Raw genomic sequence first — 72,089 nt, 5'->3', positions numbered from 1 at the left:
CCATAAATTAATTTTGCCTGCTTTAGGACTTTATATTATTGGAATTATATGGTATGCACTCATTTCTTTATTGTGTCTTTTGCTTAAATAATGTTTGTGAAATTCATCCACATTTTTGCAGGTAATTGTAGAGTTCATTGTCTTTGCTGTATAATACTTCTTTGGATGAATATACCAAAATTATTTATCAATTCCACTGTGGATCCATATCCTATATTTATCATTGTATTGGTTATTTATGGTTTTCAACTTAGGGCTTTTACAGTTGTTTTTATAGACACTTTTGTCCACATATTTTGGTAAAAATATGTATACAAATCTGTTACCTTAGGCATTAGATTGTTGGGTCTCACTCTGTGTATAACTGACCTTATTAGATATTGTCAGAAAGTTTTTTGAAGTGGTTGCACCAGTTTTTGAAAGTTTCAGTTGCTGTATATCTTCACTGATTTTTTTTTTTTTGCTCTTTTAATTTTCACCATTCCATTGTTTGTACAACAGAATTGAACTATAGTTTTTTGTTGTTGTTTTTTTAAAGAGTTTGTTTATTTGTTTGACAGACAGAGATCACAAGTAGGCAGAGAGTCAGGCAGAGATAGAAGGGGAAGCAGGCTCCCTGCTGAGCAGAGAGCCCTATGTGGGCCTTGATCCCAGGACCCTGAGATCATGACCTGAGTGGAAGGCAGAGGCTTTAACCCACCCAGGTGCCCCTGAACTGTAGTTTTAATTAACATCTTCCTAAGAGCCAATTAAGTTGGGAAACTTTCATGTTTATTGGTTAAGTACATATTTTCTTTGGTGAAGTGTCTCAATATGTCCTTTGCCCATCTTTGTGTTAGATTTTCTACCTTTTTCTTACTGATTTTATAACTCCTTGTGTGTACTCCAAGTACAAGTTCTTTATCATAGACATGAATTTTAAATATTTTCTCACATTCTGTGGCTTGTATTTTTATTCTTTCAAATGTCCCTGGATGGAGAGGTTTTCTTTAACTTAATTCAATATATCATTTTTTTCCTTCTCATGTCATTTTTAAAATCTTGTTAGACAATTCTTTATTATGGTGGGAAGTAATAGTCTTTACAGTTCATTTCTTTGTCCATGTTGATTGATCCACCACCACTTAATGAAATACCATCATTTATTCCATTTACTATAGAGCCTTCTTTGTCATAAATTAGGTGACCATACATGTGATAGTCGCCTCCTAGACTGTCCACAATTACCTTTATATATCTAGTTGCTATGCAGCAAGTTTACACAATTCTGATCATTTGATAATAAGTTATTTTTAAATTTTTTATGTATAAAATTTTGCCATCTATGTACATAAACACTTTTGTCCAATTTTTATTTTTCTGGACTTGAAATTTTCCTTTTGGAAACACATAACTTTAGGTTCATTTTTAGTGACATAGGATTATTGCAATTTTTTATTTCATCTTGTTTCAGTTTTGCAAATTATTATTTGCCTAGAAATGAGTCTTTTTGTTTAAATTTTCTCATAAACCTCTCTATTTTAATGTCTGTAATATCTGTAGTGATGTTTCCTACATTTGTGCTTAATGTAGTTATTAAAACTTTGGGAATATATTACATATTTCTTACTTTCTTTTTCCTTCTTGCCTCCTTTTGATTAATTATTGTTTATTATTCTGTATTCACTCTATTGAATTAGAAATTATATCATTTTTCTTTTGTTTGATACCCCAGAGTTTGGGAATTTTTAAAAATTGATTTTTACTTAATTTTATTGTGATCTGAGAACGTACTTTTTATAACAAATCCTTTTCAATTTATTAAGACTTATTTCATAGCCCAGAATATGGTCTAGCTTGGTAAATGTGTATTCTGTTGTTGTTGGGTAGAATAGTTTATAAATGTCAGTTAGGGGACGCCTGGGTGGCTCAGTGGGTTAGGCCTCTGCCTTTGGTTCAGGTCATGGTCTCGGGGTCCTGAGATTGAGCCCTGCATCGGGCTCCTTGCTCAGTAGGTAGCCTGCTTCCCCCCTCCCTCTGCCTACCTCTCTGCCTACTTGTAACTCTATCTCTCTATGAAACAAATAAAATCTTAAAAAAAAAAAATGTCAGTTAGGACAAGTTGGCTGATAGTGTTGTTAATGTCTTTTATGTCCATACTGTTTTCCTGTCTACTTGTTCTAACAGTTATTGAGAGATGAGTATGTACATCTCCAACATGTTTATTTGACAATTTCCTCTTTGCAGTTATATGTTCTTGCTTCATATATTTTCAAGTTCTGTTTGTAGGTGCATAAATATTTCAGTGTTTGCTTATGTCTTCTTGCTGAATTTACCTCTTTATGATTATGAAATGAACATTTACTACTGGCAATGTTCTTAGCTCTGAAATATACTTTGACTGATACCAGTTTAGCCATTCAAGGCTTCTTTTCATTAGTGTTAGCATAGTATATTGTTTTTTATCCTGTTACTACTAATCTATTTTTATCTTTAGATTTGCAGTAGATTTCTTTCTTTCTTTCTTTTTTTCTTTTTTTAAGATTTTATTTATTTATCTGAGAGAGAGAGCAAGAGGAGCCAGGACCCTGGGATCATGATCTGAGCTGAAGGCCAATGCTTAACTGACTGAGCCACCCAGGAGCCCCTACAATGGATTTCTTATAGGCAGCATGCATTTGGGCCATGGTCTTTTGTCCTGTCTAACAATCATTACATTTTAATTGGATGGTTATATTACTTATATTTAATGTGATTATTTATTTTATTAGTTTTGATCTACCATATTTCAGGTTTTTTTCTGTTTATTTTAGCTGTTCTTTGATTCATTTTCCCTTCTTTTCTGCCTTCTTTTAGAATAATCATGCAATTTTTATGACTCCCATTTGGCTTCTTGTCAGTTTATGAGCCATAACTCTTCATTTTGTTATTTCAGTGGATGTTTTGGGGTTATAGTATATATCTTTAACTTTCCACAATCTACCTTCAAATGCTATTTTTTCATTTTCCCTATAATGAAAACAACTTGCAATGATATATCAATTCCAGTTTCCTACTCCCAGCCTTTGTGCTATTCCTGTCATTTTAATCTTTTACATGTAAGTCCTACAATCCACTGTTGTTATTCTTTAAACATTCAATTATCTTTTAAATAAATTTAAATAAAATTTTAAAGTTTTATATATTTATCTATACAGTTACTATTTCTGGTGCTCATCCTTCCTTTGTGTATATTCAAATTCATATATTGTATTATTTTCCTTCTGCCTGAAGGACTTGTGACAATATATTTTGTAGTGTGGGTCCACTGGTGATTATTTCTTTCAACTTTGGTATTTCTGAACTGTTTTTATTATACTGTCACTTCTTAGTCTGTTCAGGCTGCTATCACAGAAAAAAAAATAAATAGGGTGGCTTATAAACAACAGAGATTTATGTCTCTCGTTCTGGAGGCTGGGAAATCCAAGATCAAGTTGATGGTAGATTTGATGTCTGGTGACAGTCTACCTCCTTGGTTCATAGAGGAATGTCATCTCATTGTGTGCTTACATGGAGGAAGGGGCAAGGGAGCTCTCTGTAGTCTTTTTCAGAAGAGCACTAAGTGCATTTATGAGGGTTTTACCATTATATTCTAATTACCTGTCAAAGGCCTCACCTCAGTTTGGGGATTATGCTTCAGTATATAAAAATTTTTATTGCATTTTTAAAAAATTTTTTATTTATTTCTTATTTTTTTATAAGCATATAATGTATTTTTATCCCCAGGAGTACACACAGCTTCAGTGTATAAATTTTAAAGGAACACATATTCATTCTATGGCATCCCACCCTGGAACCCCCCAAATTCATGTTTTTCTCAAATGCAAAATACATTCCATCCCAGCAGCCCCCAAAGTTTAACTTGTTCCAGAGTCAATTCTAAAGACTGAAATCCAGTTTTACCTAAAAATCTTCTAGATCAGATATGGGTGAAACTCAAGGTATAGTTCATTCTGAGTGAGGGAAATGTTTTTCAGGCTATGAACCTATGGAATCAAATACATTATGTGCTTCCAGAATACAATGGTGGTATAGGCTTAGGAAAGACATTTTCCTTCCAAAAGGGAGTAATATAAAAAAGAGAATGGAAGATAGGAGAAATGGGTTCCCAGTAAGTCCAAACTATAAGGCAAACTGTATGAGATACCAAGTTCAGGAATAGTCCTCTTTGGCTCAATGTTCTGCCCTCCAGGCACACTGGGGTTGCAGCCCCACCTTCCACTGCTGGGATAGTTATCTTGCCCACAGCTTTTACTAGGCAGGGTTTGGCTCCCATAGTTGGGAGGAGGCCAGTTATCCTCACTTTGTTGAAAGTGAGGCCATGGTTCCTTCTTTAGAAATAAAAGAGGCAGCCCTGATGAACTGTGAATCATCTTTCCATCTGGAAGAATAGCACATCTTTGTTTAGATGCTGATTAGGGCCATGATTCACACTCATACTAATCTCCTAATCAAATAATTGCTTGATGGCAATACCCTGTTTTCTTCTGAACAAGTTTTCTTATTTTTTGCAATATAGGTAAACAGAATTTTCCAAGTGTTTAGTTCTATTTCCTTTTTTTGCTTAACAACTCTGTGTTTAAGCCATTTCTTTTCTTTTACATTTTACTGTAAGAAGTCAGGAAGAGCAAAGCCACACCTTCATCACCTGACTTAGAAGTGACTTCCTATAAATATCCAGATTCATCACTCACAAGTTCTGTCTTCCACAAAGCACTAGGACATGAACACAGTTCAGCCAGGTTCTTCATTTTATTATATTAAGAATTGCCTTTCCTCCAGTTTCCAATAACATGTTCTTTGTTCCTATCTCAAACTTCATCATAATGGCCTGTATTATCAATATTTTTACCAACATTCTGTTCATGATTATTTAGATAATTCTCTGAGAAGAGGGACAATTAAGGGCAGCATAGACTTTTTCTAGTGTGTATCTCAGAACTCTTCCAGCGTCTACCTATTGCCCAGCTCTAAAACCACTTCCACATTTCTAGTTATTCATTATAGTAGCACCGCGCCCCCCCATCTTAGACCATTCAGGCTACTGTAGCAGAGTATCATAGACTGAGTGATTTATAAAAAACAGAAACTTATGTTTAACAGTTGTGGAAGCCAGGAAGTTCAAGATCAAGTCTCCAAGACATTCAGTGTCTGGCAGGAGTCCAAATGTCTAGTTACAGCCATCTTTTTGTTGTGTCCTCATGTGATAGAAAAAGTGACAGATGTCTTGGGGTCTCTTTTATAAGGATATGAGTCCTATTCGTGAGGGTTCTACTCTCACCACCTAATCACCTCTCAAAGGCTCCTTCTAATTCCATCACATCGAAGGATTAGGGTTTCAAACTGTGAATTTGAGGAGAAGAAAAACATTTAGTCTATGGCATTATTTATGAATACTTTTGCTGGATATAGAATTTAGGTTAATAACTTGGTTTTTTTGTTTTTTGGGTTTTTTTTCTTTCAATACTTCATTGTCATTTTCTTTGCATTGTTTTCCACGGCAAAGCTGCTATAATCTTTGTTTTGCTGTGTACATTTTTTTCTTATGCTGAATCTAAGCTCTTCACTTTGTCACTAATTTTGAGCAATTTTATTACAGTGTGACTTGGTGTAGTCTTCTTTTGTTTGGGATTCATTGAGTTTTCTGGATCTGTGGATTTAAAATTTTTATCAGAATTTCATCAAAATTTTCATCAAAAAAAATTTGAAAATTTTTTGGCCATGATTTTTTCAAATATTTTTCTTTCCTCTTTTTATATTAAAGTGCTTAGAGTTTCCCCCAAACTCACTGATGTTCTGCTCATTTCTTTTATGCGTGTGTGTGACTTTTTTCCTTTCTATGTCTTATCTTGAATATTTCTTTTGCTATGCCAATTTGAAAAATGTCTCAGGAAGAAAAAAGCCAGTATGGTTGTGTAATTCATCTATGTGCTTTCCTTTTCTCAAGAATCCTAACACTTTGACTCCTATTGTCTAATACCTGAAGAAAAAAAATTGCTTCATATATTTGTTTTGCCTGGTTTGTCTGTGTGTGTGTGGGGGGGGCATCAGGTAAGTTCAATACCTAAAACTCCATTATGGCCAGACCTGAAAGTATTCCTGACAGATTTTTGAATAAAAAACATGAGCTCCCTTAATAGATTAAAATTTTTTCTAAAATCTAGGGCCATGTATTAAATTGTTAAATATAATATTTTAAATATATTAAATATAATTATATAATATTTATTATTATATATAATTAAATATAATATATATAAATATATTTGTGTTTATAATAAATTATTATATAATTTATTATATATTATATATAATATATAATATCATATATTATATATAATTATATATAAGTTATATATATTTATATATAATATATTATATATATAATATATATAATATATATTATATATATAATATATTATATATATAATATATATAATTATAATTATAATTATATATATATATAATTATAATTAAATTATATATATAATTATATTATATATATAATATAATTATAATTATATAATATAATTATATATAATATAATTATATAAATTATATAAATTTATATATAAAATTTATATATAAATTTATATATAAATTTATATATAAAATTATATATAAATTTATATATAAAATTTATATATAAAATTATATAATTTATATATATAATTATATAATTTATATATAAAATTTATATATAAATTATATATAATTATATAAATTATATAATATAATTATATAAAATTATATATATAATTATATATAAAAATATAATTATATATATAATATATATAATATATTATATATAATATAATTATATATAATAATAAAATATTGTATATAATTAAATGTAATATTTAAATTTAAATTAAAAAGTTAAATATAATATTTCAGTAGAACAATGTTAAGCAGATAGCTCTTAATAGTAGGATGTTTTAAATTCTTTATATAAATATCAATAAACGACCAGGGATGGAATGTGGCTTGCAAGATTGTTCAAACCGTACACCTTATCAGCAAAAATGCTTCTGAGACTTTACTGTCTTATTTTTAATTTCAGAGACAGTGAGAAAAGTATACAAACAAACACGGACTCCAGTTTCAAGCCATTAACAAAAAAAGTCATTGGCATCCTATAACATTTTTAAATTTTAGAATGTTTAAAGATATTAAGAGAGACTGTGCTTGCCTAGATAAAAGTTGTCTATAGTTGAGTGTGTGTCTATTGGTAGAAAACTAAACTAATTGACATAAAAGGTCTGTCAGAGAAATGAGATTAACAAGAGGAACACTATTGGACTTCATTAGGGTTGTTCGTTTGCTTGTTTAAGTGGGCTCCAAGACCAGCATGGAGCCAAATCAGCTTGAAGAGGGACAGTATTTGAAAGGGTGGATATACATTTGCATGTAAGTGTAGTGTAAGGTGCATCCTGGTTTCACCAAATCCAGAGAATTTTTCACTAACTTTATTTTATCAAAGAAATGTTCTAAAAATATATGATAATCTATAACATTAATTTTTATAGTAAGTATTTGGAAATGACATATTCTCTCTTCATCTTAGAATGATGACGAGGTTTTTGTAAGGGTGAATGCAGCTCAGTAAAAATTCAATTGTAATATCCTAGGAGAGGAGTTCCATTTTCTGGTAGCATTGCTGTACATTTTACCCTAGATGGCGATCTGTGCCTACTTGATGTCTTTAAATACAAAGCATTTCCAACTTGAAGCTATACAAAATGCTGGACTCCAGTGACTAGAAGGGTCTCTGCCTTTATGCATTTACTCATTCAGGACTTCCAAGCAATACTATGTGTGGCTTGAATATTAGGGATACAAAGATTAACAAGAACAGTTATCTTGAAGGTTCTGATAACCTCTTGGGGGATGGGGTGGGGGTTGTAATCTAATTAATCTAATTAAACTTTAAAATGAAAAATACTGTGATGAAAAGGAGCTCTGAGAGTTCCTGACTTGAGGAGTTCCTGAAGTACCTATTAAGTGCTTCTGCCTCTCCCTAGTACTACATTTTTTTTTTAAACCGGAGGCAGTTTTATAATAGGAAGGTTGATGCAGCAAGGAATCTGAAGAAAAATGTTTTTTGACTTATTTATTTATTTTTAAAGATTTTATTTATTTATTTGAAAGCGATCACAAGTGGGCAGAGAGGCAGGCAGAGGGGGAAGCCTGCTCCCTGCTGAGCAGAGAACCCAATGCCAGGCTCCATTCCAAGCCTGAAATCATGACCTGAGCCAAAGGCAGAGGCTTAACCCATGAGCCACCCAGGTGCCCCTGAAGAAAAAATGCTTATGGAACATCTTGTATGTATAATTGTAAAGATATTAAGTGCTGCCATGGGAAGCAAATGACTCATTTTTTCATTCATTCACAACTTTAAAAACTTAAAATATCAGATAGGGGATTGAAACAAATACATAGCTAACTATAACATGGGAAACACTATATGGCAAAGACTTAAATGTTCTGAAGAGAGAAGGTTAATTTCTAGCTCGAAGAATCAAGAAGGTCTTCATCTGAAAGATACCACATACAGAATCTTTTTAGTACAGATGTGTTTCCAATTGGTAAAAATGACTGGGAGCTTCATTTCAGCTGGAAGGAATAAGATGAGGGGAAATATTACCACTGGTACAAAAGCCCCTGCACTGTTTGCAAGGCATTATCTAATTCTAACAGTGCCACTGATTGACCATCTCTGCGTCCCTGGGTAAGTCAGTCAATTTTTCTTTTCAGAAAGCCATGGGTTTCTTCTCTATTAATGAGTTGACTGGACCTATGTAATCCGTATATTTCATCTCAAAGATACTCAGTTCAGGGGCTCCTGGGTGGCTCAGTGGGTTAAAGCCTTTGCCTTCGGCTCAGGTCATGATCCCAGGGTCTTGGGATCAAACCCCGCATGGGGCTCTCTGCTCCGCAGGGAGCTTGCTTCCTCCTCTCTCTCTGCCTGCCTCTCTGCTTAGTTGTGATTTCTCTCTGCCAAATAAATAAAATATTTTTTAAAAAATAAAAAATAATTAAAAAAAGATACTCAGTTCAGAAATGAGGTGGTGAGAAGATACAGGTTTTATTTAGGGAATAGGAATTCTGCATTTCTGGCTAAAGTGTAGCTTATGGTTAGGGGACAGCTGTAGGCTGAATCATGTGTCCCCTAAAATTCAGATGTTGAAGCCTAATCCCCAGTACCTCTGAATGTAACTATATTTGGAAAACTGGTCTTTAAAGGGGTGATTAAGCTAAAAGAAGCCATTGGGTGGGCTCCCATTCAATCTGACTGGTGTTCTTGAAGAAAGAAAGAATTACATACACAGAGGAAAGACCATGTGAGGACAAAATGAGAAGATAGCCATCTGCAAGTCAAACCTGCCAACACCTTGATTTGGACTTCCAGTTCCTAAGGGGCACCTGGCTGCCTCAGTTGGTAGAGCATTGGACTCTTATCTCAGGGTCATGAGTTCAAGCCCCATGTTGGGTGTGGAGCCTGTTTTTAAAAAGTAAATCATTTTAATTTTTCACATGGAGTAGGCAAACATTTCAGGCACCCATTTTTTGTTGTTGGTCCCTGTTGTGTTTTGCATTGAACACAACTCTAAAGTCAAAAATATTCACCAAAATAGAATGGGAATTATGCCACAGACAAGGAAAATAGAAAGCATTGGGTTTTATCAGTTTCCTTTGCCAGTTAATAAGCCTCTTTAGTACACATGCCCAAAATTTCAATAATAACTTAAGAATATGATTGTGTTTCATATCATCTGGAGAGATGCAAACATTTTCATGTGGCACAACACAAAACAGTGTTGATTTGAACCGCAGCTGTGATAAATCAAATTCTGTATTCTTTACATTTGTGTATTCATTCTCTTTTAACAATGATGATGAAATGTTCACAGAAAAAAAATGGTGGGGAAGAACCTAAGGCCCAAAGGACATAACTCTCCCACATCCTTTCCTCAGCTTCTCAGAGATATCCTGGCTTCACTTCTTTGTACATGAAGCTGTCAATCAAACTAGGTATTCTTGGTGTGGAAATGTCACTCAAAATGGACATGGTGCTAGTGAAACTGCCACTCATGGTGGCTGCCTGGCAAATGGAGCTGTCAGTCATTCTGAATGGTTCAGTCTGCTGCATTGTCAATAAGACGGGCTGGTGTGTACTGAAGGCAGCCTCATCAGACTCAATAGAACTTAAAGTCTTGATTAACTCTGTAGTCTGCAGTTCACTGACCATTTCTCTTATCAAAGAAAAAATACTTTTGGGGCGCCTGGGTGGCTCAGTGGTTTAGGCCACTGCCTTCGGCTCAGGTCATGATCTCAGGGTCCTGGGATCGAGTCCCGCATCGGGCTCTCTGCTCGGCAGGGAGCCTGCTTCCCTCTCACTCTCTCTGCTTGCCTCTCTGCCTACTTGTGATCTCTCTCTGTCAAATAAATAAATAAAATCTTTAAAAAAAAATACTTTTTATTTTCCAAAGCTTTTAATGACCAAGTAAAACAGAAGGATGGTGAAAAGGATATACTTGGGATACAAATTGCAAATGAAGTGGGTAAAGCATTAGGTTGGTTGTGTACTCAACTTGTCACCACAGGCCAAGGAGAATGAAGTATAGGTCATGATAAGTACCATGGACATTCATTCATTTATTCCATTAATCTTTATGATATGTGGACTGGGAACCAGTCAGTATGCTTTGAATAAGGCATTAATGTCTTCAGAGAAAAGTAGGACTTCAGGAGCATCCATCTCCACAGGCTCTGAGGAAATGAATTATTATCCTGTGGTGCTCTAAGTTTACCTGAGCCTCTGCCTTTCTTGGCATAGTTTCACTTGTTCAGTGAAATCTCTCTCTCTCTCTCTTTTTAAGATTTTATTTATTTATTTGACAAAGATCACAAGTAGGCAGAGAGACAGGCAGAGAGAGAGAGGGGGAAACAGGCTCCCCGCTGAGCAGACAGCCCAATGCGGGGCTCCATCCCAGGACCCTGAGATCATGACCTGAGCCGAAAGCAGAGGCTTTAACCCACTGAGCCACCCAGGCGCCCCTCAGTGAAATCTCTTTGCTCTTTACCTGCTATGTTTCTAAAAGTAATGTTTTTCTCTTACTCATTAACTTAGCATGTACAATGCTAAGGTAATATTGAAAGTAGCATTAAAGTAGCCAGAGCGACTTTAGTTTAAATTATTAGAGTGAAAGTATTGGATTTGGGGAAATTATTTGAATCCGCTTCCACAGATGTCAATTATAAAAATAATTTGAGCTGGGGCGCCTGGGTGGCTCAGTGGGTTAAAGCCTCTGCCTTCAGCTCAGGTCATGATCCCAGGGTCCTGGGATCGAGCCCCACATCGGGCGCTCTGCTCGGCAGGGAGCCTGCTTCTTCCTCTCTCTCTGCCTGCCTCTCTGCCTACTTGTGATCTCTGTCTGTCAAATAAATAAATAAAATCTTTAAAAAAATAATAATAATTTGAGCTGACACAGTTACCATACAACTTTCCAGCCGCACCTCGTAGCAGAAAAATACAATATTAACCTGTAGTTTCCGCTGCATGTAGTTTCCACAAAAATTCTACGTCCATGTTGGCAGAAAATGCATTTTGTTTTTAACTACTGTGTTAGAAACCACCATTATATTCAGCACAGGGTAAGCCTTCAGTAAATAGTGTTAAATGAAGAAATCTTAGAGTGTGAAATAGAAAGCTTCTCTCTAATAGAAGACAGCTAGAGACAATCTCGTCAGCACAAACAGGCTCAGCATTTGGAATGATAGAGCAAATTCCCTGACTTCCTGTGTGCTCAGAATGACTCAGCCTGCTTCTGTCATTGCTTTGTTGTCTTACCCTGAATATTGAACCACTGCTTTCATATTTTTGTCTATAGCACAATTAATATCTTGGGCTTAAGTCTTCTTTCACAGCAACAAAATTCCGAGCCTAGCATAAGGCTGCCCTTATTCTTCCCAGTGCTCCCTCCCCCAGAATTAGAGGTAACTCCGCCATTCAAGCCCCCTAAAGAATCATGATGTAGGTGCCTCACTATAAGCATTATTCCTCATCTCTCCTTCAGATGCACTACTCTTTCCGGAAAACACAAACTCTTCGGATATTCAGTAGGATACTAATTCATGACGTCTCTGAACCCTGACTAGTGGACCCCTGTCACTTTCTGCAATCCCGTGTATTTCTTCAGCCCCAGTTCCTCCTCTGCTCAGTTCTGTCCCAACTGATGCCAGCGCTCTTAGATTCCATTTTATATGCCAAACAATCTCTGCCCTCTTTCTGTTTTTATCAGCTAAGTAAATAAACATGTAATTATACTAACAATTTTCATTTTAAATGATAGAAATAACCCCAGACAGGGATTTGTTGCTCCTCATTCATACTCCCTAATTCTCTTATTTCCTATGGGGGGGGGGTCCCTCATTTCCTCATTTCTCTGTTCTTTGATATAAGATCAGATATTCTAGAGTTTGAAGTGACCTCAGTGGTGAGGTTCAAATGAGGGACAACATGTCATCATGAGGAGATGTGTCATATGAATAGAATAAATCATACATAACCTCAGTAGAGTGGAATATGCCTCTCTGGTATGGCTGAAAATTGCACTTTAATATTTTTTATTGTGTTTTCCTTGATAGACACCAGGTGGCACAAGGATTTGATTTCTTACAATACAGACAAGCCCACACCTTGGCAAAAGCTTGCTGTAGTACACCTCTTTAGACTTAAGGAACAAGGGTTTGTTTAAAGAATTATTTAGCCAATTTTCAGTTTAATTAGCAGTGAGAATGAGCTACTCTATGTTATATACAGAATATTTATGATGGAAAAACTTGCTAAATGTGGGTCATTAATATACAGAAATAGAAAAAGCATTAGATTGGAGGACAGAGAAGAAAGGGAAGATTGGAAATATATGTATATTAATGGAAAAGAAGCAGAAGGAAGAGAGACAAACAGACACATACAGCAAACAGAAGTCTTACCAGAGAAGAAATGGTACAAGTTTATTTGTGTAAAGGAATCACAGGTCTCAGAATTGGAAAAAGTTTTAGAGGTGAATTCTTCTAACTCTATCCAGGCAGGGAAAGGAAAGCCCAAATGTAATATAAAGAGCTTGAGCATGTATGACAGAGTAAGAATAGAGGTCTGTCTACATCCATGCACAGATACTCAACAAGTTTCATCACTGCAAAGGTCAATTTGTTTTTATTGACGCTTTGAGTGATCAATTAGAGGAAAATAAATTACTTCTAAGCAGTCAGTCCTATCCATTTTTAAGTCAGTAAGTTAATGAAGTTGATTTGGTATAACAGCTAGCCATTCAACCATGAAAATAATCTTAGACATTCTTCTATGATTTTCTAATAAAGGTGAATTTACTTGTTAAGGTAAGCATAGTTTCAACTTAATAGCTTAAATGTCTCTATTTCTTTTTTTTAAATATTTTATTTATTTATTTGACAGAGAGAGAGGTCACAAGTAGGCAGAGAGGCAGGCAGAGAGAGAGGGAGAAACAGGCTCCCCACTGAGCAGGGAGCCCAATACGGGGCTCGATCCCAGGACCCTGAGATCATGACCTGAGCTGAAGGCAGAGGCCTAAACCACTGAGCCACCCAGGCGCCCCTAAATGTCTCTATTTCAAAGATTTTAGTTTTTCTGAATTCTCATCCCACTCTCCCATACCCTCCACACCCCCACAACCCATCTAATCTTATGCTTTTGTTTTTAGTGCAATTGAAAAAGAAACAGCATTTCATTTCAACAAAAATTTATTTGGCATATGCTGAGGATACACTAATATATATATACACATATATGTATATATACATATATGTATATATATATGGCATGATAGGACTAGATAGAGCTCATGATTCAAACTGTGACACTTTTTCAAAATAGTATTATTAAAATTTAATGAACATAATGAATAAACTGCACATATTTTATTGGTATACATAGGTATACTCCCATGAGACCAGCACCACGATCGAGAGAATGAATGTGTTACCCACAAAGCTTTTTTCTTGGGTGCCTGGGTGCTTCAGTTCATTAAGCATCTACCTTACCAGGGTCCTAAATGGAGTCCCACATCTGGCTCCCTGCTGAGTAGGGAGTCTGCTTCTCCCTTGACCCCTCCCCCCTGCTTGTGAACTCTCTCTCTTTCCCTCTCAATCTCTCTGTTAAATAAATAATGAAATCTTAAAAAAAAAAAAAGCAGCAACTAAGCTTTCTTCTTGCACCTTTGTAATCCTTAGCTCTTGCCCTGCCTTCCTTCAAATTCTCCAGGTATCCACTGATCTGTTTCTGCCACTATACATTAGTTTGCATTTTCTAAAGTTCTAAATGAACAGAATACAACAGTATATATTCTTTTCTTTGTCTGATTTCTTTGACTCAGCTTAATTATTCTGAGAGTCATCCATGTTGTCATATATCAGTGGTTTGCTATTTTTATTACTGAGCAATATTCATTTTATGGATGTATTGCACTTTATCCATTTTTCTATTTGTATTCATCTGTGCTGTTTCTAGTTTTTAGCTTCATATAAAGGAAGCAGTGAACATTTATGCATGAATCTTCATATAGACTTAAGCTTTCTTTTTTCTTAATAAATACTTACATGGTAGCATGGCTAGATTTGGGAGCATTCTGAGGTATAAAGAGACAGGATGGGATAACAAGAAAGCAGGAATAAACTGGTTTGTCCTGGGAAATCTAGTTCTTAGTGGTCTTAAGGGCAGGCCACCACGAGAGCACTTTTCAGGTTGATATTAATTGGCCTGGCAAAAGGACAGTTCTTAGTTCTGCTTCCATACTGTGTGTAGCAATAGCATGGTGTCAGAGACCACCAGCTATCTCTCAGTATCTGTTTGCTTCATCTTTTAGAACAGGGTTGGGAAATTATGACCCTTGGGTCATAGCCACTTGTTTCTATAAATAAAGTTTTATTGGAACATAGCCATGATCACTCATTTACATATTATCTATGTCTGCATTTGCACCATTATGGCACAAGTACTTGAGTAACTACTTGAGTGACATGGTACTTGAGACCCTTTGATCCAAAAAGCCTAAAATATTTACTGCCTTGCTCTTTATAGGAAAAGCTTTCTGCTTTTTTTTTTTTTTTTTAAGATTTATTTATTTGGGGTGCCTGGGTGGTACAGTTGGTTAAAAGTCTGACTCTTGGTTTCAACTCAAGTCATCATCTCAGGATCCTGGGATCAGGCCCTGCATTGGACTCTATGCTCAGTGAAAAGTCTGCTTGAGATTCTCTCTCCCTCTTCCTGTCCCCCTTCTGATTATGCTCTCTCTCTCTGTCTCTCTCTAATAAATAAACAAATCTTTTATTTATTAGAGAACAACCACAGTGGGAAGGGGCAGAGGGAGAAGGAGACAGATAATGTCAAGCAGACTCCCTACTGAGTGTGTAGCCCAATCCAGCTCCTTCTCGTGACCCTGAGATCATGACCTGAGCCCAATCAAGTGTTGGATGCTTAACGAACTGAGCCACCCAGGTTCCCCTGCTCTTGTTATAAAGTACAAGGATACCAGACTCTTAGCTGGACATATGATCGCCTGTGTTTGTGCGCTTCTTGAAGCTAAATTTTAGCTAGCAGTTTATAAGGGGAAGTGATATGTGCAAGTTCCAAAAATTACCTTTAAAATGAAAAGGCTTGCCCTTCTCCCATCAGCTGGTCCACCTTTGTATGTATTTGAATGCAGACATACTTGCTGGAGATCCAGAGATATCCTAGAAACCAAAATGACTTTGAGAATAGAAGATACACATAAATGAAACCACAGAATAGAAGGAATCTGTCTTCCTAATGCCATGGAGTATCGTGCCATATCTGGACTGACTTCAGCCAGGCTACATTCTTGAGAAAGAAACTTCTGTCTTATTTATTTGTTTGATGGGAAGAGGGTTTCCATTACTCATAGCAAATGTAACCTTAAGGATATATAATACCTCATGTTATAACCAGGTATGTATAGCATTCCTGAGAACATCAATTTACTAGTGGTTGTGGATCCTTGGGCAGGTCTCTTAATCTCAGGAGTCTTAGTAACCTCAACTTTCAGTGTAGCCAGTAGAGCCAAACCTCCCTGAACGTTGGGGTAGAACTCAGTTTCCTGTCCAGATTCCTTCCATTATGAATCTCTGAGCCTTCTTCACCACAAATACCTACAAACATACGTACATCAAGCCTGTAGGTGAGGCATTTTATGAATTGTGTACAGTTGTCACTGAGGGTGCTAATACCAGTTCCCTTACATCATTTATTTTTTATGATAGGAAATCAGGTCAGTGCAACATTTTATCTCAGTTTCACTGACAAAGATGTTGGTAGATAATGAGACTTTTTTTTTTTTTGGCAGTGGAAACATTGTGAAGAAAAACATTCAAAACCCTTGATCAAGCTATATACCCATATTATATATGATAGATTAATAACAATCTAATCATACATGTTAATAAAAATCTAATCATACATGTTTGCATAAATATATGTTTATTAAAATAATAATAATGTTTTTTTGATAAGATTTATTTTGTAGAAACATCTTTCTGGTTTTTGTATGTCCATAAATTGAAAAATGCCTTTCACCTATTACCACTATTTTTTTTTTGCCCCCACATCCTTTTATCTTCATGTTGGCATGCATATTTGTACCAATCAATCAGTGAAAAGAGAAACATTAATTTATTTGAAGAAACTCATGTCTCTATTACTCTGATTAGATCAAAGCAGCTGCTGCTCTGGCTGCTGAGGGTGTTAATTATCTCCAGAACCACAGCTGCCACAGCTACCACTAAGGTTCCATCTACCACATTCAGTATATCACAGTCAAATAAGTGAGTATAACTCAGTTTGCAGAATCAGTTGTGTAAAAAATAAAATCTTTTTTTTAAATTTTTTTTCCATTTTATTTATTTTTTCAGTGTAACAGTATTCATTGTTTTTGCACAACACCCAGTGCTCCATGCAAAACGTGCCCTCCCCATTACCCACCACCTGTTCCCCCAACCTCCCACCCCTGACCCTTCAAAATAAAATCTCTTTTATTTCCATTTTCTGTAAATCAAGGTCTAAGTTCCAGTCTGCCATGCTGGCAGGACATTCAGTGAATTATTTGGGCAGCTCCCTCCTCCCAGGATTGTACAGACCGTCAAAGGTTGGAGGATCCATTTGGTCACTGCTGCTAGGGTCTCTAACCCCTGCCTCTGTGAGCCACTGGGACACAGGCCCAGTTTTTCAGTCTGGGAAAATTGGACCTGACATCCAGCCTCCCTTGACACAGTTATCAGCCTCTGAAATTTTGCAAATGCTCTAGGCATCCCTTGTTGCCAGGGGTGTTACAGCTCTGGTCTTTTCTGAGAACACATTATCTGATTTCTTAGAAAAATCCTCCCTTTCTCCACCTTCTTGCAATCCTCCTGTGAAATTCCATTCTCTGTTTCTTCCTCATTCCCTCTCTACCTCTCTGTCTCTGGCTGGCTGTCCCTCTTAATATTAATTCTTCAGTGAGCCCACACCTTTAAAAAATGAGGAAGAACCCAGTGACTGAAACATTTGGTCTTCAGCTTCGTGAACACTACTAGAGAGAAAAAGTACTCAAAACTTAATTCAGGGGCGCCTGGGTGGCTCAGTGGGTTAAGCCGCTGCCTTCGGCTCAGGTCATGATCTCAGGGTCCTGGGATTGAGTCCCGCATCGGGCTCTCTGCTCAGCAGCGAGCCTGCTTCCCTCTCTCTCTCTCTGCCTGCCTCTCTGTCTGCTTGTGATCTCTCTCTCTGTCAAGTAAATAAATAAAAAAAATTAAAAAAAAAAAAAAAAAACTTAATTCAGAGTTTCTCCACCCCAGCAGTATTGACATTTTAGGTTGGTTAATTCATTATGAGGGGCTGTCCTGCACACTGCATGTTTGGCAAGTAGCCTTGGTCTCTACCTATTAGATGTCAATAGCACCCTCCCTTATAAATTATGACGACTGAAAACGTCTCCAGACATTAACAAGTATTTTCTTGAGGACCAATTTGGGAAGTTTTTAATCTAATGGTGGAAGGAGAAAATACAGGCTAAAAGAGATAGACTGAAATTTAATAAGTTGTCCCCAAAGTCACTTATAAAATGCTTCAAAGATACTAGCCTAAGTGTCTTATCTACATTGTCTCATTTTACCCTCACAGGAAACTTAAGATGTAATTATTAAAATTTTTCTTATTTTATAATTGAGGAAATTGATACCGAATCATTTAGGGTCCAATTAGAAATCAGAAATCACACTAGTTATTTATACAAAGAGATTTTAAGTTAAAGACATCTCAGCTGAGTATTAAGTTATTAACTAGGTAACTGAAGAGTTAAAAAGGGAAGCCGAAGGTAAGATGGGCTAGTCACCTGGCCTGTGCTAGTAGGTGGGGAATGGCCCTACTTTTTAGTGTCTTCTGATTTTAATGGTGTACATACTCTCCTGCTGGCTAATGTCAAGCTCCCAACGTGACATCACTGAGCACAAAGCTGGAGAAAGCTAATAATCAGCTTCTGTTAGCTGCTACAAGGAACCCCAGCACACCACAGGCATGAAGGTATCACCAAGGTAGCAACTATAGGAAGAAGTTACCACACCTAGAACTGAGAAAACAAAGAATTAATGGAACTATGAAATTCTGTGAAACTGTTGGAATTAGGGAAACATAGAGGATTAGAAGAGAGCCTCAAGGAGTAGAACCCCTGACCTCTTAGGAGGAGGTGCTGCTTCACTTGTGCTGGAGTCTTTGGTCTTGGATGAGGAACCCTGTGGGACTAGGCCCCAAATATCTGAAGGGTGGGCACCAGTACCAGTTTACTGAACCTGGTGTTTGTAAGATGGTGCCGTAAAGAAGGTCCTACAAACACTGGAACAACCACAAATTGGATTTGGCTGCTGCCATGGGAAGGAATTGCTACTGCTGGAGTGAAGAAGTGTTGCTATGGTGACACGGACAGGAAAGTGGAGGGACAGAAAGGAAAGAGCCCCTTCTTCTTCTGGCTGTGCAATCTCCCTAACATGCAGAACCCAACAGGGAAACACTGGCAAAGCAGAAATGTGGTTTTTAGAGTCCCAGACTCAGCATCACAAAGCAGAATATAGGAGGTGGGTTTAGAAATGAGATATGGTGGTACAATTTCCTAGTGAGGTATAAGTTCCTGATGTAATTTGTAATAAATATCAAATAGTTAAGGCAAGTTAATATCATATAGACTTGAACTCAAGTAAAGCTGACTCTATACAACATGTTCTTAATCACTTCATAAGCACTCCATTACATTATCAATGAGTAAAAAAAAATTTTTTCTTCTCTTAATTCTGACTTACAACTTGCTTATCAATAGATTACATTATAATATTGATCTATGGTGACAACACTTTTTATTTTTTTCTAAAATGCTTTTTGTTCCTTTGTGGAAGCAAAAGCACCAAAAAGGAATGCAAATGAAGACTTCATTTGGTGAAAATAAATTGAATCTGTGTTCCAAACAAGTATTCTTATCATAAGTCCTCAATATAGTCACCAAACTTACTAAAGACATAGAGTAGAGAAAAAAAAATCTCTTAGAGTCCAAGTGTTGCAATTTCTGAACAAATTTTGTTTCAGATATTTAGGAAAGAAATGCTCTATTAGAATGGCTAAATTGAGCTGAAATCTGGAGGAATTCGAAGATTCCCTTCCATTAGATAAATCACAGATGAAATAGAGATGGAGAAAATGTAAAAAGCTTTGGTTGAAGTCTATACATAGACATGTGCATAATACAAAGAAACTAAATGGAGAAGAGAGAGAACTTGATAGAATTTAGATGCCAGTGATTTTAAGATACTCCATTAATTTATTTACCACTAACAAGAAAAAGTGCCACTTAAATTATGACACAGTCATATTTGTAAAATAATCACAACTTCAGAGATGTTGAAATGTGAAAAACATTTACCTTAGAATCTATGACATATGGTAGAAATAAAGGAAGCAATAAATTAAGTATATGGGTTCATAAAAACATACTAAGTTATAGAGATGTGCACTAATGAGAAGAAAAAATGCTTTCAAATATTTTGGTACACAACTCTTCAATTATAGGAGCATTTTATCCTTCCTGTGGTTTTTCTCCACCTCCAACAAAGAATAAACTGGAGGGGTAAATCTTTTTTTTTTTTCTTTCGCCCCTAGTATGTAGAATTACAGTTGAACCCAAGGAAGTTTTTCTAATAGGAAATTGCATTAGTTTCTGTCCTTCAAGAACCCAAAACATCAAGATGAGATTAGAGATGACAGAGGTGTATCATATGACAAAGCTGGGAAGAAGGAGAAAGCCTTCAGGCTATGTTGCAGATGTAGTGCCTGTAGAAGGAGAGAGGGAAGTGAAAAGGATTGGGGAAAGGAGAGTGTCTGACTGAGGCACAGTTCCAAAAAAAGTTTGGCAAGTCTAACAAGAAGCCTCAAGCCTAAGTCACCTGTTAGAAGAGTAATATGTCTGGGGCGCCTGGGTGGCTCAGTGGGTTAAGCCGCTGCCTTCGGCTCAGGTCATGATCTCGGGGTCCTGGGATCGAGTCCCACATCAGGCTCTCTGCTCAGCAGGGAGCCTGCTTCCCTCTCTCTCTCTGCCTGCCTCTCTGCCTACCTCTCTGCCTACTTGTGATCTGTGTCTGTCAAATAAATAAATAAAATCTTTAAAAAAAGAAAAAAAGATTTAGAAGAGTAATATGTCTTAGTGGACTAAACTTGCTTTTAGCCCCTGCAATGCTCAGTCATCGCCTGGGCCAGTCACAGGAAGTAGGACCATGGCGAAAATGGTGGATCCCGAGGGATGGCAGCTGGAGCTGTACGTCAGTTATACTCCCTGAAACATGAGAACTCAACAGGGCATTTTCATATCTGCAGTATAAGGCCCAACAAGCACTAGGGAAACACTGAGAATTTTTCTCAGTAATATGTGAAAATAAAATGTAATCCAATCTTTTAGAATGAGATTCAGTCTAAAGGCAGGAGACAAACCATATGAACTATGTAAGTCTTTCTCAGAGCTGCAATTTCATTACTATACAAATCCATATTGTGATCTACAGTTGATGAAACTTTAGGAGCAAAAATCACAGCTGGAAATGAAAGACATTTAAATTGCAAGAATCTTACTGAGCATATAGCAGATGATGATGTAGAAGCAATATTTAGAAGTCTACAGATGATGCTGAATTAAGTGGAATGGTAATAATAAGCATAGTGTATTCATATACAGAATGACTTTAGCCATTTAATTACTGTGCTGGGATAACATGATAAATGCACCTGGACACAAATTAATGGTAAATAGTTCCCAGAACAAAGCATTCAAGAAAGCTGTGTATCCTAAATAAAATAGTGTTTACAGTATGAGGCCAGAAATAATTCTGACATTGGAGAACAGAGTTGAGGCAGCAGAATTCTAATAATTCTAATTATAAATTGAATGTGGCTCTGGTAGATGAGTGAACTACTGCCTGATTATAAATGTGCTATTTTAGCAGGTGTGGTTAGGCTCAGAAATACTATTTATTGCACAAAATGGCTCTCTGTGTCCTGGCATAGAAGAATGAATACCTATTCTCCCACCACTGAAGTCTGAATTCGCACTAACATTTCACTCACATTTACTGCAGTTAGAAATCTTAACAGGTAGACCCATGTATCTCTTTTTCTCAAGTTCTTTCACAGAGAGAAATACGGATGACACCAGGGGAAGGTCATTCGTTAACTGAGGATGCTACACAATGTCCATGTCATTCTCAATGAGCTTAATCAAGGACACCTCTCTCTCTCTCTCTCTTTTTTTTTTTTTTCTTTTTTTACTATTTCTAAGGTGGAGGCAGTGGGTGGGAGTTCATGACCATTTTTATTTTTTAAACAATTAAACAAAAAATATCTACAACAGGATGCTAAGAAGCCTATATAATATCTAATGCTTATGAATTTATTACTAGTCAATGTCAATAAAAATTACCTTATTAAAATATTGGGTTTCTTTTGTCACAGATATTGGTCTTTAGAGTTCTGAATCTTTTAATCATATCCTTAAAATAATAATTTGTTTTACTTAGGGTTATAAAAGATTGAGTTCTCCTCTAAAAAATGGCTATACAGATTTGTATATAAATTTGCAATTCTAGAAACAATAAACTTTTATTGATTTGTGAGTTTATTCAGTTTCTTCCCTATGTATAGAAAGAACCAGTGTATCTAACGAATGCAGTAAGAAGTCAAGAAGTAAGAAGTCCATATATATTTTTTTTTTCAATGTATTTTGAGCTACAAGACATCCCATTACATACTTTGAGAAAGAGTTCCCATGTCTGTTTGGGGTTCCCCACCTTCCCTTACCCTCAAGACGTGTAGTTTCTAGGAAGCTGACTCTAACCCAGACTTTTAAGTGGAATATATGAGCAATGTTTATGAACCAATAATCTCATTCTGTTCCCCACCACTGGATGCTTTGGGGATAGATAGATACTTTTACCAGGTCAATCAGAACTCCAAAGCCATAAAGCAAGTACTTTTGTTTGAGCCTTCGGAGTGGTGGATTTACTCTCTCCTGCTGAATATGAACTTGTATGGACCAGTTCCCATTAATTTGCTACCAGGTGGGATCTGAGACTGAAGCCAACACAGCAGAAGGCAAAGCCAGGGATAGAGAATAAATTGAGCCTTGAAAACATCATCTAATTACCCAGTATGGCAATGCTGGAGCCAGTTTTCTCCCTAGACATTTCAGTTATCTAAGCCAATATATTCATTTTGTTGAGAGAGCTTAGATTAAATCAGAATGTGTCAGATTTCAATCAGATTTTTGTACCCGCAACCAGACATGCCCTGACTTTCTGATCACCCAACAGTAGGATGTGGGTGTGGAGGGGTAGAGTACACTGAAATGGCAAAGTAATTGGAAGTGAACCTGAAACTCACTGTAAGATATCATGTTAAATTAGTCACTGTTCTTCCTTAATAAGAGTAATAATAATTGAATGAGCTAGAAATGCTGATAGTAATAGGAGTAAGGTGTTTGAGAAGAAGTGGGTATATTATATCCCACCACACATCCTTTCCTGAGTAAGTTTCTGAGCAAGGTTATTGAGGGACCCACAATTCATGCCATCATTCAGCAAGTGTTGACTGAATGCCTACTCTTGGGAGGCACTTGTTGGTGAGAAATGCAGAAATCTCAATGTGTAAAAACTCCTTCCAATCCCCTGCACTAGGAGGCTCGACCAAAATGTAGTGTGGTGTGATAGCAACATAAGGCCATGTTCCCCAGGATGACCCTAGCCCCCTATTAAAATGCCTGCCTGAGAAAGCTCAGCACTGCCAGGAAAACTTTGTTTGTTCTAGCCAACATGTCACCATAGGCTCCTGACCTCTCTTTCTTAAAGATTTACTTAAAAAGTTCTTAGAATTGTGAATATATATCTCTTACAACTGAGGATGTCTCTCTTAAGTACCTGAGAGCCACTCCTTTAAAATGTAATCATCAGCAAAGATGGGGCTTTTGTCTCCCAGTCTCTGTGGGAAGATAGAATCCTAATTTTCAGGAACTGCCAGCTAGAAGAAACAGCTGACGTGGTCACTGCCAATGTGACTAATCACCCCTGCACAAATCGGAATGGAGTCCAGTTCTTTTTCCTACTGTCAGTAGTTACTGAATAAAATCTGTTTCTATAGCTTTAACTAACATCAGCTCTGTCTTTGTCATTAGCTATGGGTGATATTATAATAAACACACAAAGAACGGCCCCTTTCCCCAGAGACCTTACATTCTACCACAATATGGAAATAGAACACAATTAATTAAACATAATCATTTTTTAGATGCTTTGAAGTGTTCTATGGAAGATTATAGCTACAGACACATTATATGTAGGTTCAGCAAAATACATCCTTCAGGAAGTGGCATTGGAACTGACCTCATGTAAGAGTTAACTAGGTGAAGAGGAATCAGTAACAGCTTTGCATCCAGAGGGAATAACACAAGTGAAGTCCTGAAGCAAGGGAACTAAGCATGTCTAAGAATCTGAAGAAAGGCCAGTGTGGCTGAAGCTCACGGAAAGAAGCACAAAGTGAGGAGAGAGAAGGCAGGGGCCAGAGAAGCCTGGCAGGATGTTTCTAAGATTTAGGCCTCTATTCTTAAAGCAACAGAAATTTATTGAGGAGGTTAATTAGAAGTACCACATGATCAGATCTGTAATTTTTAAAATATTCTGATAATCTAATGTAAATCCAATTGGTTAATGGAAGGATGTATGTGATGTTAGGAGTTCTATTAGAAAGCTCTCATAGTAAATCAAATGGGAGAGGATTGGAGCTTATTAGGGTGTAAAGCTAGGTAAAGCTAAATAGTTAGATTCAAGGGATGTTCTTGAAATAACTTAGACTTTTGTCATTGATTAAATATGGATAGGTAAGAACTGAAAGTATGCTTACAATGGCCCTTAACTTCCCAGTTTACAGAAGAAGTAGGGTTTTGTTTCTCAAGACAGGGAGACTAAAGGGGTGCCTGGCTGACTCAGTTGGCAGAGCATGCAACTTTTGATCTCAGGGTTGTAAGTTCAAGGCCCATGTTAGGCATCGAGCCTACTTAAAAAATAAATTAAAAAGATAGACAAGAGAATAGACTTGAGAGATGCTGGAAAACATGTTTGCTATTGTCAGATAGAATCTGAGGTTAACTGGAGGAATACATTGGAGAAGTAGAGTTGGCAGAATCTGGACACCAGAGAACGGATAGGGTTATGTGTATATATATTCAAAACTAATTGGTATATTGAGAGCAATTGAAGCAATGGGCATGATCAAGTGGCCTGGGAAGGGGAGAGGATCCTTCTGAAATTCCTGTGGTCTCATTCTCCTCTAACAGACTTTATATGTTGAAGTCCCTTTAAGGCTCCGTCTTAGTGCATAAGAATAGGAAGAGGATGGGATATCACAGAGAGCAAGAAGAATATTTCAAGGTAGAAGGAGTGCTTAACAGTATCAACTTTTACAGAGAGATCAGGTAAGATTCAGACTGATTAATATCCACCTGATTTCATCTTATGGGGCTCATCATTTACTACTCTAAGAGATGTGACAATGAATATCATAAACATCAAAATCAAAGTGGAATCTTAAAAATATGCCCAGAATCTTAGTATTAATGCACCCCATTCTGTTTTTCTTTTTAAACCAAAGGCTGAACACATGCAAGGTGATTCATTGTGAGCCCTGATGAAATCTGTCCTTTGAGGTACATTTGAAATGTGAATAATTTTTGCTGTTTTGAAGTGATAGTGGTATGGAAATAGGATCTGAACAGAAGCTAATTCCAAACGCAGAGCAACTTGATAATAATATTGTCATTGCCTGTAACATTCACCTAGCAAAAACTTCATTCTAATTAAAGGGTCATAGCATTTGCAGCTAAAAATGGAGGGGCCTTGCAGGTAAAGTTGGAACTACCAAATAAAGCAGGTCTGCTTCAGGATTTGGACAAGAGGAGTTAGTCTGTATTCACTGATTCAAAGGAAAACCTAGCCAGATCTCTTTCAGTGGCACCTTCTAAAGTAAATGGGAGCTGAAGAATTGGGTTTGTGCTGCCTAGCTATGTTGCCTGTTGAGATAAGTTGTAGGTGGGGGCTAGTGGTCTGGGGGGAAAAAGGAGGACTCTGTAACCCCTTATCCTAAACCACTTTCTTAGTCAATAATTGCCTGAAAGTAGTCTGTAAAGAAAATCTAATATTCAGCAAAGTCGAAATGAGATCATTGTTTGATGAAAGGGGAATTACTTCAACGTGAATCTTTGTGAAAGTGAGAAGTGAAGCAGGCCAAACCTTTAATATCCCCTGCCAGGTGCAACTGCACCCACATAAGCTGTTCTTGGAGACATCTGCAGGAGCAGAACAAGTGTCGCTCTTTAGACCAAGTTTCTGTCTTAAATTTAGGGGACAGTTGCCTCTATCTGCGAAAATACAAGAGTGTACATTTCAAAACATGGGCTACATGTGCCCCTTTCAAAGCTCAGCAATTTCAACAGCAGGAAACACTGATCTTTTTTCGTATTTTCCTACAGATCCTTTCAAGAAGAGTGCATGGAGTACCTGTTATTTGTTAAGATAGTGTTAGATAATGGGATGTAAGTTAAGATGTACAATATTCTTTACCTCAAGAAGCACACATTGTGTGGGACCAGGCATACAATTACGTATATTACAAATTGAAAATGATAATTGGTATAGCAGAAATATAAGAAAACTAATACGAGAATACTCACCTAGATTGGAGTAAAAAGAGATTGGCTTTATACAGTGTGGGACATATGGAGCTGAATTTAAAGGATGAGCACTTTATTTATAAGGAATACGGAATACCAATGCATGGCTATGGATAAAAGGAATTGCTTGAAAAAAAGAGAAGAATGAAAGGACATTGCTTATTTGAAAAATAGCTGTATGAGAGGCACCTGGGTGGTGCATTTGGTTAGGCATCTCTGACTTGGTTTTAACTCAGGCTGTGATCTCAGGATCATGCCCCACTCTCCACTCTGTGTGGAGTCTGCTTAAAATTCTCTCTCTCCCCCACTACCCCTCCCCCCTAAAGATAAATAAATAAATATTTAAAAAATAGTCTGAGAGGCAAAAAAAGGGAAACAGAAAGCAATGATTATTTCTATTCTATCTGAAGGTTAACGTATTGCAAGAGACTTACAGATTTGCATTTAATTATTTACTGTATATAAAATGCAAGATAGAGTAAAGGGGGAAAGAAAGAGAAATTCCTTGAGGAAAATGCAGAGAAAAATACAAAGAAGCATTGTATTCCGTTATTAGGAGTGTGATTCAAGAAGCCAACTCCCCATTCTAATTGAACATCTGCACTTACAAGCTGTGCAGCCTTGGGGAAGTTACTCAACAGCCCTGAACCTTGGTTTGCTCTTCTATAAAATGGGCATAATAACACTGCTCTTTTGTCAGGATATTTGGATGTATTGATGCAATACATGCAGAACCTTTGGACCTGTGCCTGGTAAATAGTAATTCCATATAGTATTTAATTTTATGTTTGTCTAGAAATCCTCATCTGCTAGTTATTTGAAGATTACACCTCCACCTACTGGTAAGTGGGAGTTAGCATTACTGTCTATTTATTTAAGACTCAAAAGAAGACAAGCATTTCACACAAATCCAGGTAATTAAGTCTACCTCTTCCTCTCTTTTACAGGAAAAAAAATAAGATTAGGGTGGAAAACTAGAACTCATGGGTTTTACAGTAGTCTTTAACTCAGTTAAAAGAAACTCAAAAGGTATAGTATCTACCAGAAGCCACAAGTCAAGGACAAGTTTGTATACTCAGTTGGTCCCATTATTCTCCTGAGTCTTATTCTGAGATCCTTTCAGATCATCCTTTGCCTTGTTTCCCTGGTGTTCAAGACACCGATTTTCCTTAAACTACCCACTTCCTAGCAAAAGTTGTTCTAAAATTTTCCTTTTCTCAATTTCAATGATAACCCTGTGCATTCATTAGTACTGTCTGCCTCGTAGAGTTGGTTATCTAATTAAAGTAATTCAGAGGAAGACCTAAGAGAACATAAATTTCTTTTTTTTTTTTTAACACGGTGTATTTTCTTTATTTTTTTTTCCATTTTATTTATTTTTTCAGCGTAACAGTATTCATTCTTTTTGCACAACACCCAGTGCTCCATGCAAAACGTGCCCTCCCCATTACCCACCACCTGTTCCCCCAACCTCCCACCCTTGACCATTCAAAACCCTCAGGTTGCCCCAACCTCCCACCCCTGACCCTTCAAAACCCTCAGGTTGTTTTTCAGAGTCCATAGTCTCTTATGGTTCGCCTCCCCTCCCCAATGTCCATAGCCCGCTCCCCCTCTCCCAATCCCACCTCCCCCCAGGAACCCCCAGTTTGTTTTGTGAGATTAAGAGTCATTTATGGTTTGTCTCCCTCCCAACCCCATCTTGTTTCATTTATTCTTCTCCTATCCCCCTACCCCCCATGTTGCTTCTCCATGTCCTCATATCAGGGAGATCATATGATAGTTGTCTTTCTCCGATTGACTTATTTCACTAAGCATGATATGCTCTAGTTCCATCCACGTCATCGCAAATGGCAAGATTTCATTTCTTTTGATGGCTGCATAGTATTCCATTGTGTATATATACCACATCTTCTTTATCCATTCATCTATTGATGGACATCTAGGCTCTTTCCATAGTCTGGCTATTGTAGACATTGCTGCTATAAACATTCGGGTACACGTGCCCCTTCGGATCACTATGTTTGTATCTTTAGGGTAAATACCCAGTAGTGCAATTGCTGGGTCATAGGGTAGTTCTATTTTCAACATTTTGAGGAACCTCCATGCTGTTTTCCAGAGTGGTTGCACCAGCTTGCATTCCCACCAACAGTGGAGGAGGGTTCCCCTTTCTCCACATCCTCTCCAGCATCTGTCATTTCCTGACTTGTTAATTTTAGCCATTCTGACTGGTGTGAGGTGATATCTCATTGTGGTTTTGATTTGTATTTCCCTGATGCCGAGTGACGTGGAGCACTTTTTCATGTGTCTGTTGGCCATCTGGATGTCTTCTTTGCAGAAATGTCTGTTCATGTCCTCTGCCCATTTCTTGATTGGATTGTTTGTTCTTTGGGTGTTGAGTTTGCTAAGTTCCTTATAGATTTTCAGGGCCAGACGGCTTCCCAGGGGAATTCTACCAAACATTTAAAGAAGAACTCATTCCTATTCTCCTGAAACTGTTCCAAAAAATAGAAATGGAAGGAAAACTTCCAAACTCATTTTATGAGGCCAGCATCACCTTGATCCCCAAACCAGACAAGGATCCCACCAAAAAAGAGAACTACAGACCAATATCCTTGATGAACACAGACGCAAAAATTCTCGCCAAAATACTAGCCAATAGGATTCAACAGTACATTAAAAGGATTATTCACCACGATCAAGTGGGATTTATTCCAGGGCTGCAGGGTTGGTTCAACATCCGCAAATCAATCAATGTGATAGAACACATTAATAAAAGAAAGAACAAGAACCATATGATACTCTCAATAGATGCTGAAAAAGCATTTGACAAAGTACAGCATCCCTTCCTGATCAAAACTCTTCAAAGTGTGGGGATAGAGGGCACATACCTCAATATTATCAAAGCCATCTATGAAAAACCCACCACAAATATCATTCTCAATGGAGAAAAACTGAAAGCTTTTCCGTTAAGGTCAGGAACACGGCAGGGATGTCCATTATCACCACTGCTATTCAACATAGTATTAGAAGTCCTAGCCTCAGCAATCAGACAACAAAAAGAAATTAAAGGCATCCATATTGGTAAAGAAGAAGTCAAACTATCACTCTTCGCAGAGAACATAAATTTCTTACAGGACATTTGCATTTTGTTAATGTGGAGGAAATGCCAGTTATTAGAAAGCACAAGGAAAATATATTTAACAAAGGACAATAACTTGGATTCCTGCCTATTTAATACTGAGTTTTCCAGGATTTCATAATACGTGAGCTCATCATTAGAAGTGATGGTAGCCCTTAACAGAAACCTTGAAACTCTTCTAATTAAAAAAGCTAACAATTTACATTCCCACCAACAGTGTAAGAGGGTTCCCCTTTCTCCACATCCTCTCCAACACACGTTGTTTCCTGTCTTGCTAATTTTGGCCATTCTACACTGTTGGTGGGACTTCTACAAAGTTGGTGCAGCCACTTTGGAGAACAGTGTGGAGATTCCTGAAGAAATTAAGAATAGAGCTTCCCTATGACCCTGCAATTGCACTGCTGGGTATTTACCCCAAAGATACAGATGTAGTGAAAAGAAGGGCCATCTGTACCCCAATGTTTATTGCAGCAATGGCTACGGTCGCCAAACTGTGGAAAGAACCAAGATGCCCTTCAACGGATGAATGGATAAGGAAGATGTGGTACATATACACAATGGAGTATTATGCCTCCATCAGAAAGGATGAATACCCAATTTTTGTAGCAACACGGATGGGACTGGAAGAGATTATGCTGAGCGAAATAAGTCAAGCAGAGAGAGTCAAGTATCATATGGTCTCACTTATTTGTGGAGCATAACAAATAACATGGAGGACATGGGGAGATGGAGAGGAGAGGGGGTTGAGGGAAACTGGAAGGGGAGATGAACCATGAGAGACTATGGACTCTGAAAAACAACCAGAGGGTTTTGAAGGGGCGGGGGGGTGGGAGGTTGAGGAACCAGGTGGTGGGTAATAGGGAGGGCACGTACTGCATGGAGCACTGGGTGTGATGCCAAAACAATAAACACTGTTATGCTGTAAATAAACAAATAAAAAAAAAAGCTAACAATTTTATTTCAACTACGTTAGCTCATTTGATCCTCACAATAACCCTTCAAGGTAAGCAGGACTGACACTGCAATGCTTCAGTGATGTACCAGCTACTCAGATCTCTCAATGTTATACATACACACTTTTTCAGAACTCAAAAATTTGTGGACCTTTTTTTTCAACTTTTCATAAATGCAATCATAAGTATTAATCTTGAAGAGTTTTTATAATTTCATTCTACAATGAATATTCAAAGTATGAGAAAATTAACGTTCCTGTGACCCAAAATAGTAAATGCTTAAGGAAAAAAACTAGTTTGACTTTAAAGATTCATTAGATTAAGTTATTAGAAGCTTCCACTTCTTGCTGAGTAAAATCCAAGAACTAGCTGCCAGGCTAATGGAAAAACAACCACGAGGTGATCATCTGTGTAAATGGCTCCACTCACACTCTCCTCTTAGGTCTTTAACAATTCAGTGAAGCCTCTTTGTCATTTCTGTTCATTTAGTATGTATTTATCACATTTTAGAATCATAACCACCAAATGCTAAAGCTAAAAGTAGCCTTAAAAACAGTTTAGACCAGTCCCTGTTTTTCAGATCAGGAGAATAGGAATCTAAGAGCTATAAAATTAGGAGATTTGCTGCAGGCCCCACATGTCACAAAATCTCACATTAAGTCTCAGTTTCCTAATTCATATTCCAAGACTGTTCTATGACCCAAACCCACACCGCAGTCTCTTCCATGATCTGGTCCACACCTCAAACAGGGAGATTAAAACCCATACACTGTCTCTTCCCTACAAGTACACACTTTTAAAGCTCTTCCTCTTTCTGCATGTTAATATTGATGTCTTTCTCCCTTCTTTCCCATTAATCAATCAAGGCTGTCTATTAGAGAAATCCACTTCCTTCTTTGTAATTCTTCTTCACTCAGATCATTCCAGATACCATCTTCACCCTTAGGTCTGTGCCGTAATTCATCCTTTGGACTCCAGATTTATCTTCTATCCTGCCTACTATAACCTAGACACATATTCTAAGATGCAAATCTGATCATGTCACTCACCTTATTAAACCCTTTCAATAATGTTAACCAATAACCCCATTTAGCATTTATTAAGTATAGTCTTTAGACTCAATAGCCCATTCAGTCCTCATAATGTACCAAAGAGGACACTGGCACTGAGAGATGAAGAAGCTCATCCAGAGTCCTGGCTAATAAGCAAAAGAGGTTGGAGTTAAACTCCAGAATCCAGGCCCTTAATGCACTGTGCCACCACCACAGATCACTGGGATTCTTACAACAAAGTCTAGACTCAACCCACACCAATGTGGTTGTTGAATATAGAAAATGCTGAATGACACTGCTCACGCTTCTTGCCATTACTTGGATTCCATGAATGTACTTACACCAGACTAACTCTTCTTTTTTTTTTTTCATTTTTTAAATTAACATATAATGTATTATTAGCCCCAAGAGTACAGGTCTGTGAATCGCCAGGTTTATACACTTCATAATACTCACCATAGCACATGTCCATAACCCAGCCACCCTCTCCTTACCCTCTTCCCCCCAGCAACCTTCAGTTTGTGTTGTGAGATTAAGAGTCTCTTATGGTTTGTCTCCCTCCTGATCCCATCTTGTTTCATTTTTACCTTCCCTACCCCCCACACCTCCCACACTGCCTCTCAAATTCTTCATATCAGGGAGATCATATGATAATTGTCTTTCTCTGATTGACTTATTTCGCTCAGCAAAATACCCTCTAACTCCATCCACGTTGTTGCAAAAGCAAGATTTCATTTCTTTTGATGGCTGTGTAGTATTCCATTGTGTATATGTGTGTGTGTGTGTATACCACATCTTCTTTATCCATTCTTCTGTTGATGGACATCTAGGTTCTTTCCACAGTTTGGCTATTGTGGATATTACTGCTATAAACATTCAGGAGGATGTGCCCCTTCAGATCACTACATTTGTATCTTTAGGATAAATACCCAGTAGTGCAATTGCTGGGTCATGGAGTAACTCTATTTTCAACTTTTTGAGGAACCTCCATGCTGTTTTCCAGAGTAGCTGCACCAGCTTGCATTCCCACCAACAGTGTAGGAGGGTTCCCCTTTCTCCGCATCCTCGTCAGCATCTGTCATTTCCTGACTTGTTAATTTTAGCCATTCTGACTAGTGTGAGGTGGTATCTCATTGTGGTTTTGATTTGTATTTCTCTGATGCTGAGTAATGTGGAGTACTTTTTCATATGTCTGTTGGCCATCTGGATGTCTTCTTTGCAGAAATGTCTGTTCATGTCCTCTGCCATTTCTTGATTGGATTCTTTGTTCTTTGGGTGTTGAATTTGATAAGTTCTTTATAGATTTTGAATACTATCCCTTTATCTTATATGTCATTTGCAAATATCTTCTCCCATTCTGTCAGTTGTCTTTTGGTTTTGTTGACTTTCCTTTGCTGTGCAAAAGCTTTTGATCTTGTTGAAATCTCAATAGTTCATTTTTGCCCTTGCTTCCCTTGCCTTTGGAGATGTTTCTAGGAAGAAGCTGCTGTGGCTAAGGTCAAAGAGGTTGCTGCCTGTGTTATTCTCAAGGATTTTGATGGATTCCTGTCTCACATTAAGGTTGTTCATTCATCTTGAGTCTATTTTTATGTGTGGTATAAGGAAATGGTCCAGTTTCATTCTTCTGCATGTGGCTGTCCAATTTTCCCAACATCATTTATTGAAGAGGCTGTCGTTTTTCCATTGGACATTCTTTCCTGCTTTGTTGAAGATTAGTTGACTGTAGAGTTGAGGGTCTATTTCTGGGCTCTCTATTCTGTTCCATTGATCTATGTGTCTGTTTTTGTGCCAGTACCGTACTCGTTCTAATTCCCCCAATACCCTATGCTTTCTCTTCCTCTAGACCAGGAAGAGAATTTCAGAAATCCTAACTGGCAAGAAAGTAAAGAATTTTGAAATCTTATGAATTTTATGAAATTTTGTGAATTTTTTGGAATTTTATGAAATTCAATGAATTTTATGAAATTCAAAATAAACATAATATTAAAACCATTAAGTAAGTGCCAAGAAATACAATGGGGTTTTTTGGTTTTGGTTTTGGGTTTTTTGTTTTTTTTTTGCTGTGATAGAATAATATTTCAAATACCAAAGTATTAAGACTTGTTTCTAATTTTTTTGGAGTTCTGCTTTTCTGGAGCCCTGAGCTTGTGCTTAACCTGCCTATTGGATATACTGGCATGGTCTCCTAGGGTTCTCTTACCAATTATGCCTTTTGCCTGACTTAACTAGATTTTTTTGGAATTCTAGAAAAATTACTCCATCTTGGAATGGTCTTTCCTGAGTCTGGGTCAGCCACTCAACTTTCTTCCATCACAACACTCTGCACATTTCCTCAAATGCAGCCCTTTGTCATACTGCCCATTTGTTGGTCTCTTTCCTTAACAGAGTCATTGAATCATTGTTTAACCAGCACCTGTTACAACCTTGCAGATGACAAGTCATCAGTTCATTTTTTAAGATCACATTAGTATGTGAATGAGAGTTGAATCCTATTATTGTGTTGTATCTGTTTATAAATGCAACAGGGTAGGAATTCAGAGAGACCTTGGTTCTAATCTTATGTCTTTGGTAAAATGTTTTATTATAATATTGGGCACCATCTTTCCATTTCATGACAAAATTTTTTGAATAAATGTGTTTACCTGCATCATAGGTACTTCTTGAAAATTTAAGGAGATAATATGAATAAAAGCAATTAAAAAAGAAAAATTATGGTCAAGGAAACATGATATGCTCATGATTGTAAACTGTATCAATATTTATGAACATTTGATACTAAATATCAAGTGACAGTCAATAAAAGGATACCAAAAATTTAGCACTTGTGTCTTAAAGCTGGAATATTAACCAAAGCTTTGGCTATATGTGGGAAGCTCATCATTTAATGAAGTCACAGAAGGTTCAGGGATCTGGCTGTTGGCTTAATTTGGCTTGCTAAGAAACTAGCACTGATAAATAAACATGAAATGAAAAATGAGTGATTTACATAATGTGCTGAATTTCATTCCATTCTTTACTACTGGGGTCAGTTGAGAAATTGATCTTGCTGGAAAAAACCTGGCAGAATTTCTTCTGCTGTGGGATGGAGGCTGGGACAGTTTAATTCATTATGAGGTAGATGTCCTGCCTGCATGTCCAAAAATCTTTTGTTTAAGAGAATACCAAATACATGGATGTTCTATGATATATGTATTGATACTACTTATTTCTAAAATTGAAAGCAGTGCTTCATATGGTAAAAAAGGCTTCACTAAGAGGCAAGTGACCTGATGTCCAGATTTGTTCCTTTCACTAGATGTGTAACCTGTGGCAACTCAGTGAACTTCTATCTATCTCAGATTCCTTATCTATGAAAATTAGTAGAAAATGTTTGTTTCATCTACCAGGCAGGGTTATTATATGGATTAAACCCCCAAGAAAGGTAATGAGAATGTTTCATTTGAAGCAAGCAGGACTCTTCTTCAAGAGTTGGAGAATCTAGCTTCTTCAGCAGAATAAAACAATAGAGACATTGGGTATTGAAATTAGTTTAGTTCTTATAATTGGAACATCTGAGATACTAGTGGCTTTCCTGATAGTACAAGTTTTAGGTAAAGCACAGCCAGTATAACAAGGATCCTTTGAATTCCAGGTCTTTAAGAAATGGCAGGGGCTGGTGCAGGAGTCAATGCTTGTTAAAATGTGGATTTTTAGCCTCATCTTTAAGGGTTCTGACCCAGTAATTTCGGGTTGGTCTAAAAGCTGTGTTTTTAATGAGCATCCCAAGTAATTCTGTGGGTGGTCAAGAAGTACCTCTATCCTGTTTGTGCTCTGGATGTATAAACCGTCAACAATGTTGTCAGCCTTTACAATGATGTTATTGTCCAGATAATTGAAGCTTCATTTTAAAAATGAAACTTCATTTATTTTTTAAAACATTTAGGGAATATTATTTTTAAAATATAATACAAGTATTTGGCTTCTTACTGAACTTCCAGATTCAGCATCATTCTATGATTATCAGTTTTACCATGAATTTATACAATAACATCCCTTGGTGTTACTAAGTCACATAGTAGAATTTACCTGTACTCTTAAAATGGTCTGCGGTGGTTATAAATTTAGTTTTGAGGTTGAATTATTATGTCATTTTTTAGTAGTTTATTTTGAAATAATTTAAATCTTAAATAAAGCAAGTTATGTTTTATGGTGACATGGTAACTGCACTTACTGTGGTGAACATAGCATAACACATAGAAAAGTAGAAGCACTGTGTCGTACAGCTGATATTGACATAACATTGTATGGCAAGTATACTTTAATAACAACTTTATAAAGCAAGTAGAGTATAGAAAAACCTCCCATATCCACCCAGACTCTCCAAGTGTTAAAACATTCTACTGCATTTCCTCCATAACCTCTCTCTCTCCACAGGCATGCATGTGCACACACACACATATACATGTGATCATCATATCTTCTTGAAATATTTAAGAGCAAGCTGTAGAGAGAATTTTTCCAGGGCCTTTAAATGTTCTAGTGTCAGTTCATCCAAAGAAGGAAATACTCTCCTATCTAAATACCATAAGCTTTCCAAATCAGGAAATCAACATGGATATGATGCTGCTGTCCAACTGTCTTTTTTTTTTTTCCATTCATGTCTAAGTTCTCATCCAGGAACTCCCATTAATTTAATTGCTATATTAATCAATTTTCTTCAGACTGCAAAAGTTTCTTACCCTTTCTTTGTCTTTAACATCTTAGATTTAATATCTTAGATTCTTCATTCTGTAGGATGACTCTTAACTGGATTGTCCAGTATTACCTCATGATCAGACCTATGTCCAGAGACACAGACTATCCATCTATCCTGTCACTAATGATGTTTAACCAAAAATGCCTATCTGTTAGTGTCTTCCCCACAATTTTTCCCTTTGTAATCAATGAGTATTTTCTTAGACTATGCCAATGTCCTGTTTTTCATTAAAACACCAGCACCTCAACCCACCAGCTTTAGCCTCCACTGTCAACTCCTATCTGAATCAACTAGCACCATGATGATTGCCAAACTGCAGTTTTCAATTTTCATCTCTTTTTTTCTGGTGTTATTCTGGGCATTCTACTGTAAGGAAAAGCTTTCCATCCAAGCCCTACTTAATAACTTATTCACATTTATTTATATCAGTATGAATTCATGAATTTTTATTTTTGCCAATGTGTTGCAATCTGTTGTTATTATTTATTTTGATACTTTAATTGTCCCATATTTGGCCAGCAAGGAACCAGCCCTTATAACTTCTTGACATGTTTACAACATTCTTTAAGCATCTACCACAACAAGATGTTCTAGGCTTTTTGTCCTTTCCTTCTCATAGTCCTAGAATTTTATATTTTTCTAATATTTCTCTAAAAAGCCCTGATGGCTCTAGAAACCAAGATCTGGGTACAGGATATGTTCATTTCTACTGGGGTGCTATTCTTTTAGTCTTTTAGAAGGCAGAGTTATGTAATATGTATATTTATATGGATATATATATATATATGTTTAGTCTATGTATTAGGTTACTCATTTGTATTATGAGATGATGATAATGCATAGCCTTGAAAGTTGTTGTGGGGATTGAATGAATTAATACCAAAATCATGGGGCTCCTGGGTGGCTCAGGCAGTTAAGCATCTGTCTTTGGCTCCGGTCATGATCCTGGGGTCCTGGGAATAAGCCTGGCATGGCATCAGTCTTCCTGCTAAGTGGGGAGTCTGCTTCTCCCTCTCTTTCTGCCCCTTCTCCTGCCTGTGTGCGCTCGCTCTGTCTCTCTCTCTCTCAAGAATAAATAAAAAATCTTTTTAAAAATACTTGAAATAGTATAATATATATAGTATAATATAATAGTATAATAGTATAATAATAAAAATACTTGAAATAGTATAATAGTAAAATAGTATAATAGAAGAGTGATCATTGAGTAGACAAAACAATTATTTCATTCCTGCATGGGCCAAGTTGTTGGCCCTGGAAGTCCTATTTTCAGTCTTTGGGGCCTCAGCAGGAGGCATCCAGGATGGAGAAGTTCAAATTTTCTTGGTGGTCTATTAGCCCTTGGAAGATTTGACCACAGAAGCATATTTGCAATGTTTTATGTTTTTTTGTTTTTATTTTTGTCCGTGAAGAAACAGGCTATATTGCAGATCCTTCAACTGTGGTCAAAGCAAGATCAGGAAAGTGGTCTTGAGAATCATAAATGTTCTCTTAAACAAATACAGTGTGAAAATGTTTGATGGGCTAAAATGGCTGGGAAAAAAATGACTATAGAAGCATAATACTTTAAACTGACACCTGTCTTGCCCTTCTGTTTCTTTTGACAGCCCAACAAAGGCCTTTAGTGTTATTTGAGGCTCTTTGTTCTGTGTCACCAGTCTTGAAATGTGTTTTATGTATGTCAGCTTGAATTCTCTTTACCGCACTGTCATATTTTTATTTCTCCATTCCCTAGCCATGGCAAAGCTATCTAACAGACTTACTTTGGAGAATATACTAACTCCTAATCCTTTTGCCGTTCTCTGAGTCTGTCTCTATTTGCAGCAAATATCCCACTGTTGCTTCAGCGGTGTCAAGCCATTAGTTGAAAAAGCGAACGATCTGATCCAGGTGTGAAGATGTATAGCAGAAAATGATGCTAAATTGTGGTAGTAGTGGCCCAGCCCATCCTAAGAAGCAAACGGAATTGATCATTTACCACCCTATCAAGAACTTGGTGCTTGATTTACCATTGTTCTAGTGAGCATCGTTCACACTACAGATAACCAGAGAAAAGATTCCTTATAAACTTACACTACTTTCTTTATTGGTATGTCCCTGTTGTCACCTTATTGTAGCAGGATCATTCTTCTTTCTGAGATAGATGATGAAGCATGAGCATCTTCAAATAACATTGACTAACTTCCCCCAGAGTCTGACCAGGCCATTCATTTTCTGAAATATGTTTTTAACAGTTTTGAAACAAAGAAATCCAGCATATGGTAGTTAATTTGGATCTTAATGACTCTCTGCTTTGGAAAGACAAATGATTAGCAAGCTGTTTCAAACTCAAACCTTAACCTGCAATTTAAGATGAATAATTTATTATCCAAACAAAAATAATTAATCAAAACTTGTCCTTAAAGTCAAAATTAAGTTATGCTCCTAAGACCATATGTTGCCAGGTACACACACATTCTCTTCTTCTACTGACACAATAGTTTGTCCTATGGAAGTTTAAAAATAGGTATGTTTTTTTTTTCTTTTTTAAAGTTAATTAAACACAGACTATGTTGTTCACTGAATATATCTCAGCGGCTTTTAATCAAGTGCTGGCTAGAGTAAAAAGCTATTAAACATTTCTATGAAAGAAAGAGGCAGTAGATAGTGAAGAATATAGCAAAAGAAGCACTTACACTTTGTCAGGCAGAGCGTGACAGAAAAGTGAAAGTTTGCCTTATTAGCAATAATGACAAAATCCATCTAATCTGTCGTGAAATCATGATATAATGAGAAGCTTCCATCTTTGGATTCTAGACTTCTTAAAAAACTGGAATTCAGTAATCTAGCAGTTTTGAGTACACAGGATATAAACACGTCTGGGAAATAAGTAAAATCTAAAATATTTATGAGGAAACAAAAAAATAGAAATCCCAGAGCATGTGTCAATAAGCATGCCCTTCATTCGGTGGTTCAAAATTTATTCATGATACCATTTGAACAAAATCATAGTTACTTGCCGCAAATTTGCAAGTCTTAAATAGGTAAAATGCAGCAAATTGGAAGATTCGAAATAGGCCATAAGAAGAAAGAACTTAGTGTAAAAAGAAAATCATAACTAATAAAAGAAAGGAGACAGAATGTTAAATATATGGTCAAAAGGGATTTTAAAAATCTGTATATAGCTATTTCCCTCAGGGGGAAATAACCTATATATTTCAGAGGCTCCTGAAAACATTATTATAGTGCAACTGTAGATAATAAATAATGACTGAGGAATAATGTTAAAAAGTATGCCCACTTCCCATAAGTCAAGAAAGTAATTAGGTATGTATTGCTTCCACAGCCATGTAAATTTAAATTAAAAATAATTTAGGTACATCCAAAAATACATGTTTAATAGAACAGTTTTTGCACTCATAAGCTAGGTTTGGAAATCTCCCTTTTGTTTTTCTGGTTCAAAGTGAATTTGGCTAAGAATTTTAAAGAACACTCATTGTAAACTATGGACTTAATTTGATAGAATAGACATATTAGATTATATGTGTGGCCAACTTGAAAGATTTTAAGTAAAGGGTAAAACTAGGCTTTCTTTAAGTTCTTCATGTAAGTTGTGAATTCATTTAGTACTCATGTTAAAATGTAAAGACCCAGGAGATACGTTTTTTAAAGTGATTTTTTTTAAACTTTAATCCTAAAGTTTCAGCACCTAATTCAATTGTTGGTTTGAAACAAAATTTTTCTTCAGTCCCACCTCCCAACATTTACTGGTTTGTTAAATTCTTCCCCAAATGACTAGCAGTTGTGTAATGGATTCCTTTGAGAAAACTTCACCCTCATTTTCAGCTGTATGCTGTGACTCTTTGGTGACAAACAATCCCAGAATATTCAAAGAAGGCTTACAAGTCTGGGTGCATTTATATTCATGTTAACTGTAGACAGGAATGGGCTGATTTACAAGCTTGCTGAAACAAGCAGGCATAGTGATGAAATTACTGGATTTTGTGATATAAGTCATTCATCAACTGGTGGACAACAGGACCATCCAAGAGTGCAGGGGCCTGAGAAAGTAAGACTGGGGAAAGAGGCTGTCAGGGATAAGAAGTTCCACACATGCAGCAGGATGTGAGGGAGCAAGGGGCTCCCTGGAGGAGGAAGAAAGATACAGATTTGTGAACAGCAGAGGGAAATGAAGAGATGCTGCAGGCTGACTTGCCTTCATAATCATCATACAGTAGTCAGTCCTGGCTGGTTTATGCAGAATGCTCTGCCGGAGTTTCTTAAGCATGCAGGGGGGCGTTGGAGGAGGGGCAGTATCAGTAACTAATGTAGGATCTCATAGGTACCTACAGACTGAGTGTCTCCCAGAATAGTCTGTTTCTTTGCGAGGGTTGTCTTAAAGAGAGAGAGAGAGACCTTAAAAATAACTTAAAATCTTAAAGAGTCTTTACATTTATTCATCTTATTGTTCTCATTTAACACACCTGAAACAAAGGCCCATAAAAAGGTAAGGCCCTCAGAGATCAGATTCCTGATCTGATGATATGATATCAGGTGATTATTTCAGATTCATAAGAACCTTATCCTATAGTTTCTCATGCATTGTTTTGTTTTGTTTTCTCCCTAATCTGTGATTTATATATGTGGCTCAGGAAGGAACACAAAAGAGAGAGTTACTGATAGGCTGTAAATCTTCTAACTCTTTCATGAATTCTGCTTTAAGTTTTGTTTTCAAGATTGATTTAAAATCACCAAGCCTCCCCACTCCCTCCCCCCACCTCCTTTCTTCATCTCCATTCCTTATGCTCTTTTATCTTCTCCTCTTCTCTCTGCCCCCACCCCATCCTCATTCTTCTCTTCCTCCATCTGTATCTTCCTTTTCTGCTTTGTTTTTCTTTTTCTCTTGTTTTCCAATTTAGCCTTCATTTCTTCATTTCCACTGAAATGTCTTGGTTGCTTTGCATATAATCTGTTGATGACTATTACCTGGCTCACTTTCTGTTTACTCAGATCTGTCTTTTATTCAGTAGCATCTGATTGAAGAGGAAAATATTTATTTGGGACAATACAATGAAAAGATGATGAGGCTCTATAATTATGAAATTTAATGGAAACTATGTCTGTGGGTTAAGATAAAAGCACTAATCTCATTCACTAATGGAATAGTTTAATACCCATGTAGGATTGTATGGGAAAATAAGATATGGTTCATATTAATAAGACAAATGAACTTCTCTTTTCATGCTTTAAGCATGTAAGTTCATTTTTCATTTTCAATGTTTTTAGAAGTTTTCATTAACCGAATAGCTCTGTTTTCTTTTATTTGGTGAGCTCAAGACTCAATCACTATAGAGCCTCTTGACATTTCTTTTCTTTTTTTTTTTTTTTAATATATTTTATTTATTTGACAGAGAGAAACCACAACTAGGCAGAGAGGCAGGCAGAGAGAGAGGAGGAAGCAGGACCCTGGGATCATGGCCTGAGCCGAAGGCAGAGGCTTTAACCCATTGAGCCACCCAGGCGCCCCTTGACATTTCTTAATAAAGATAGTTCAGAGCTTCTTTGGCATTCTGGAAAGAAGAGGAAGATTGTTAAAGGGAATTTCTGGAGTTTCAGTTTGGTTGCTATAGGATTTATTAAAGCAAATACCTTGTTCTTTGTTAAATTGGGTTGGTAATTGGCAGCCATACTTTAGTGTCTCACTGAATCTACTACAGAAGAAAAAGGATCCCTGTTTCTCACGGACACACATGGAGATTCTAGCTCCAGGCTTCGTTCTCTGTCAACCTCATCCCCAATTATGGAAGTTGCAAGAAAGCACTTAAAAATGTTATTTAAAAAAAAATTATTCTGGGGCTTCTGGGTGGTTCAGTTGCTTACATGTCTGCCTTTGGCTCAGGTCATGATACCAGGGTCCTAGGATGGAGCCCCACATAGGGCTCCCTGCTCAGCAGGGAGCCTGCTTCGACCTTTTCTTTTGCCTGCCGCTCCACCTGCTTGTGCTCTGTCTCTGTCTCTCTCTCTTGCTATCTATGTCAAATGAATATATAAAATATTTAAACAAAAAAAAATTCTATTTTTAGTATATATTAAATTAAATGCATTTGTTCTTAGCAGACTCATCCAAATTCTAGTCTTCTTTATTTAGTAGCTTTGTGATACTGTGCATGTTGTTCAAGCCTCCATTTTACCATCCACATTAAGGCATAATAACAACACTTTTCTCCTACCCCAAATAATTGCTATCTATAAAAAGACAACCAGTATAAGGTGTTTTGTCTAGTGTTTATATCAGATAAAACACTTTTTTAAAGTTAATCATACTAATATTGTTGATTATATTAGTATTAATTATGATATAATCTGTACTCTCCTAAATACTAACATCTAGGTATGTATGTTCTCTAGGTTTTCTTCTAACTAGACATTTGTATCTTTATCATAGTGCTAAGAGTACAGAAGTATGTTTTAAGTGCTCTGTGTTAATACTAGAACACTCTGTGGCCTCAGCACTATAATGCCTTTAGATTCATAGAGTTGGGAGGAAATTTATAGATTACCTATTCCATACAGTTGGCATCTGCCTTTGCTCTTTTTGCTAAGCCCACTCCACATTTTTTTACTTTCCTACTTGGAATGCTGATGTAATGTTTGGAGCTCCAGCAATGATATCTGACCACGGAGCAATAAGAGAATAAAGCTACATGTTAAAGATGGTAGAGAAAAAAATATAAATAAAACCCATGACATCTCTCGCAACATGAAGCTGATATATCCCCCTGTTCTGCCTTCTTCTAAACTTCATTATTTATCAGTATATCCAGTCTCTTAATTACTGAAATCAGTTCCTCATTGATGGAAACAGTTATTCGGAGCTGAATTGTATTGAATTATTAGAATGTTTTCTTCTACATATGAAAAGTCAATTAAAAAGGAGAATGAAGAAAGTTGTTTTTTTTGTTTTTTTGTTTTTTTTTTATGTGTGTGTTTGTCAGTTTTCAGCCTTGGACTAAACAGTTTCTGATAAAAGAGAATAGTCTTTCCAAATACACATATGTAGCTTTTAGCTAAAAAGAGAGATGTCTCAGGACATAACATCAGTCTTCTGAAGTAATGTGTATTTGCTCTCTTTTGGAGAGTAAACTGTTTTCACCACTTCTTTTTAATTTGTGACCTTCTTCCACTTTTTACTTTAGCATCAATTATCATGTGCTTGTTCGTGATAAAATTTAGGTGCATTAGATTATCTTTAATATGCTCTCACCTCTGTGTCCCATGACCCTCTGCCTTCCTGAAGACCCTCAGGTATACCCCAGAATCCCAGGACTCTGCCAGGCTGAATCTCAGCCAGGCCTGCCTTCCAAAAGTACCCTGTGCTCCATCCTTCTCATGTTCATGTCATCAAAACTCTCTTTGTTCCTTTTTCTCCAGGCTTCTCAGAGGAAAGGAAAACTATCAACTCACCTTGGGGCATTCCTGATGGATTCTAGTTTTGGACCTTCCCCAAAACATTCTTGGATGACTGTAGTGTTGGGGCTCAATTTCACCCCTGAACTCTTATAATACTTATCTGTGACATCCATACAATTTAGTTCTTAATCACATAGTGTCTCATATTCCCCAAAGATCTTTTGCATGTTTCCTGTCAGTGGAACATTAAGGATTTATTATATCCTCTAACACACATCTCAGCACTAGAATACTATACTTGAATTGATTGCTTAATGTTTTTCAAACCCAATTAGTACAAAACAAACAATTTTCTTACGGCATGTTTAGTTTGAAGATGATATCTTGAAGATACCAAAACATGAAGCATGGATACACTGAGGAAGATGGTATATGAAGAGTGAGATGAAATACTAACCAGAATCTCTGTCTTGAAACAAACAGATATATTAAAAACTGAAATGAGGCACCACCATGTTAGGTCTTTTGTGAAATTATCTGCAGAACATTGAAAATGGCAAAAGTGCTAACATTTTATGGAGAAGCATGTTATAAAATTACTTCCATATTAGCAACCTCTCTCTAATATATTGCACCCATAGAAACTCTTGTCCTGGGGCAAAGTGAGAATGTGAGCCTCAGCATTTCATTGGGTTCATTCAAAATTTTTTCCAACATGCTGTACCATAAGAAACACATTTGAACATTGTGATTCAGTCCAAACGCATGCATGCACAGAGAGGAAACAAAAAGGTCCCAAACACCCCTTTCTTAGGTGAGAGATACTTTATATCACCTATTCTAGTCTAGTCTGCTCCCTCCTGCGGAAATGAAAACACCAAATTGATTTCATAATCCTTTAATCGGTCATAACTAGCAGATTTAAAAATAATACTCTAGTTTATATATACAAATTCCTCAAGGCACCCAACAAAACAGTTGCCCTTTTGTTAACAGTATAAATGTACCCTTGAGAGCCATTGGGATTATAGGAAACAAAAGGTCTTTGTTCCTTTAGTAAAAAACAAAGCATACCTGCAGCACCAACCCATTCACAAGAAGCTGTCTCACCAGGGCAGGGAGTCAACTGAGCGATATCTTTGAGTCTCCTCCTCTTCACTTGCCTACGATTGTGAAATTCCCTTGGACATTTTCCTTGTGAGAATTTAATTGTTCTTGACTTTTGAAAGCATAGATTTTTAGTTCTTTTTCTGCTCTGATAGATTTTCATCATGTCTCAAGCCGATTAACTAGATCATTTTTAACTCATCCATATTAATAGACTCTTTATTACAGGTGAAGTCATTATGACTTGACATGGGCCACATGCTTTTATAAAATTTTAATTTCCTATTATTTCTTGTGCAGGTAGAAAGGAATCTGCATTTTTGGAAAATGCCAAAATAATTTGAGGAATCTACATTTTTGGAAAATGCCAAAATAATTTATTTAAACATAAAATGCACAGGTCTTTATGGCCTATATTTGGCCAGTTATGTGTATGAACTTTCTGTATCTTGTATGATTTCCTTTTATAGCATGTATTATAATCTTTTTATGTTTTTATCTCCTTTGCTACCTGTATATATAAAAATCCATGCTTGCCTGGATCATACTACCCGTGGGTCATGCTAACTTCGATAAATAGCATTTCTTTGAATTGCATTCCATCAGCTAATGCAGCTTCTCTTGACTTTTATTTTTTTATTATTTATTTTTTTAAAGATTTTTATTTATTTATTTGACAGAGAGATCACAAGTAGGCAGAGAAGCAGGCAGAGAGAGAGGAGGAAGCAGGCTCCCTGCTGAGCAGAGAGCCAGATGCGGGGCTCGATCCCAGGACCCTGAGATCATGACCTGAGCTGAAGGCGGAGGCTTAACCCACTGAGCCACCCAGGTGCCCCTTCTCTTGACTTTTAAATGCATACAAGGATTTCGGGGGATCTCCCAAGGTTGCTTCTGCCATTGTGAAGCTTTGTGATTTTCTTCCTTTCCTGTTCGGGTCCTTTTTGGTGAACACCTTTGCCTGAGAAGCTGCAAGCTCTTTCCATACATACCACTGCCTTAGTTCACACAGCAAGCTGCCCAGGCATTGCTGCTGAGCAACAGACCCCTTCATCACCCCAGTGCAGGATGGGACTAATGCCCTGGAGCCTTCAGTGCGCCTTGGAGAACTCCACAGTGCCAAAGACACCCTGTGTTTATGCAAGAGTGGGGAAGATGGGGTTTTCTTTCTCTTGTTACAGATACAGCATTTTTACATCTCATAATGTCACACAGAATATCTGGAAACATATCAATTTTTTTTTTCTTAGGCATGATATTCTCAATAATATGAAATCACTAGACATGGAATACATGTGAAAAGATGAACATGATGCTATAAATGGAAACTGCATTATTCTTGAGCCAAATTTTTCTCTAACTCCCTCTTCCTTTAGGGTATTTTGTAGCTTTTCACCCAAATTTTTGTTCCTTGTTTATTTATTCAGATAACTCTTTGTGGTCTTTTTCACTACTATGCCTAAATGCCAATGGGAGATGCAACTTAGAATCAAATTGGAATGTCCATGTATGTAATGTTTATGTATCTGTCTTCTCAAGAAGTGTGGGGTATCCTATTTATTTTAGTGTTGACAGCAATGTGACTGGCACATGGAAGTAATTTCACTCATATTTGTTTATTTGAGTAAATTTTAGGACCAGAGAGGAGTGTTTGTCCACATCAGTCTGTAGAAATGACATTCAGCACTATTCCTAGTTAAATCAAGTAGGCAGTTATTTTTGGGGGTGGGGATGGGTTCACTAATTGGCTTGCAATATGGAAAAAAAGAGAAGGTTATTGGCCACATGATAAGGGGTACTGGTTTTATTATTTCAGCTACATATTTGCTAAGTGAATTAGGTGCTACATATTTTCCTTTATCCAGACCTGTTTTTTGTTATGTTAAATGAAGGAGCTGGATCAAGTAATCTGAGAAGCATTTTCCAGCTGATTCTGTGAATCTATATTGTTCTTTACCTGGCATGTCCTTTTTCATAGATTTCCTGGGACTTATTTGACCCATTTTTAAAGTCCTTTTTTCCCTAGAATAAAATTGCCTATAGTTAGAATTTATAGCTTTAAGAATATCCAATCCTATAAAATCCACTATCTGCTGCTATGGAAGCCATATGTAATTCACATTGTTTGGGCTCCAAATCTGTGTCTAACGCAGTTTGTCTAAATGGACAGTGTGGATGCTAGCAAACCATTCATGAATTCCATTTCTTTCTATTTCAGCAATTGCCAAGTTAGGTCTATAGTGGGTGATTGGGGAATACCTTTTGAAGAGAATCGGTCATGTCAGACTTTGCAGATTCCAGGATAATCCTCCAATCTCCAGATCCTTAACATAGTCACACCTGCAAGGTCCCTTCTACCTTATAAGGTCACATATTCAGTTTCCAAGGGTTAGGGTATGGATGTCTTGGAGGACACTGTTCAGCCTCTGACATTTAATAAACTCCTGTCATCTCTCAACGTCACTCAGTATTTTGTGCAGATTATCTGAAGTGAATTCATGCTCTACCTAACCATGCCAATTCCAGAGCCCTACCTAAGATCTACTGAAGCAAAATCAGGCATGGGACACAGAAAAGCTAAGATTTGTTTGTTTATTTTTTTAAATGTATCCCTTAGACTTAAAGGATTTGTCCATCCCGAATTATCGAATGTCCCATTGACTAAACCAGTTCTTAACAAATGTTACTATTTTTGTGAACACCCAAGTTAGATAACATGTCTAATATTTCAAGACTTGACTTTTTCCTTAATTCATTTAACAAGTGTTTCTGAACTACATATGTATCATTTGAGAACCTTTCCAGCCATCATTCTATCTCCTTATGCTCTTGAAACCATACTCTCAAATGGGCTCTAGGGCCTTGATCCCATCAGTCACACCTCTTTCTCTAGAACCTGTTCTCTCCCTCTGGCCTGGGAAGATGTGCCATTTGGGTTTATCTAAACCAACATATGGTTATACAAATTGACAAAGGGGAAAAAACAAGATTGAGGGACCACCTCTTCCCATCCCTATTCCCAGAGTGCTGGAGTACATCCTGAATCCAGCCCCTCATTGTGAAATTCCTGCCTCCCCATTGGATCAGTTCTCTCTTCTTTCCCACAAGGGCCCATTCTCCAGGCTGACCTAGAGCCACTGGGACATCCTGCTCAGTCACTTTGATGCACTTGAACCTGATGTACCTTACACTCCCTTATCCTGAAGGCCTCTTGTGCCCTACCCAGTCCTTCTGACACTCTACACTCATGCCCATCATACCCACACATATAAATCCTCCACCACACACACAAACCCCATACTACACACAATCCTATCTCCAACACACACATATTCACAAACCTACATAGATGTAAAAAATCTCCCCCACCTAGACAGAAACACACACACCTTACACACATGAATACCCATACATAACCCCATATACTCCACACATACATGGGTACACACACATGCACACCACACCACCCACACAGACCAACCCACCTACCCACATCCACAGATATATACCATACCAAACACACAAACTATTCCCAATAAAGCACATTTATATACCTACACATGTACACATGCCCTCACACAGACAAAAATAAGCACACTTTACACATATGAACACCCATATACCCACCCCCCCACACACGACACACACACCATACCACCCACACACACTAACCCACCTATTCACACACAGATACATACCATGCCAAACACACAAACCTGTCCCTAATAAGACACATTCACATACCTACCCATATGTACAAACCTCTCACACACACAAACACACTTTACACACAGGAACACCCATACACACCCCCACACACATACCCCACAGATGCATGCACACCACACCACCCACATACACCAATGCATCTGCCCACACCCACCCACAAACACACAAACCTACATTCTCAGAACCATACACCCACCCTTACACACTCACACACACACACATGCCTCTACCAATATGCAAACTCACAACTCTCCCCTATCAGCACACATAAATATGCACATACACATGTGCATGCATACAGATATACACTCAGAAGTCCCATACACATGTATGCTCATCTCGTAGAAAATACACAGCCAAATACAAGCAGAAACACACACTCAATGAATATATGCACACTGAAACTCAGTCACACATCCCCCACACTCTTCTCAAACTTAGTCTCCTACACTCAGACATATTCTCTCACAATTACACACACAGATATGCATACACAGACCCTTATGTGCCTCCCCTACAAATTGCCACACAAGCACATTTGCATTTACAGACCCACTCTCACACAGATGCCCATATACACATGCACACACACAATCAACACTACCTCTATCTTATATAAAACAAAAAGTAAACGGTCCCACATTATCACATCAAAATGCATTTAAACTACAAAAGTGTAACATGTTTGAATAAAAACAGCAATAATAGAACTCCAGTCCTTTTGATGTTAAAAATAAACATTCCCTAAGGTAAATATCCTGTGAAGAGAGTGAGAAGGAAGAGAGTAATGAAGTATTTTTTTAAAATAATATAAGTAAAAATAATCCAAGTGATACATATCAGAGATTTTAGGAAAGCAACATCCAGAGGGAAATTAATCACTTTATAATACACTGTTTTTATAAAATCATGTAAAAGGGAAGAAATATTCAACTTAAAATTCGAATACATTAGAAAAAGCATACAACCCACAAATATGCTAGAGAAGAAAAACAATAAGGATAATAGAAGCTAAATATTATAAGACATTTAATTTATAAATTCAATAGCTTGTTCCTTTAAAATAGTTAATAAGAGAAAAAATGTATTATTTGTGAAATTGCGAGAGAATTTAAAAAACAATCTCATAACCATATGTTAAAATAATTTTAAATTCTCAATGAAATAGGTGATTTTGAATAAATGTTAATTAAATATTAAAAAATAAAATTAAAAATGTCAAAAACAAAAACTAAATTATCGATAAGAGCATTTGAATGTTTTTTGGAATCAACTAAAATAAAATCTAATATTCTCATCAGTTATTTAACTACTGGAATATATGTAATTCAGTCAAATTCTCAAATCCTGACCTAAATTTTATATCAAAATTAAGGAATCCTACAAACTGTCTTGTAAAAAATCAGCACCATTGTAGTATTTATGATTAAATAGCATAAATATATCTTCTTTTGAAATTCTGCTATCAGGATAAAAACTGTATTGCACAGATACTCTAAAATCTTTTTTTATAACATTCTATAGTGTTTGAAATTAGGGTAAATTTATAATCAGTAATATCTTACAAGCACATCACATCAATTGTATTATAGTAGTTACCACCTCTGTTTGTGAAAACTTGGTCACAGAGCTGTTCATCTGTCATCATTTCACTTGCTTTATGTGCAATTTCTACTATACATGTGAGTTTGATTGCCTTTTCAATTTCTTAAAAAAAATAGTTCACTCTGATTCAATATCAAAATGAAAATTCTATGCAAAAAGGCATGCAAACAGAGCAGTGACATTTGGTAATACATTCGATACTCATGGAGCAAATAAAAAGCTGTTGTTGGCAACAACCACCAGCAGTGAAACCTGCAGAATTGTCAGCAGCTCAGAAGAAAACCTTGGAAGGAATGAGACTTGCTTTTAAGAAATGCTGAACAACCTGTCCTCCTGGTGTAGGTTTTTTCAGTGCTAAATTGGGAATCTACAGTTGAAATTTCTATATTTCCCCCTTTATATTCTAGGCTTTTAGGAATACATTTCAATCATTAGCTAGTCACATGGTATTTCTTCAAGCCAACTCTGAAAGTCATGTAACCAAGTACTTTCTAACTACACACACTAACCTCCTAGAAATACCATGTGTAACTTCCAGGAAGTGTGTTAATGAATGGCTATGTCTCTTCCTATCTTTCTTTTTTGCTGGAATGCTGGCATAATGGCTGGAGCTTGAGTAGAGATTTTAGATCATGAGTAGAAACCACATGTTAAGAATGGGCAAATGGGGGGGCTCCTGGTTGGCTCAGTGGTTTAAAGCCTCTGCTTTTGGCTCAGGTCATGATCCCAAGGTCCTGAATCAAGCCCTGTATCTTGCGCTCTGCTCAGCAGGGAGCCTGCTTCCTCCTCTCTCTCTGCCTGCCTCTCTGCTTACTTGTGATCTCTTTCTGTCAAATAAATAAGTAAAATCTTAAAAAAAAAAAAAAGACAAATGACAAGATACAAGGTATATGAATGCCTAATAATTATGGTGCCAACAGGAGTGCCTGGGTGGCTCAGTTGTTTAAGTAACCAACTCTTGGTTCCAGCTCAGGTCCTGGTCTCAGCAACTGAAATTGAACCCCAAGTCCGGGTCTGTGCTCAGTGTGGAGTCTGCTTGAGATTCTCTCTCCCTCTCCCTCTGCCCCACCCCCCACACACATATGTCTCTCAAATAAATAAATAAAATCTTTTAAAAAAATTATGGTGCCATCAGTCTTCTTGTACTGTTTCTACAGGATTTTATTTACCTGAGAGTGAGCTTAATTTTTATCATGTTTAAGACATTTATTTGAGTTTCTGTCACTTGCAAGCCAATATTAACCTTAACTTACATTGTGCTATCATGCATGTACTTTTAATTGTCTCCTTGTATGTTTTAAAACACATATGATCTAGGGCTTCTGGGTGGCCCAGTCAGTTGAGTGTCCAGCTCCTGGTTTCAGCTCAGGTCATGATCTCAGAGTCCTGGGATTCAGCCCTGCGTCCAGCTAGCTAGCGGGGAGTCTGTTTGTTCCTCTCCCTCTGCTCCTCCGCCGGCTTGCTCTCTCTCTCTTAAATAAATAAATAAATAAATAAATAAATAAATAAATAAAAATAAATAAAGCACATATGGTCCATTTAAACTTTACAGACAATGAATATGAAATGCAAAATGAAAGGATATGATTTTCTTTAATGATTTTAATTAAGCTGATCTTAATTTATCTTTAATTCCTCTAGTGGTAGGTTCTCCAGGGTGTCAAAATATTTGTTCTGGCTTAAAATGTATCTTTGAGTAAATATCAAGCCATTTCTCTTTTCTCAGGGGGTTCTTCTTACCCCCCTTTTTCAACACTGTATGAGGGAAGCTCAGTTTTCCTCACACAACCCTGTGGGTCCTTGCTGGACCCCCTGAAATAGATGACATCCCACCCATCAGTTGGCACTCCTTAGTACAACTAAGTCCTTAAGATTAAGAAAGACAAAAATGCATTTCATTAAATACCTCAAAAATATTATCAGTATTATACCTATAGTATCCTTCCATGTAAATTATTGTTGTTTTGGAGAAATCTAATGGAGATAACATGACAGGCAATAATTTGAATTATTTATTATTCAATTAATTATTTATAATTCAATTAATTATTGAATTTGAATTTGAAGAAATTGCCAGAAAAAAAATATCTTGGAGATATAAATTCACTTAAGCAACACACAAAAAATAGTGTGAAGTTTCTCAGTTGTTTTCAATTTGTTCTTGATCTAAAATTGGCAGTGCCCTTTCCTGTGAGTCTTTGAAACCTACATACGACCATGTATATACAGAATTGAAGTTACCAGACTAGAGACTCTACTGATCTTTCCCTGGTTTTAGATGTGGTTTGAAAGGATATCCTCAATACCATTCCAGCAAGAGGAATGTAAACTTCTTGCAGAGCATTAAAGATGGGCAATTTTTGAAGCTGTGATTTACAGCCTCTCACTCAGCTTATAAAATGCTAGTTTATGACTTCAAGTTAAAGCTTGTTAATATTATGTAATATGGATTCATGATCATTCAGTTTTAACCCAAACTCCAACCTAATTGGCTTTCAGTGGAGCTTTATTCAAAACAATGTGCTGATTTTAATAGCAAGTCTGCAGACTCAGCAGGGAAAATGTGCAGATGCATTTCAGGTATTCTTTGAAAAATCAATGTACAATGTGCAAGATGTTAGGTTTCAGTTGGTCAAATCAATAAGTTCTGGATGTACATGGCTTTGTGATTCTTTGGGTTATCCCCAGGAAGAATGTAATAAGATCTGTTTTTTCACATCTGTACAAAATGTAAAAAATGTTTACATTAATTTAAAATTCTGTTATTTAAGTTACTTCTAGAATCCCTGGACACTTTCTTTATTTCTTTCTTTTTTTAATGAATGTAATATCACAAAAAATTCTGATCATGGAGTCAGAAGATCTTGTTTTCAAACACAGTTCTGCCACTAGCTCCGCCACCAGCATTTTTAACTTCGAGAAGTCACATACAACTGCAATATCATGCACTAGTTATTTTATTGTCCTAATTTATTTATTCTTAATTTTTGAATAAATAATTCATGCCCATTATACAAAAGTCAAAATACAGACATTTACAAACTAAAATGTCAGACTTGTTTGAGTCTGTCAATCAGCCAGTTGTCTTTTGCAGAGATAATTATAGTTAGGAGTTTTTATGTATTCCTGTAAAGGCTTTCTATATGCATAAAGCATATGTATAAACTAATATTATTTATTGAAGTGTACAGAGATGATGGCTTCCTAAGCACTGTTCACATCTTGATTTTCTACTGAAGCTATCTTGATGATTCCATCTGAGCATTCACATTAATCAATAACCTCAATCCTGAAATTAACTCTATTTCATTGTATGGAGTTACTGTAATTTAGTCAACTAATTCCTTATTAGTAGACATTTGTTTAAGTTATTTATATGTTAAGGAATGTTGCAATGAATAGTTGTATGTATACTATTCTGGATTCACTATTATCATGTTTGGAGCATGAATTCCTTAAAATTGAAGCTTGAGTGGTTATGGCTAACATTGCTTCATATAATTTGCATCATCTAATACTCAACAGTGTTTGAGAATGCTAGTCCTCTTTGTCCTATCAAAACACAGCATTATCAAGTTATTTTATTGGGCATATAAAAATGGTATCTTGATAACCTGGGTGGCTCAGTTGGTTAAGTGTCTGCCTTTTGATTTTGGCTTGGGTTATGATCTCAGAGTCATGAGACTGAGCCCTGCCCTGGGATCCTGCTTAAAATTTTCTCTCACTCTTTAATGACTATCTTGTACATTCACCTTATACAAATATTTTTGGTCATTTTTTTTTCTATGTTTAGAAGCTCTTTGAATTATTCTTTTGTTTAAAATAATTATTCATATCCAGTGTTTTATTAGGCTCTTTGTTTTTTTTCTCATTTTTATATGAGAATTTTGTTTGTTGCAGAAATTAGACCTTTTTGATATGTCTTGAAAATATTTTCCCAGTTTCTCATTTGTTTTTTGACTTTGCTTATGATGATTTTTTCCATTTAGATTTTTTAATATAATAACAGCTATCAGTGATTAATTTATTGTGTTTAGGCAGTTTGTCCAAATTTTAATGTCTTCTGTATTGTAGAATTTATTTTAAAATTAATATATTCTTCTAAGACTTTTTACCTTTTTTTTTTTTTTTTTGTAAATAAAAGGCTTTATGTTTTTGAGAGAGAGAAAGAGATCACAAGCAAGGGGAGAAGTGAGGGAGAGGGAGAAACAGACCCCCACTGAGCAGGGAGCCAGATGTGGGGATTATAACCTGAGCTGAAGGCAGAAACTTAACCAACCAAGCCACCCAAGTGCCCCCTTCTAAGACATTTTTGTTAATTTGAATTTTACATTTAAGTCTTGGTTCTATCTAGAATTTATACTGGTATAAAAAGAAGATAGGTATCCTACTTTTTTATATGATTACCCAATTGCCACAAAGTATTTGTTAAGATAGCTTGGGTCTTTCTAAAATATAATGGTGTTATTTTCCTATTTGAGGAGAACTGATGAGCAGATTTAACTGAGCAAGGCTTTGGTGAAGATTCCCTGAAGTTTGCTAAAGTTTTGGTCAAGGTTTGGTTCAGAAAAAATCCATTTTGTCACAATATGCAGCTTCCCCAAAAATGCAAATTAGATATAGGCTGTTTACAAAGCAAAGACTAGGTCATGTAGTTGTCAGAATGTTTTGCAAGCAATAGCACCCATTCTAGCTAGTTTAAGCAAAAAAACAAAACAAAATAAAACTAACTACAGTGGAGGCTGAATGAAGAGTATTCTGTCTTCCTCCTTGGGAATGTAGGAAGTTACCAAAATGTAAGGAAAGTATCCAAAAACATCACAAATGTCCATGTCATATCCTTTAGTTAATTTGGTTCTCACTACAACTCTATGAAATAAGGAACAATTATAATACCATCTCTATTTTACAGATAAGGAAATGAGAGCCCAGACAGGAAGTAAGAAATTTATATTCATATCATTCACTGTACTTGATATGCCATGTTATCCCATTTAATTCTCACTAATCATTGACTAAGTGAATTATTCTTATGTTATAGATAATGTAATTAGGTCTTAAAATGGTTATGTGAGTAGCTTGGTCACAATGCTAGTAAATTACAGAATGAAGATGAAAATCTATGTCACTTGACTCTATAGTCCTATTCTTTCCAATATACTAGGTTGCCTTTGTAAAAATACAAGATCATAAAACAGAAAAGTAAATTATTTCAATGTCAGCTGATACCTGAGAAGCAGTGTTCAGACTTCTTGTAAGTTATTTACTTAGATTCCAACTGAAGGAGAATCTGCATTTTAACAAAATTCTCAGGTGATTTACATTTATCTTAAAGTCTGAAAAGCTCTGAATCAGTAGATTTGATTAAAAAGCAGATCTTTTCATTGTGACTACGGCTTCTCTCTCTATCACCATATGTATCACAATGGCCCAGGTCAAGAACACATTCCTGGTTTCAGATATTCTACGTGTGTTTAGGAGGACAGACTTCTTTCTAGGAAGTAAATTTTGTTTTTTGCCTTTTTTTTTTTTTTAAGATTTTATGTATATATTTGAGAGGGAGAACACAGAGGGAGAGTGATAGGGAGAAGCAGACTCCACACTCAGCAGGGAGCCCAATTCAGGGCTCAATCCCAGTAGCCAGGGATCATGACCTGAGCCAAAGGTAAACACTTGACTGAGTCAGCCAGGTGCCCCTAAGAAGTCAGTTTTGTTAGAGTCAAGTTTATCATTTCTAGACCTCTTTTCCCTGGAAGCTGCTTCTGATGCAAATCGATTTCTGTTCCTCCAGATTCTCACACTTGAATCTGTATCTTTTTTTTTTTAAGATTTTATTTATTTATTTGACAGAGATCACAAGTAGGCAGAGAGGCAGGCAGAGAAAGGAGGAAGCAGGCTCCCCGCTGAGTAGAGAGCCTGATATGGGCCTCGATTCCAGAACTCTGGGATCACGACCTGAGCTGAAGGCAGAAGCTTTAACCCACTGAGCCACCCAAGCGCCCCTTGAATCTGTATCTTAGTAATGAACACTGATCCAAATTGCAACATCCTGTTCCATTTGTACCATGTGTCTTTTCTGCTCTGGGATCTGCAACAGTCTACTCAACTTCAACAGAGTGAGTCTTTTGTTGCCTTTTCTTCAACATCAAGTTTTGTGCAAGAGCTTTACCAGCTATGCAGAAACATTTGACAAAAGCAGATGAGAAGTTAAAGGTTAGACAGGAGTGTTTTAGAAATATACACTAGAACATCATGATGGGAGTTGCTTTAAGCTTTCTAAAAAGATTGCTTGACTTACTTTAAGCAAATATAGTTCATGAGCTTAAAAAGTTCTTAGAAACAGAAAGCTTCCTTAACTCTAGCAAACTGTCTGACAGGTTGTTAATGTCCCTTATTAAAATATGCTAAATATATATTAGTCTGCTTACACGTGACATTTAAAGATTTTCTTAGGATCATCCTTTAAATCTGCTATTAATTTTTTGTGTTTTATACGTTAGCAGCTTGTTATAAAACCCTTGTAGAAAATTGTTTTAATCAGTAATACTACTGTGATTGTTTAAATTAAAAAATTTTATGTTTTTAGAGAAGTTTTAGGTCTAGAAAAAAAATTGATTGGGAGGGAGACAAAGCATAAATGACTCTTAATCTCACAAAACAAACTGGGGGTTGCTGGGGGGAGGTGGGATTGGGAGAGGGGGAGCGGGCTATGGACATTGGGGAGGGGAGGTGAACCATAAGAGACTATGGACTCTGAAAAACAACCTGAGGGTTTTGAAGGGTCAGGGGTGGGAGGTTGGGGCAACCTGAGGGTTTTGAAGGGTCAAGGGTGGGAGGTGGGGGGAACAGGTGGTGGGTAATGGGGAGAGCATGTTTTGCATGGAGCACTGGGTGTTGTGCAAAAAGAATGAATACTGTTACGCTGAAAAAAATAAATAAAATGGAAAAAAAAATGCCTTGCAAACCACAACATCCTACACACACAAAAAAAAAATTGAGCAGAAAGTACAGGGTGGATTTATTTTTAATTGGTGCCATAATTGTGTTACCTACCAGATCCCATTTCTTATTCTTACATTTCATTTTTCTGTGTGCTTGAACCAGTATAAGTATGCAGATATAACCAGAAGTGTGCAGCACTAAACTAAAAAAAAAAAAAAAAAAAAAAAAAAAAAAAAAAAAATGGTTCTGTTTTTATCTCAGGTCTGTACTTATCATTGTCAGCATCAGCATCACCATCATTATCATCAGACGATCTTCATCCCATAGCTAATTCTTCAGCAATCTGGTGGAAATTCCGAGCTTGGTCTTTCCCACCTTCCTCTATAAAAGAATAGGCTAGTCAGACATTTTATCTGTGTACTCTAATGTTCATGGTAACTATATTTGTGACTCAAAGATGCAACATTAAGAAAAATGAAGGGTCTGCCTATTTAACAAAAAATTAAGAAGCCAATAGAAACTTTATTTATTTTAGATCAGTTCAGGCTTCTGAGTGTTGGTTAACCAGGGAACTGATCAAGCAAATGGCCTAGCTGTAGTTGTTTGAGCAGTGCTGCTGAACACTATGACCACAAGGAGGCCATTTCTTCTGAAATCTCCATGTAAACAACTAGTTAAGTGGGCTCAATAAAGAGAAACCACAGGACTAGCTGTACAGCTCCTTTTGAAGGAGAGACCCATGACCTTTTCTGATTGTCAAAAGAGAAAATAAAGGATCCCAGGATGAAAGAGGCTATCAATTGACTTATAATCCTTGTCACCATATAATGGTTTCATTATTAGAAGTTGTTTTCTATTTCTGTCTTCTGTTATTAGATTTACCCTTGGCTTCAAATTATCAAGTGCATGTCTGGAATTAATTTGTTTTAAATAGGCCCCACTGAGTTGGCAGGCCACTAATTGAAATAAGTTAATTCAGGATACAGTTTCTCATAACTGGAGGGAACAATGCAGGGATAAGGAGCAAATCTGAGTAATGAAGGATTAAATCTATGTCTCACTTCAAAAGTTCAGCTGGAGTGAGGAGGATTCAGTGATGAAACTAGAATGGAGGGATAGCAACATATCTGGTCAGTCATTGAAGCCACTACAAACCCTGAGGGAAAATGAAGAGGTATGACTGAAGCAGAAGGACTGTCTAGAGGTTCCCCAAGCTTGATCCTAAGAATCACCTGGACAAATTTGAGGCACTATAGTGGAACATTGTCATTAAATATCATTAGCCTTTATCTAACACATTTATAGATTAATCAGTAAGTATTTATCAAGTGCATTTATCTGTAAATGTACACTGCTTTAAGTAGTTTTGAAGAAAAAAATTTGAACATATTGGGCAGAGACACTGACTTCAGAGAATTCCCAACAAGGGAGAAAGTTAACATAGTTATAAATAAAATGAAACCTTAGAATTAGGAAATTAAGCAAAGTGAAATCTGTTCTTACTACTGAGTTAATCTCTTCGGCAACATTAATATCTTCTGTAACATTTCTAAAATATTGTTGCAGAGTTTCTCTTTAATCACAACCAGTGACAGGGAATTCACTGATTCTTAAATTCTGGAGGCAATATATTCTGTTTGGACTATTTAAATACTTACAAAGTTCTACCCCCTATTAAATCAATCTCCATAATTTCTGCTTATTGGCCTGCATTTTGACTCCCATGACTGTCATAATTTCATATTATTTATCTAATCCTCTTCTCTAAGGCAGTAATTTTTAAATGTCATGATACCCATTAGGCCTTTACCAGGTCTTTTCTTCTCTCAAATTTTTCCTTTCAGTTGGCACTTCCCAGGGGAAAGTCCTATGACATCATCCCCAAAACTGTTATTATTGGAGCATTTCTTTCCCTGTTTAACTCTCATTCTTCAAGTTTCCTTGAGTTTTCTGAGAACGGTAATGCTGCCGCCAAAAATAATGTTTTCTTGTACTTTTCAGGTTAGTACTTCTCAAGCCATAGATAAAATCCTCTCATTTATTGGCTTTATCCACATAATTATATTAATTTTTTAGCCAACTTTGGTCAGTTTCCCCTACACTGTACTTTTGTTCCGCTTCAAAAATTTTAAGTGTGAGATTTATTCTACTAAATAAGTATATTGCTGATAGGCAGACTCACTGTTGCTATGGAATCCACTTATTTTACGGGATTAAAGTCTCTTAAAAATAGGAAGATTCATGTGACTGTGTAATGTAGATGGTAAAATTAAGGAGAAACTTTGTAGGTTGAAGTACATGGGATAACTTTACTGAAGGATGAGTAGAGTTGATTTTGCTGAAAGGAGGTTAGAGCACATGAAGAAGGGACTATGAGGAGAAATATGGAGTAAAATGAAAAAGATATCAGGAGAAATGAGAATTATTAGATAAAATGATAAGAGGGAACTAAATTCTAATGTCACTACTAACTCAAGATTATTTTCAAAGTTTTAGAAATGATAGAAGACATTGTTCCAGGGATGGAGATCACTCAGGAGTGGTTATTTGCTAGATAATCTGGGATTCAGTAGTTCTCAGATTAGAAGGGGAAATATACCCAATACTGTGATCCTTTTGCTCTTCACATACAGAAAGCATAAATGTTTACGAAGAAGATAGGACCATTACCCTAATGATTGCATTGCTATCTACACGAGAGCAGATCAATTTGATGTTATTTTCCTTGATCAGCTTAATTAGATTGACCAGTACTCTAGTCTTCAGATAACCTGAGACTGGAAGATGTTGTAGATCCAGTAAGTCACAGTAGCAAATAAAATCAAGTAACATTCAAGTCACAACAGTCCTTTCTTCTGATTCTCATTGTAAAAAAACACCAGCCAGTTCACAAGAAGAAGGTAAAATAAGCATGTTTTTAAACGAACTCACACCTTTGTATGCATCCAAATAGTTTTAAATCCAGGTACTCCAGAAGATATTTCAATTGACAATTTGTTTCTTTCAGTAAACTGAAAATTTATTTAATAAATATACTAGGGATGCCTGCATGGTTTGTTTGGTTAAACATCTGCCTTCCACTTAGGTAATGATCACAGTGTCCTGGTATTGAGCCCCAAATTGGGCTCCCTGTTCAGCGTGGAGTCTGTTTCTCCTTCTCACTCTGCCATCTATTCTGCCTACTTGTGTGCTCTCTCTGTCGAATAAATAAATAAAATCTTAAGAAAAAAATAAATCCCAATTAAGAGCTAATAATATTAATCAGTTGCTGGTAATCTATGATAGTTAAGCTTATACCATTGCTTCTCTGAGGAAGAATTAAGCAATAAGGGAAAGGAGAGAAAACAAGCAAACAAACAAAAAGTGTGTGTATGTGTATGTGTGGGGTCACTTGTAGGAATCCTTGAGTAAAGAACACAAGTTGTAATCTATCTGGGCTTCCACTAAGTTCTAACCTTGACGTGTCAACCTTAAACTCATAGTCTGTCCAGAAAAGACTGACAATAGAAGTTCAACAAAAACAAAGACAACTGAGCATAGGAAAATGAGAGATTTTCTATTTCTATTTTGAGAGATGCTCCAGGAGTTATCTCAGGACTAAATTCAAGTTAGAGAGCCCAGCACACAATTCTGTTAAAATGTGTGTAAACCCATCTGCTTCATCTATCAATCATCCATTGCCTAAAGTTGAGGACTCTGAATCTGGTTAGTACACGTGCCAGAAGAAATATGTTACTCTATTCATAAGAGGGTTCCTCTGTTCACTTCCAGTAGGGTTTTCAGGCTCTATTGGACTTGCAGAAATTGAGAAGAAAACAACCCTCACAAATGTTAGGAGTTTTCTGCCTGTCCTTGATTGATAAAAGCCGTTTGCCCAGCAAGGAAGGTTTAGAAATCATAAGACAAAGTTAGTTATAAATCACCCTATGTGATTGCTATGGGTAACTTGAAAGTTAGCCTTGGAAGCTACCTGTGGATTGTCATATGTGAGGTGGGTCTTTCTGCTAATGCCTCCCTGATTTACCTCTAGAAGTAATCTTACCCATTAACAAAGACTTATCCTTCTGTCCAGATCTGATAGAATGAACAATAGACAGTACACATTTTAAATATTTTCGCTTCATTATGTTAACTAAACATTTGTTAGTTGTTCCTGCCACCATTGAGTTTTAATTAGACAGGCAAAATATTTTTTTAAATGGCCTGTCATGTCCATTTATATATATTACATGGAGAGATGGAAAGTTGTGTTTTGCTATTTGTTTCATTTATTTTTTACAGGAACAAAGGTGTACAAACAACTGCCTGCTAGTATTCTGAATAAAATGTCTTTTATTCCTTCTAGATTTTACTTCAAGAGTATTGAGAAACCCAATGGGATAAACCTTTGTTACCAGCATCATAAGAAGAGAACTTCAAAGCCATGGAATCTAGAAATAAAATTGATGAATGATGTGACAGAAGAGGAAGGAGGCATGTACATACTGTAAACCAACAAACCACATAATATAGGTACACTTTTGCCTTAATTTATAACCCCATATTTTTCCTGGGTTCCTTGCCTCTAAAAATCACCATACTGCCTTTTATTCTACCAGATGCTTTTACTGCATTCCTTTGATAAATGTGCAGTTTTGTATTTACTGGAAAATTTATTGGAAGTTAATTTTTTGGTGTGTGCTGAGAGATAATCATCTAAGAGTAAACCTTGGGCATCACATTTTAGAAGCCTGGAGAAGAACTGTACTGACAGTAGCAAGAGGAGAGCCTGAACCATCCTACAACCATATCATAATTTTTTATTGGGCAGTTTGGATTACTTAAGAAAAACTAGAGCATAAGCCATTTTTGTTAGCAATGCTACAAGATTTAACTTATTTTTCTGGATACCATTCCTTTGCTTAAGATGATTTTTGAACACCTGCCATAGAAAATCTGCCCCATACATACTCTTTTTTGAGGAAGGTTTCTTATTCATAGGTCAACATGCTCTGTATCACATGACTCCACTCTCCTGACCAGAGCAGGCCAGAACAGCAGCCATGGGCTGGCTGACCAGGGTCTGGACAGTGGTTCATACTGAGACTTCTCTTCCAGACTTTTGGTAACAGTACAGAGGGTGATAACAGCCCAGGCTAGTCTGATCTGCTCCAGGGAATTACCAAACCAAAAATAAAAAGAGATTCTAAGATTAGAAATCAGCGAATGCCTCCTTCTGAGGATATGACAAGTAATAGAGTTGCTGTTGAAATTTGACAGCCTATGTCACAATAGTAAAGCCATTTACATACCTGAGTTGCTATTTATTTCCCTCTAAGTCTATTCACGTTAGTTCTGCACTCTTTTTTGGTTTCCTTGCATTCCCATATATTTGGCCCTATACCAAACTGAAGCAACTCAAGTATGCACTTAGCTGATACCAGGTAAGTGAGCCTACCTAATGTAGTCTTCAGGGGCAGAGATCAGGAAGCAATAGGGTAACATTGGCCTATTGACAGCAATTCCTCCTGGCCATGCAGAACCTAATAACTGGTATTGTTGACACTCATGTTTCATAGTCGCGTTCATTCTTTGCTTACGGATTTTGATTCCATTAATGATGAATTGGAAACAAGGAGATCAGTATGTTTGGGAAGCTCTATTCAAGAATTAAATAGGGCCCCATCATGATACTTCAGCCAGAATGACAGAACTGGGTATAAAATGCCTGCTAGCATTGTGAGCAGGTCACAAGTGACAGAAATCAGAGCCATGAAGAGATTCATCCATAAGTAGATACACTAGTTCTGTGCACTTTGACATTTCAAAGACAATATTTTATTTATTTATTTATTTATTATCTTTTCCACAATGGGCTTGTGTTGTTACGTATAAAGACAGTATAATACCATATGCTAATCTTTCCCAACAAGATGTTTCTCAGTAATGCTAAGAATGATGACTTTTGACTTTGTTATGACCAAAGTTATAAAATCAAACAAATGGCAAATTCAAACAATTTGAAAGAAAAGAAGGAAATACAGAAGGACAGAAGGAAGGAAGAAAACCTGGATTCTTAAATAAATTTTTCAGCTAAGAACTTCAACTGTGTGTTTAAAATGATTGAGATCTTAAATCTGTATCTGAATATGGACAGTGTCCTTCTTGAAGAGGCTATAACATGTATGTGAGAGAGAAACGTGCATGTGAGTTGAAATCAGCTGAACCCTGAACCCTGAAACCTTTCTGCTGCTCCTGACTGAGATGTTTTAGGAAAGTCAAATGGATTCTCAATTTAGATAGATAGACAGACAGGAAGGAGAAAGGAGGGAAGAGAGGAAAGAAAGAAGGACAGAATATCAAGGCTAGTAAGTTATATTCCTCAACTACACAGAAATTAACAAAAACATTAGATATTTATGTTTTAAATTCCTTGAAACGATTAAAGCCACAGTAGTATTGTTCCTTTTTAGGCAGAATTTAGGATTATAGAATGAATTTCATTTGGCTAGCGTTCTACCAAACTTAGCCAATAGGAGAATAAATAGACCTCAGTTGCCAAGATTTACATCAAAGGAGCGTAGATGACTGAATCAGGAGGCTTCACATCTGATTTGAACTCCAAATCAATTGATTAATATAAACTGTAAATCAAAGGCCAGAAGCCCTGGGGCTGGATAAGGCAGACTGACATGTAAGCCAGGAGGTCTGAACAACAAATACATCAAAATTGGAGACTGAACAAACCATAAAGCCCATGTCACAGGGAACAGACAGCTGGCTTAAAGCTGAAAATCAGGACAAATAGGCAGAGAGCCAAAAGTTGATGCCAGAAGTGGGATACAGACTCCTGACTTTGCCCAGTGGTTAATCTACATAATGGTCAATAAATATTTACCTCCCTGACTGAATGAGTGAATGTTGATAAGCAGTCATCCAGCTGTCCAACCAATGCAATAAGGGGATTCTGCATTGAAAGACAGACTTTCTTTCTTTCTTTCTTTCTTTCTTTCTTTCTTTCTTTCTTTCTTTCTTTTTTTAAGATTTTACCCATTTATTTGTTAAGAGAGAGAGAAAGAGAGAGAGCACACAAGCAGGTAGAGAGGCAGCCAGAGGCAGAGAGAGAAGCAGGCTACCCATTGAGCAAAGAGCCCAAAGTGGGACTCGATCCTAGGACCCTGGGATCATGACCTGAACCAAAAGCAGCAGCTTAACTGACTGAGCCATCCAGGCGTCCTGAAAGACAGACTTTCAATTTGAAAGTATATATAATTAATAAAGGAAGATAGTTTATTCAGTAATAACCAATGATAATAGTAGTGCTACTACTAATAATAATGATGTATAGCCACTATTTATTGAGCACTTATTATATGGCAGATACTAGAATGAGTCATTCATGTATATAATCAAACATAATTTTTATTAAAACCCTCTGAAATCATTGTTAACTATTATCATCCCTTTTCTGAAGGCCTGGAGAGATTTAGACATCTCAGAATCACCAGGCTACTATGTGACAGGTCCTAAATCACACTGAGGTGTGACTGCTTTTAAAATTTAGAGTCTTCATTCACTAACATGACTTCCATTACTATGTATTTATTGAACAGCTAATTATATTTCAGTCAATGCCTAATGCTTTGCAAGAAATTAAAAAAAAAAAAGGACACACTGTTGGCTTCAAAGGAGTTCTTTGAAGTCAATAGTGTGTCTTACCTAAAGGATGACACTTCATGTGTTAAGGATCAATAGCAAATGGTTTTTATTTTTCTTTGTGGTTTTGCCTTTTTTATTTTTCCTGCGGAGATGGGAAGTGCAGTATTAGGGTATAATATGCTTGTACATACCTGCTTTTCTCCTGATAAGATATTAAAAATTAAAATAAGCATCTTAAAATTGAGATTATAATTCCTATATTATAAAATTCACTTTCAAAGTATATAATTCAGTGGTTTTTAGTATATTACAAAGTTATGAAACTGTCATTATTCATTAATTTCAAAACATTTCCATCACTCCTTCAATTCCAATGTTAAAGTTTGATTTTGAATTTCATTATTTCTCAATTTTTTAAGGCAATAAGACAAGTTTTTAAAATACTTTTTATACAAAAATTCAGAATAAAAGATACATTAAAACAGAATGCTGGGCACCTGGGTTGCCAGTCGGTTAAGCATCTGCCTCCAGTTCAGGTCATGATCCCAGGGTCCTAAGATTGAGCCCCACATCAGGCTCTCTGCTCAGCAGGGAGCCTGCTTCTCCCTTTTCCTCTGCCTATCATTCCCCCTGCTTGTGCTCTCCCTCTTTCTCTCTCTGTCAAATAAATAAATAAAATATTTTTTTTTAAAGGAACAGAATTGCCTTCATGGTATATGTGAGTGTTAATAGAGCTCTCTCTCTATCCCCTTACTTCAAAAGTAATGGTTTGGGGCACCTGGGTGGCTCAGTGGGTTAAGTCGCTGCCTTTGGCTCAGGTCATGATCTCAGGGTCCTGGGATCGAGCCCCGCATTGGGCTCTCTGCTCAGCGGGGAGCCTGCTTCCCTTCCTCTCTCTCTGCCTACTTGTGATCTCTGTCTGTCAAATAAATAAATAAATAATCTTTAAAAAAAAAAAGTAATGGTTTAGCAGAATGTTTAATATGCATTGTAAGCACACTGTAGAAAGAACTGAAAGTCCTAAGTGGTGGGGCCAACAAGATTGTGGGAAGAGCTCCAAAATATTGTATTATATAAGTGAAGCACATGGAAGTACTCTTACATACTGCTATGGGTTGAACTGTTTCTCCCCCCCAAAATTTACATGATCAAGACCTAACCCGTATTTTCTTAGAATACCTTGTTTGAAAATAGTATTGCGTATGTAATTAAATCCATTAAAGTGTGTCCTAATCCAATATAACTGATGTCTTTTTTAAATGGAGAGGTTTGGACGCAGATACACACACAGTGAAGGCCATAGAAAGATGAAGGCAGAGATCAATGTGATTCTTCTACAAGGAATGTCAAAGATTGCCAGCAAATCACCAGAAGCTAGGGGAGCATCATGAAACAGATTGTCCCTCAGAACCACCCCTGTCAACACTTTGACCAGAACTAGAACACATAAATTTCTGTTGTTTAAGCCACTTAGTTTGTGGTGATTTGTTCCAGCAACCCTAGCAAACCAGTACATACAGCTGATGTCCGTCCTGAGATCCATGTTTTTTTTGTTGTTTTTTTTTTGAGATCCATGTTTTTTTGATGGCACTTGTTCAAAGTTCTCATGAAATTTGCTAGTGTTCCAGAGAAATTCTCATTCTTTGGAAGAGGAGGCCCAAATCTGATTGTCTGCATGCCTAATTGTTATGGGAACATCCTTTATTTATTTCATTCCTGTCTTGTCTTTATCTATCACTGATGAATGAACATCCTCATCTCCATGGTCACTTCCTTTGATGCTAAGTGCAAAGTCCTAATTGTCTTTTCATCCTGGCACGTGCTATGATCTCAACAGGAATAGCACAAAATCATTGAGATCTGAGCTTCCTGTTAGTAAAACAGGGTAATAAGAGAGAGGTTTAGAAGAGGAAATAAGATTTGTAGAGAACAAATATCAATGGTTTCATAATTTGACATATGTGTTTTGAAATCCAGGTGAATTAGTTGTTAGGCTAGTGGCTTGTCCTTAATATCTTCCCATTCACACTGCAAAAACCTATGAACAACAGCAGATTTCTAGGAAGGAAATTCCGTCAGTAAAATAAGCTATGTTCTCTATCCCTTCAGAATAGAGCAAACTCTCTTTCCTCTTAAGGTATTCACTGAGAATTTTTCTAATTGCACCCAAAATATATATTAAGGGGTTCAAACATTACTCAAAAGTATAGTGAGTACAATAAAGTAAGCTAGAGAAAAGAAAATATTAAGAGAATCATAAGGAAGAGAAATACATTTATGGTGTTGTGCTATATTTTTTGAAAAATTCTGCGTGTAAGTGGACTGCACAATTCAAACTCATGTTATTTAAGAGTCAACTGTCTATTTTTTCTTAGAAATATGTGTGTCTGTGTGTCAGAGTCCAGAGTGCTAACCATTACACGATGGAACCCCACAAGTGTCTGTGTGTCAAAAGCACCTTACCTGATGCTAAAGGTAAATTAACTGGGAATATTTGCAACGTATTTTCCTGAACCAGGGTCAGCCTCAATAATAATAAGTCATTTAAATATTGATAAGGGCAACATCCTAAAATGATCCTATGAGAAAGATCTTTAAGAAGCAATGATAATCCCCAGTGTTGCCATATAAGAAATTACTTGGCATGAGCTCAAATTCCTGTTAGCAGAAGTTGGTAAAAAAATAAAAATAGGAAATATTACTGGTTACATGTATCAAAATCCTTAAATTTATGTGTATTTGGCAAAACAATCTCACTTCTAGGAATCAGTCCTTAGGATGCACATATGCACAGAGACTAATATACATGCCTGACTATCATAGTGTGTTTTAAAAAGAAAGTCTTAAAACACCCTAAATAGCCAATAATTTGGAACCTACAGTGGAATGGTTTGAAAATATATGATATTGTATGATATTTGCTATCATAGAAACAGGAAGCTTTATGTTTTAAAAATCAGTTTACAAAAAGAAGATACATAATTCTGATTATATTTTTGTTTAAAATACTGCACATAAGAATGGTAAGTAACAATATTTTGTAGGTGGTTCTCTCTAGGTAGTTGACTAGGTAATTCTGTATTCTTTTTACTTAATTTGCATAATAAACATTGAATTACATGTGCAATAAAGGGTTGTATGTTTTTTTTTTTTCTTAAATAACTTTTTACTGGACTGCTTAGGTGGCTCAGATGGTTAAGCAGCTGAGTCTTGATTTTGGCTCAGGTGATGATCTCAGGGTCATGAGATTGAGCTCTGTGCTGGATATGGAGCCTGCTTAAGATTCTCTCTCTCTACCAACCCTCTTGCGTACACGTCCTCTCTCTCTCTTAAAAAAAAACCCCACAACTTCTTATTAATTTGGTTCAGAAGTGATTTATAATGCACACAGACTGATTATAGCCAAATTTGGGATCTTTTATATTCAGCAAAGAATACAAATAGGAATTAATCCCCTAGTATTCCAGTTGTAGCTCTTGTTGAGTTCATCTAAAGTTTAACAGTCATTTCATCTCCAGTCTTGACAGGATTCAGTGGGTGGCCAATTTAACACAGATTGACATCAAAATGTCAGCTTTAGAAATTTAATTCAAAGGATTTTTTTTTTTTTTTTTTTTTTTTTTTTTTTTTTTTTCAGAAAGAATGAAATAAGATAACCTGAGGGGTGAGAATGGAAACAACAGAGTATTTAATTGGAAAACAAAAACTAACAACAACAGAAAAACAAGACTATGTTGGTTTCAGGATTTCTAGGATATTATTGGACTTTCAGAGAGGAAATAGACCTTATGGAATTGGTATCTGGGCTCCTCTTCTCCAGTTTCCCCTTCATTTACCTAAATAGTTGGCATTTCTCTAGCAGCTTTAAAAAATCAGTTTCCCTGTGGAAAGAGTTCCTATTCAATTTATAGCTTTAATTTAGTCAGCACCCTTATATATTTTCTAGGAATTTGATTAGTAAAGACATTTCTAAAAAATCAAAATAATTTTGGGATCCTGGGTGGCTCAGTCAGTAAAGCATCTGCCTTCAGCTCAGGTCATGATCCTGGGGTCCCGGGATCGAGCCTCACATTGGGCTCCCTGCTCCAGGAAGTGTGCTTCTTCCTCTCCCTTGCCTTGTGATCTGTCTCTCTCAAATAAAGAATTAAAATCTTTTAAAAAAATGGTTTACATTAGTATGAAATACAATAGAATAAGCTACTATTAATAGTTAATATTCGAGCCCCCTTGCCCTCCACAGTGGGGTCGTCTGGGCTGTCTGGGGCTGAGGAGCCAGGCCTGAGTCACAGCACTATCTGAGGGCTTTACCACCACCCCCCTGTGCTGCGCATGGTCCTGGAGGCACTGCAGGCCGGAGAGCAGCGCCGGGGCACCTCTGTGGCCACCATCAAGCTTTACATCCTGCAGAAGTACCCTACGGCGGACAGCCTCCGGTTCAAGTACCTGCTGAAGCAGGCCCTGGCCACAGGCGTGTGCCGCGGTCTGCTCCTCAGGCCTGCCAACTCCAAGGCCAGGGGCGTCACTGGCAGCTTCAGATTGGTTCCCAAGCATAAAAGGAAAGTCCAGCCCAGGAAGACATCCACCATGACAGCCCCCAGGAAACCCAGTGAGGCCAAGGAGAAGGTCCCTAAGAAACCAAGAGAGGCAAAGAAGGGCCCTTCCAACCCAGCTGAGGTGAAAAGGGGACCGAAGAAGCCTCGAGAGGCAAGGATGGCTCCTCCCAAACCAGGTGCAGCCAAAGAGAAGGCTCCCAAGAAAGGCGGCCAGACCAAAGACCAAGAGGCAAGAGTAAATGAAGCCAGGAAGGCCTCTCAACAGCCAGACAAGGCCCCATGGGCTCCTCCCAGTGCCACTGGACTCAGTGAGAAGTCAAAGGTCAAAGGCAGAAAGAAGAGCCAAGGTGGTGAGGCCCCCAGGAAGACAAAAGCTGGGAGTCAGAGTATAAAATCCACAGTCCCTAAGGGCAAGAATGGTGCTGCTTCTCCAGCCAAAAAGAAGGAAAACCACATCCCTAAAGAGGTCATTGCCCATGTGGCCAAGGAGGGGCCCAAAGCCAAGGCCTCTGCTCGTCCCAGGGGTGGTGGGTCTAAGACGGTACCTGAACCCCTGGCCAGGAAGATAGAGGCCCCCAAGGGCTCAAGGAGGCCGGGTTTGCCCACCAAGGCCTCATCATCCAAACTGGCCAGTAGGAAGGCAGAGGCTGAAAGCTAAAGCTGGGGTGGAGACACAGAAATCCTTCCCGAGTTTTTATTCCCCAAGAAACTGTCACTCTATTTATTTCATTTAACCTATTTATCAATAAAGACTTTTTTCCATCACAAAAAAATAGTTAATATTCATGATTTAAAAATTATATATAATTTTTGAATGCATCACTTAATTTATTCCACATAGCAAAATTATATATATATATTAAAGATTTTGTTTATTATTTATTTGACAGACAGAGATCACAAGTGGGCAGAGAGGCAGGCAGAGAGAGGGAGGAAGCAGGGTCCCTGCAGAGCAGAGAGCCAGATGCGGGGTTCAATCCCAGGACCCTGGGATCATGACCTGAACTGAAGGCAGAGGCTTTAACCCACTAATCTCATATTTGTAGATGAAGTATTTGTCTTGATTATATAGTCGTGTATGTTATCCTAGCAATCATAACAACACAAGAAGAACAAATAATATTTTTTGAGGGTGTAATACATGTGCCAGGCACTTTGCTAGTAGTTTACATTACTTGTCTCCAATCTTTACAATGGACATGAAAATTACCTATTTTCATTCCCATACTAAATATTTAGAAATTTATGGCACACAAATGTTAATTTGTTTGAGATCACCTGGCTTATAAGTACTGTTTCCTATTTCCCTAGATTCTATTTCCAGATGAATATTTGCACCAGTTCTTATGTACATATACATTTACATCCAGTGCAAGGGAAGAAAATAGATCAAATTAAAATATAGGCTATTTGGAAACATAAGAACCAAGTCAGCCAGCCTTTCCAGATGCAGAGTAGAAGGTCAAATGTCACTTCTGTGATCCATCTTGGAGAGGCCACTTAGACCTCTTTCCAGTGTTCCTACCTTTGTTTTCATAATGTTGGAGCCTTGAGTAGATAAAACCAGAAAACTCAATGGAAATAGAAAGTAACACAGGAAGAGGTGGGGGAAAGATCCAAGAAGTCTAGCTTGGAAAGTTGGGGGTGGGTTACTTGTGATGGAAAATAGGATAGGTGGTGCAGTCTCTTAGCGGCCTACTCTTGGTTTCCGCTCAGATCATGATCTCAGGGTCCTGAGACAGAGCCTCACATTAGGCTTGCACCAGCCTTGAATCTCAAGTCTGTTTGAGAGTCTCTCTCCCTCTGCCCTTCCCGCTTGTGTGTAAACACTCTCTCTCAAATAAATAAATAAATCTTAAAAGAAAGAAAAGAAAAAGGAAAGGAAAAGGGAAAGGGAAGGGGAGGGGAGGGAAAGGGAAGGGAAGAGAAGGGAAGGAAGGAAATAGGGTAGAATGGCAGGAAAGTTAATTTCTAGATTCCTAGATTTTATAGTTTTCTTCCTTCCTAGAAGAAAAGGTGAAAATAATAGGAAGTTGTCTATGGAACAAGGAAAATATTAAGGCTTAAGAAAGCATTCCAAAGTCAGACACCTATCTGAAATTCTCCCCTAGCTAGTTTACGGTGTAACTGTACATAAATTTAGTTATTTGAATGCACATGGAAAGCATTTAACCATGAATTATACTTATTATGCTTCTAACTAGTTTAATTAAAAATGTCTGCTTCATCAGTGAAAAGAAACTCATTACATTAATTGAAGAAAAGAAACCTGAAGGGTGCCTAAGTGGCTCAGTCAGTTAAGTGTCTGACTCTTGCTTTTGGCTCAGGTTACGATCTCATGATCATGGGATAAGGCCCTGCATCAGGCACTGTCCTTAGCACAGAGTCTGCTTCAGATTCTCTCTCCTCCCTCCTGTTCTCTTTCTTTTTCAAATAAATAAATAAATAAATAAATAAATAAATAAAATCTTTTAAAAAAGAAAAGAAACGTAAAAGAAGAACAAGGCTCTTGTTCCATTTTTTACTTTTTTTTTTTTAAGGAACTGATTATGTTCTTATTTGGAAGAAATTAAACAAGTTTTAATTAGAAAGTTTAATTGCCATAAACTCTGAAATAGAATTCTGTTCACCCGGACAAAGTATATACTCAATTTAGAACAATACAGAGATTTGACTACATTAGAACAATTTAGAATACTAAAATCCTATGATTCACATACATTATTATGATTGGGAATTAAGCTCTCTTTGAGGATACTTTAAAAATATCTTGTTTACACATTTATTCACATTGCAAATGCTTTCCAATGGATTCAATAACACAAAGCTGAATAGCTTTTCATCTTAAGACTTTCTTAGAGATACACTTGATTAAAGTATATTAAATCATTAAATC

General features: G+C 36.8%; 1 pseudogene; it reads left to right on the top strand.

The window, feature by feature from the left end:
- The first annotated feature begins 20,862 nt into the window (after positions 1 to 20,862).
- LOC123953912 lies at positions 20,863 to 69,851 on the top strand (annotated as a pseudogene).
- Positions 69,852 to 72,089: the final 2,238 nt, after the last annotated feature.

This window comes from Meles meles, chromosome 12 (genome assembly GCF_922984935.1).
Source record: "Meles meles chromosome 12, mMelMel3.1 paternal haplotype, whole genome shotgun sequence".
Taxonomy (NCBI): domain Eukaryota; kingdom Metazoa; phylum Chordata; class Mammalia; order Carnivora; family Mustelidae; genus Meles; species Meles meles.
This window is presented reverse-complemented; position numbering and strand designations above follow the sequence as displayed.